The sequence below is a fragment of the Erigeron canadensis genome, chromosome 2 (genome assembly GCF_010389155.1).
Source record: "Erigeron canadensis isolate Cc75 chromosome 2, C_canadensis_v1, whole genome shotgun sequence".
NCBI lineage: Eukaryota > Viridiplantae > Streptophyta > Magnoliopsida > Asterales > Asteraceae > Erigeron > Erigeron canadensis.
This window is the reverse complement of record NC_057762.1, coordinates 42,941,767-42,996,916: the sequence shown is the minus strand read 5'-3', so window position 1 is coordinate 42,996,916 and position 55,150 is coordinate 42,941,767. Positions and strand designations below refer to the sequence as shown.

Genomic DNA, 55,150 nt, shown 5'->3' with positions numbered 1-55,150 from the left:
GTAAATTATTATAAAGATAATAGGTGGAAATATTTAAATTAATTAATAGAGAGATAGATGGTTTGGATAAATATTGTGTAAAATATTTTAGGGATATATTGGGTAGATTGAGTGTGTGCGTTAGGAATGTGTTGAAAATTAAGGGTATTTTAAGTATTTTAAAGGTAGAGAGTTGAAAAAGGGTAAGGTAGTTTATTTATTAATATAATATAATATAATATAGATGGATGAAATGATAAAAAGAGAATAAATGCATTATTAAGATATAGGAAAATTGGACAAATTTCTGAAAGAATTATTAAACTAAAGTTTAAGAGGATTTTACCACTTCTTCCCTAAAAATATATTGACTTTGTTGAAAGAAGATAAATTCATAACTTCATCAAGACAGGAAAATTGGACAAATTCAGTTACCGACAATTTCCTATTCTGGGATTAATAATGGCCCATTTAAATGAAAAAGGCCTAACCCTACATGGGCCACAAGTGCACCTTGTAGGCTTGTAATCCCAAATTCCCAACTCACAGCATTCAGTCATTCACAGTTTCAAAATTGTATTGTATGGCAATGGCAATAGTGCAATACAATGCGAAAAATAACATACTCACTCACATGACAATCACTGTCTATATCATCTCATTTTCCAAATCACAGCATTCACACACTCAAGAGAGAGAGAGAGAGAGAGATGAAGGAAGCATTGGTGGCGTGTGGTGACAAGAATCTAACAGTGGGAGTAACGATATGGGATATCGAAACAGGAGATCGTCTACTTCACATACCAACCTGCGCGTCACCTTTTCATGGTATCACTTGCTTGAGAAATGAGTATTTAGTTGCTTCTCAAATCCACCGCCCTGGCTCTGTCGCCGGCGGTGTTCTCTTTACCTGGCCTTTCGCTAAGGTAAACAGATTACTTTTACCCGGCCCTGACCCATTTCGTTTTTTTCCTTGAAATGTAATTTGTTAACGTATATTATGATTAAATTCTGCAACATTTTCTGTCATGATTATTTGTTACTACTACTTTATGGGTTTCTCTTTTGTTTATTACAGTAAAATTTTTAGTAATTCAAGGTTTTCAACAAAGAATGTCACTTAGCTAGATTTATCGTCGTAATTCATGTATATCTAATTATATTAAAATGTTGATTTTTAAAATGGAGAAAAGGGGGAAAGTTAAATGGTAGTATCATAGAACAGCATATTTAAGGCATGTGACAATGAAAATGCTGCCCTCAACTCCTCATTGTTATTCCTGTCTTCTGATGTATATACAAAATATATATTCTTACTAAGAACCAAAACGACAATTTCAGCCTCGTGCATCACTACAGAGCTATACAGTTGAAGCCATTGGGCCGCTTGCCAGTACCAGAGATGGTATATATATAGCCGGGGGAGCGACTTCTGGAAACCTTTATATTTGGGAGGTAAATGGTCTACTAGAACAGCATACTATTTTTCCTTCAAGTTCTTTCATATTTTACAAGCTTATTAAACCATAACAAGATTAGAAGTAAAAGTTCAAAAATAATGTTGCTCTTATTACACCATTTATGGTTGTTGCTCAAAAAAATGTTGTAAAAGTTCAAAAAAATTTTACTCTTAATTATCTGATTATATTGGGGTCATATAACCAACTTTAGATTATTAGTTTCATATCAGCTGAAACGAAAGCTGATTATCTATGGATAGGAAGAACTACTTATTGATCCCATTTTCGTAACAATATATAAGAGGATCTTCGTACAGCTAGATATGGAAAATAACTTCAGGTTTTTATTGTGTTAATTAAATTTTCATCAGGTAATAAATGGGAAACTGCTCAAGACTTGGCATGCGCATAACTCGCCAATAACCTGCTTAGCGTTTTCTGATGATGCTTCTTTTCTAATATCTGGTTCCAAAGATGGAATGATAGTTGTCTGGCAAATGATAAGGTAACATAATGTTCATGGTTTCTTTCATTCATTATCAACCATTTGAAAACATATCCATAATCTTTCAAATATTTTCAATATCATGACAGTTTGCTAGATGAGACAGACTCAGGATCCTCGCCTACACCACTAAGTGTTTCAACCGAACATAAATCTTTCATAACTGGACTCTTACCATCATCAAACGTCTCTCACTCGGTTTTTGTGTCAAGCTGTCTAGATGGAACTTGCAAGGTTAGATAAACTTCATGGGTGAAATATCTAAGCCTATATTTAGTGGTGGCAAAACAGTAGGTCAGGCGGGTTGGGTAATGGCTCAAAACATTAAGTTCTTCTGTATGGGTTGGATAAGGGTTGGGTTGATCTGAAGCACTGTTTGCCAAAATCAGCTCATAGAAAGTAAACATATCGAAATGGCTACCTCTACCTATCATTGATTCTTAGAGAAAGTTATGTTTCTTTATTATAGGTATGGGATCAGGTAAAGGGAAACCTTTTAAAAACTTACTCATTTCCACAACCAGTTACTGCTACGGTCCTTGACCCTGTAGAGAGGTTTCTCTTCTCTGGAAGTGAAGATGGAAGGATATTCATAACACCATTTGATATAGGATTGAAGCACTCTACTGTTGATCAAATAAATCAAAAAGTGGAATTGAATGGACACAAGTAAGTTAATGCTTGCTAATGGTGTAAATGCATGCTAATTTGATGTTGGACAAGTGGCGATTTTGACCCATATACTAATGAATGGATATTTCACTGATTATATGCATAATATAATACTATGACTAATGAAGAAAATGTGTTGCATGCCTCTCAAGGTGTATCTGTAATGCATAAAACCTTATGAATCATTGCAATAATAACTTTGATTATTATTAACTTTTGTGTCACGTCTAGTTGGATCTGTTGTGATTAATAAGTTTTGAAGTTAATTGCTGAACTGAAAATTGTAGGGGACCCATTACCTCATTGGCCATGAGCAGACTTGGCCTTCTTTCCGCTTCAGAGGACTGTATTGCCTGCTTATGGGATGTTGTCGAGGGTGTTATCATCAAAAGATTTCACCATCAAAAAGGTACATACTGTAAAATTCTTTAGATAAGAAAGCTCTTATATAGAATGCTAATGGTTGTGTAGTGCATAGGAAATCTATATCTCAATGTAGTCAATGAAATTTACATTACTTTCTTCTTATGGATATCCGATGGAAATTGCATAGTGCAGTCTGATAATCATTACAAATGATAATTGATAAGTGATATTGTTCTAAAGAATCCTGTATTCCTCATTTAGAACTTTTTAATAATTGTACTTTAGTTGATGAATGATGATAGATATTATCTGTATGTAGGTTTTATTACTAATATGGTTGTGATCCCAAAATCCTCGCTGGTCCCCTCGAGTAATCATGGGCGCAGATCTACTAATTTACCTGTATCATTACTCCAGAAATATTCTCAACCAAATGATCCATTACAAGAAACCGTCACCCTTCTATCAACACCCGGAGAACAACAAATCACCCATCAATATCAAAGTGCTAACTTACTCAACCAGCAGATTCTTGAGCTGGAGGTCAACTCTCTACTATGTCTGATTTACATAAAGTCCACACATTGTCTTTTTAGAAATACTCAGTCAAAAATACCTTTTTTTGTCCTCGTGTAAAAGTATGACTGTCTACATCTCAACTTCCCATATCCCATGGTGGCATTGGGTAATGTTACTGAATCATGTTATTTGCGCTTTGAACAGATGGAAAGGACACCTGAAGCTTTGCAGTTGAAAGTAGAAACTAATATTGAGAATAGATTGTGGATCACTGGCATGACGAATCATGTGAATGAAATGAACAATCACTTAAGATCGCGTTTGCTTAATTTAAATAAGCATCGAGTTTCACTAGAGGAAGCTGAGGCAAAAAGAAACAAGTATCTTTGATGACAATTGATTCTGTTAGATATCTTTTACATGAATATAACTTTTATCACTCTTAATTTTAGATCTTTTTTATTTATTTTTGACCATGTAACCTAACTTTGTATACATTAGCGCTCACACCATTTAAGAAAAGTAGTCACCTCTGAAACAAGAAACTAACAAGGGTTGAGTTGCAATTTGATATTATTTCTAATAAAAGATTACTTGGATAATATATACAATTTTATTATATACTCTATAGATTCATATTGTACATTATTCAAATACAACATTAAAAGAAAGTTCTAATACTGAACTGGTCTTTAATCAGGCAAAGATCGGCCGAGCTGGTCTTCATAACTGTTGTGTGGGAATGGGGAATGACCATCCGTCCAGACTGAGCACGGGTGATCTTTGTTCAGTTGTTGACAAATGACTTATTATCTGCTTATTTCTTCATTGTGGCAACATTGAAGGAGATGATTATCTATACATTTACTGCAACATCAACACCCATTGAACAAAACAGCTTCAGAAGGCCGTTGTGCGTTAGCCTGAACTTGAGCAGCATACTGCAGGTGCCAAAGCACATCTTCAAAAGATGGTCGAGCCCATGAATCACCACAAAAACACTTTTTGGTTATTGATATTATAACCGAAAGCGATTCTTGTGAACAAGAAGCAAGTACAATGGGGTCCACTACTTTCTTACGTTCCTCTTCACTTCCAAACGAAGCCTGTAGTATCCAGATAAATGAGGTAAATTCTTTATCATTGCAAGAGGCTGAAAGAACTATTTTGATCATATTACTTGGGTAAATTTAAAGAATATACCATTTCATTCATCAGAAATTCATCTTTTCTAGATGCACCAGAAGGCCCAACAAGGGACTCGAGTAGAATGAACCCAAAGCTGTAGACATCGTCCTCTAAATTCTTCATTTGCCTGCAAAGGTAGGTACATTTTACTCTAAATATCCATGAAGAACTCATAAAATTGAGGTATCAATTCCGAACCATTTATAACATTTGGGTTGTCAATAGCCCAAAGGGTTCAGTCACAATATTTTAGCTAAAAGTGATTGGGTTGTCAGTGGAAAGTTGGAAACTGCTGAAAGTGCATATGTAATGTATATAACCTTGTTAATCACTTTATCCAAAAACTGAGCATTACTGTAATAATATAGTTTTAGCAACATATATAAAATATATTAATTACTGAATATATGGAAATGAAAGATAAGTGAACAACAAATAGTTAATTGAGGTCTAACAAACCCGTTACCACCGAAGCCTAGACCCATATGTGAAGTTTAAATACGCGGGTTCGATCGTTCGGGGTGTCCAGATCATGTGGGGATTAGGATGGAGGTATTTTACCGGCATCATATGGCTCATACGGGGGGTCGATGGGTATCCAATTGTGGTAACGGGGCTAGGGTTCCCTCCATTACCCTTTTGTTTAACAGATCACCCAGACTATTTTAGATCCATTACCCAGCAGTCTGACCCACCCAGTTTGCTACATCTGTCAAAAATTAAAGGAATTCACCAAAAGAAGACCTTACCATGATTCAACACCTTCTGCGTTTGCCTGCAAAAAGAAAAAGGTCACGAAACTTGTTATTGTATGAACCAGCAAAAGCTATAATAAACATTCTCTTATTCATATTATTGTACATACCTCTTCTTGTTTGATATCTTCTGCTATGATAGAAAGCCCGTAGTCACTCAGCTTTGCCATACCATTTTCATTCAGCAATATGTTATTTGCTTTCAATCGATTGTTTAAGAAACCAGGAATGAGTCCAGTGTGAAGAAAATGCACAGCCTTCGCTACACCAGTTAAAACTCTCAATCTATCTTCCCATTTAAGAACACTTTGGAGATCATTCCCTGGCATAAAACAATTAAACTTCAATTTCCTATCTTAAAGTTTAAATTCTAAAACTCCTCAAATTATGTACCAATATTTTACCAGCCAGAAGTAAACGATAATTCCCATTAGGCACGTATTCATATACAAGGTACACCATGTTTAAGTCACCATTATCTGACCCTTCACCACCAATGCAGTGCCCCAATAGGCAAACCAAGTGAGGATGCCGAAGCCGTGCAAGTAAATCCAGCCTTAATTTAAGGTTTCTGATTGTATACTTTTTGGACACCCTTAGATGCCTTATTGCAATGTCCGTTCCATTTTCTAGCTTCCCTTTGTAGATCTGGGACAATAAAGTTGCAAGGTATATAGTCATCGATCATACGTGTCAAAAATATGCACATTATGCTCAAAGGTGGCAGAGTTGACTCAGAGATAGACTATTATTTACCTTTATAAACATAAAACAATTGTTACTCGCATAGAACAAAATATAATGAAATGGACAAAAATAAGTGTGGGAAGGAAAGCCTAACTAGCCCAGCCTGTTACAAAATGTTCTATAAGTGACCCATTTCCGAACCCGTTAACCATGTCACCTCCAATTGTCATTTAATACTGTACCTTGCCAGCTGAACCTCCCCCTATTAAGGTAGATCTATGAAAGTTTTTAGTAGCTTCCTTCAGCTCTTCAAAAGAAAACACTTTGTGCACTGGTATACCTTCTGTACCCAACTTTGCAGCCTCTGAAACAAACCCTGGTTCAATAAATAATTCAATCAAGATTAGTCCATAGTTCTGTCATGGTTATAGCAAAAAAATAAAATAAAATATCAATCTTGACATGTTTATCCACCTATCTAGTAATCTTTTATAATGTGTGATCACTTGATGAACTGACTGCTAATGAAGTGAACTTTAAGCTCAAGTATAAAAATTAGTTCATTGATTAGTTCTACACTTTTTATTAATACTGTGAGTTCTGAAAGGACTTACTTGCACTTGTTAAAAGCTCGGATGGGTAGCCCGTAACAGAGTAATCCTGCACTGTTTTGGGCAGCAGTTTCGGGTCAGATACGCCTCGAACACAAACCTTTTTAAAAAGAACCACAAATCCGAATACCAAAAGCACCAGAACTAGAACACTCCCTGCAATCACCACCACAAGTATCACTGGACTTTTTCTTTTCCCTGAATCTTTGAAATTTATAGGATCAACTTCAACTCCTCTAGCTTCTTCTACACAGTAGCTGGATGGATGCTGATTCTTAGCATCAATCATCAAGCAATTCCCATCATACTTAACGGTTCTATTATTCATTGCATTGCTTAAACAAGAAGGTAAACCACCTGTAAACCGATTTAATGAAATATCGACAGCTGCTAGCTTGCTTCCACATTGTATTTGACTTGTGAGTTGACCAGTCAACTTATTTGATGTCAGATTCAAATAAGTGATATATGGCAGTGAGAACAGTGAAGATGGAATGACACCAGTTAAAAAGTTCATTGAAAGATCAAGCTCTTGAAGGTTATTCAGTTGACCATATTTTACTGGAATTTGACCAGTAAATGAATTTTTACTGAGATACAAAGTGATCAAACTTTTTGGCAAACTGGGTAAATCTGGCAATTGACCAAAGAAACCATTTTCATTGAGACTTAAACTGGTCAAACTTGACAATAATTCAACACCAGTAGGAAAACTACTATTCAAGAAATTCCCATCAAGATTTACACTTTTAAGACTAATTAACCTTGTAAAAGTTGGAGGAAATGAGCCATACAAATAGTTATAACTCAAATCAATATACTCAATTGTATATAATCTTTGAATCTTGTTAGGTAATGGACCCCATATTCCTAAGGAAACCAACTTAAGAACTTTCAAGCTTGTTAATCTTGATAAAGTGGCAATCAAAGAATCCATTGAGAAGTTTTGAGAAAGTGTGTGTGAAGGATTTGGAAGCCCATTAAAACTTGAAAGTACCTTTTTTGGTTGTTGATCAGCTGAAAAGCCCATGATTTTCAGCTCAGTAACAAAATTGTTTTCACAAGTGATGTTGACTTGTGGTGATGATAAGTAGCAAAAATCATCATTTGTGTTGACCCATAAGTCTAATTGCTTTGGATATTCCAACTGCTTTCTTAACTGAAGCAACACTTGTTTTTGTGAAGACTGAATTGCATTTGTGAAGAAGAAACTACAAGAAAATATCAAGAAAACCAGGAACAAAGTAGAAATTGCCATTAAAATGCTCTGCTTTTTTGTGTTTCTTGAAGAAGTAAAAGAGTGTGAAGCTCACATAAAGTAAGCAACTTGTTAACACAGAATTATAAACATATAAATTTACACAAAACAGAATCTTCTTTATAAGATATAAGTCAAGATTTAAGCTCTTAAAGATGGAAAAGAGACATATACTCTGTTTTGCTCTGTTTTGTTTGGTTTTGCTCAGTTTTATATGCAATCAAGATTTGATTTTTTTAAATAAAATTTGAGGAATCAAACAAAGATAGTAAACATACGATGAGGGTAGTTGAAAATTAATGACACAGTATGTGAGAAGATTTTAGAAATTTGAAGTTTGAATGCATTTATTCAGTGCTGTCCACATGGGGTTTTGCTGCCATTGAATAGGACAGAGATGAATGAAAGAAATAAAGAGGTGGGATTTTTAGGCTGAATTACTATCTTTCTTTTTGTTCCAAAGTCATAAAAACTTAAAAACTTAAATGAAGAACCCATAAATAAAGGATTTTGAAAGTAATTCCAAATTTAAGATGATTTGAAGTTGTATATCATGCACAACATGTAGTAAATAATCACACTTTAACATTGTCACATTCTCCTAGCAAATCATGTGTAGACAATTAGCTATACAAACCACGTGCCCCAACATGTAGTCGGTGCATAGTTTAGTCATGAGTTCGGAGAATTAATGTTTGAAAATGATTGTTATTTTATGCGAGTTAATTACTCGTATTAATTTTTTCAAATGTAACTTCTATTTACATTTGTGTCTAAAATTAGATTAGCACCAAAAAAAGTAAGTGCGATACTTACAACAATCAAAATTGTACCATTAGGTGGCCGATTAGTAAGGTTTTTGCCTTTGGAGAAAGGGAAGTGATAAAGGTATAACAAGTTTTAGTCATCTACAACAACGTCTACTTTATACAGTTGTACATTGTGCCATAAAACTTGTACATTTGTTGTAAATGACTAATAATTGTTGTAGAATTATCACTTCCCTTAGAAAAATCCATCTGAGTTCGAATCTCACTTCTATATTTGTAGGTACTAACTCGTTGTTTAAAAAAAAAAAAAATTGTACCATTCCTTCCCACAGATTGATTTATGTTTTGTTCTACTTTTATATCAAAGAACCTTAAAGTTTTTAAGGTTTTGCACAATTCCTTCGATCTTGACATTTATATTGACATTTATATAAGAGAATTTTCGTCGTTTCGGTTCTTCTAAATACACCAACAAACGAACATTATTACACCTTTTAGCGCCTTCTATTTCTTTCCGTCTAAACCAACATGCTCCTGAATAACCACCGGATCCTTAACATCAAACACAACACCTACCCTTACACCACTTGTTAATATAGTTTCATACAACCGTACGTCAACACCCCACAAGATCAAGCATGGTAGATGCTCTGGCATTTTCCTCCCCGGAATCATGAAGAATGCGCTTCTTCGTGTTCCCAAAGCAATGAGGGTTGGGAACTACTTGGGATTTGGTCCAAAACCGCATACCACATAAAAAATTTGATACCTTGGAATCTTGGATCAAAAAGCCAATCATCATCACCAGTGGAGCTCATGCAAGTACACCTTTTAAAATCATCTAGAAAGGTGGTTTTGTATGTACTATGAATATGCTAATATATGGCTTCATGCTTCCATGCCAATACGTCATGGCCTCATGGATGGGTACTTCACTATGGTAGATGATCAAGATTTTAAAAAGGGCAAAAATGGGTATTCATGTGTTCTCGGAGACTATATTCTATAGCAAAAAAAAACAGGCTGTCACACTCATTAACAATATGAAAATGGGCAAATTCCAAGTTGCCCCCATCCGACCATCCTTAATTTGGAAACATATATTTGTACCCAGGCAGCAGTCAAGATGCTAATTCAGTGCCCATTTTACATTCTACAAAGTATTTTGCCAACTATAAATTGTCATGCATAAATTTCTAACGTTTATCAAACATCACAACATAGAAAGTGATGATAATAGAAAAAATTTTAAGTGTTTAATTAATGTTTATTTTTCATTAAAAAAGTTAACCATAACCGAGTTTTGTCTACTGTCTAGTAACAAAAATCATATCTATGTCAATATCTATAGATAAGATATATATGCATTATTGGATTTGATCCTTCGACTTTATGACTTCAAATAGTTGATTGATAAATATATCTTTTAGTTGCAAGTTGCAACCCACGTCTGTAAACCATCAAAATGTCTAAATCATTAGCGCTTATATATTAACAAGGGACACAATGTTTTTTTTTTTTTTTTAACAGAAGGAGTATAGTATTAAACAAGAAAAAAAAAAAGATAGACCAGTTGAAAAAAGCAAAGGACTGGGGTCTAGGGACACAGATTTTTTGTTGAAGTGGGCATATTTTGTACTCATTCTGTCAAACAAGTTTTTAGGAAAAAAAATTTATAAAACAAGTAAATCCGGCATTAAAATTGCCGGACTCATACACGTAAGCATAGTTGTTAAATCATGTATCGTGTGTCGACTCGTTTTGTGATTTTTTAAATCATGAATCGTATCGTGTTTCGTATCGTAAGAGACATAAAAATAAAAAATATATAATGTATGCATAAAAACATACATATATTGATGATATTATTATATTTATTAAATAAATCAATTTTTTAAATGATTTTATTATCATACGTATATTTTAAATACGGATTAAACATTTATTAGTAATAAATTTACTGTATTAAAGAGTATTTGTAGAAAAATTAATATTATTTTTATAACGAACTATATCGTATCGGACCGATACCTTGTCTGAAACACTAACCGAGACGTTACTTTTTCTTTGAGTTGTGTTACGACTCGTACGAGACGTATCGTGTATCGTACGATACTAACAACTATGCACATAAGCTCAACTCGGATATAGGAATGCCAGATTCAAAAACTTTTTTGTACGTGGCAGGAAAGAGATATCGTACAAAGGAATCCGGAAGTTGCAGTGCCAGATTCACATGGAAGTACAGATGTGGCTGACAACAACGAATCTAAAATCCTATTGCCGGATTGGAAAAGTGAATCCGGAAGTCCTATTGCCGGATTGAAGTCTTATTTCCGGATTGAAGTAAATGATTGAAAAAGTGATTCCGGAAGTCCTATTGCTGGATTGAAGTAAATACTACTTTTTATAAATACTATTGATAAACACTGAGTTTTATTTATAAAAATATGAACACTTTTTATAAATTTTAAGAAACATTATTATATTTTTCTTACGAGTATAATAGTTATACAATATACATCTTTTATTAAAATTTTATATAACGATAGCTTAATTAAATTTACCTCAATAGTTTAGTTAAATAATATTTGCGTTATTATTTGTAAGATTGTTTAATTAATTAAGTGTGTTTTATATTATTTTGAATAGTTTATAGTTTATCTATTTTACATATGTATGACTATTTATCGATTAATACAACCATGTTGTAATGCACTAAATCAAGAATTAGATAATTAAAGTTGTTGAAATACCTTTAAATATAAACAATTTGTTAATTTACATTTTTTTGTATACAACCAACTTCCGGATTCCTTTGTACGATATTCTCCTTCCTGCCACGCACGAAAAAGTTTTTGAATCCGGCATTCCTATCCGGGTTGAGCTTACGTGTACGAGTCCGGAAATTCTAATGCCGGATTTACTTGTTTTATAAATTTTTTTTCTCCAAAAACTTGTTTGGCAAAATGAGTAACAAATATGTCCACTCCAAAAAAAAAAATCCTAGGGACACGATGGTTTATATACTTTTTCAGAAGTATATTATGGTTTAGAATTTTACTATACATTCTTCTAAAAATGTTTACCAAGATACTACATTTTAATTTATTTGTACATTTTATAACAGTTGTATCCACGTTATAAGTAAAAACTATTCCCACAAGGTTGTTATACAGAAAGGTCAGGAAATTTTATTTTATCTTTACCATGGGGAATTATTTTGTTACAAAGGGTCCCATGACATGTCAATAAGTTGTTACTTATTTGAATTCTAGTGAAGAATTGATGATTGAGAGCATTTAAGTGGAAAATGAGAGAAAAAGGGATTCTGAATCTGATGCCCTATCTTTTCCAGTAATTTATTAGTAGTACGAAATATTAAAGTGGTAGAACCCACAATGATGCAAATGCCCAGAAATCCTTCTCAAATTATTTAGATACAAGTAAAATAATGTAATACAAACAAATGTATTGGACTAATGTGTGTAGCGGGCTTGTTCAATCATTAATAGTGAGACTGACTACGACTATTATAAAGTCGAGTTGCCATTTTGTGGAGCCTTGATGTGGAGTATAGTTAAAAAAAAAAAAAAAAAAAAAAAAAAATATTTTACATTATTAAATAAAAACATTAATTTATTTTTTTCTATCACATAAATATAAACATAATTATGTTAAATAATAATAATAATAATAATTAATATAAACATACTCTATCAGCATATCTATATTCATATTCAGCGTTGTTAAATGAACAAGTGTCGTCCGTGTGATACGTCCAATGAGACGGAAATGTTACATGGGGTTTCCTTAACTATTTGCTATAAAGTATCCTTTAGAAAAGGATCATATTATTACTTTCATGATTATGATGTATTATTAGCGAAATAAACGCACTTTCATGATTTTATGGAATTGTAAAAAAGGATGTACTTTTATATTAAAGTGATTTTTTTTTTCAAAAAAGAAGATTTGATCTTCCTACAAAGTATAAAAGGTATGAGGTATCCAATGCTCAACGGCTCAATGTAACGGCATCTGTAAAGTGTAAACAGGTTATATAAAGAAATAGTTGCTTAGTAAACAAAAAGCACCCGTGGCCTAATGGATAAGGCGTCTGACTTCTAATCAGGCGATTGTGGGTTCGAGTCCCACCGGGTGTGAACTTTTTTTGTTTGCATTATTCTGTATATTTTTTCCAAATAGATTGAATTTTGAGTCTTGACTTTTGTTTGACTGTTTCTTATGCTTATTTTATGTAATCATTTTCATTACCTGAATAACCAGTGTCGTCTCATGGATTTTAAAGGCCCTGTACTGCATTGTTTATAAAGACTTTTATCTATATCATTGACATATTCTCTCATTTTATAGAATAAAAAAAAATACCTTTTATAATTAGCAATTCCAAACAGAAACACATTATTACATTGTAATCGTTGGGTATTTTGATATGAATATTTAATACTAGCAAAAGAAAATTGAACTTTTGGACCCTTAAACAAAACTAGGCCCTGTTCGTTTGAACATGTTGAACACCCTCAAATCCTGCCCTGTGAATAACTTGTTATGCTTATTTTATGTAACCTATTTTTCAAAAACTATTCACTTGGTTTAACTTATCAGTTATGTCGAACAAGTCGCGAACAAGTTGTACCATGTAACAATACAATCACACCAGGATATAATGAAATGCATGATGAACATATGCTTGTTTAATGGATGAATGTTACGATATAGGGCCAGAACAGGAACAACTTTTCGTAAGCATGAGCTTCACTAGTTCACTCATTTGTCATGTATAAAAATGATTTTAATGAATTCTGTCTTCAATTTAAAGCATGAGTCCTTTCAATTTAAACATGTTTTGGCAGAGCATTTTGCATATTGAAAGAAGCAGCGGTTGTAGACAACTATAGATTGCTTGAAAAGTTTAAAATGACAGGGAATAGAATATGAAAACAGCTTTGAGACTAAAAGGATTGGTTGGAGTCCTTTTAAAGAAAAGGAACTCTCGGCGCATGCCACTTTATAAAAACAAACACACGGTATTCTTTAATAAAAGGTGATAGAATAGTTCATATATCATTGCATGGCTGCGTGCCATTTACCTCATTTCATTATATGAAGGCCATCATCACCTTACAACTTTACTAACCAACCGATGTGGGATGAACACAACATTCACCCTGCCAACCTTCCCTTTTTAATTTCTAATGTAGTATAGATAATCCTTACATCATTATATTAAGGTATAGACTCATGAAAGATATATTCATAAATCAAGTGTTTCTACTCTCATGATCTGATGAGCATACTAGTTGCACCAATTATTATTTTTTGTGCAATTTCAATCAAAATATATTGACATAAACAATGAACATCGCGCTATCAGTATGTTACTACCAAATTATGTGAGACTTGGAGCCATCCATGATCTAACCATTACATTTAATATTTTAATTTTAATTAGTAAAAATAGCATACTTGTATATTTCAACAAATTTGTACCCCGATACAGGCCCATACCCATCATCAGAGTAAGATTAGTTTATTAATGCTCGTGGACTTCATGGATCATAAAGGCTAACGGCCCAAAAGCAGGCCCTCCTTTCTCTAAAAACAAAAGAATGGAGTTAGAATCGGCCGTCCAAGCTGAGTTAACAGAAATGGTTCTTAACTCTTAAGTCTTAACAATAAAAATTAAAATATACACACATAAAGTTTTATAAACGAAGACTAACATTATAACAATCAATTATATATAAACATAACAAAAATACAAAATCATAGTATAAAAATCATACCATAATAAATTAACTAATGATTTGTATTATCGTTAATATTCAAAGATTATAAAGTTTTATGCCCCCTAAAAAATATGTTAAACGACCTACGCATCTTTGCATAGAAGGAAACTAAATTAAGGGTATGTTTGATAAAGAGTTTTTAGGGGTTTTAAGCTTTTATGAAAAAAAAATTTATACTATAAAAAGCTTTGTTTAGTTAGAAAAGCTTCGAACTTTTAAATTTAATGAAAAAGCTTTTTGTTCAAACGCTACTCACATTAGCCTGGAAGCTTTTTATACATCAAATTACTTACAGTACGACTGTACGAGGTCTACAATTCCTACTACTTACAAATATATTTTTTTTTCATGTCTATACGTGGCAAAAATGAAAGAGTGGGTTTTTTATTTGTCAAAAGTTGCCAAAGGAAACAAAGAATCTTTTTTTTTTCCTTCATATTTTACATCTATTAATAGCAAATAAACTATGCCATTTTGTTAATTATTTTGAAAATACAATAATACTCTTATACTTGACCTTTTTGTCAAATACGGAGGGTTCTATATATGCTCAAAAACCAAACGTTTTCTAATGGAATACAAGTAAATCGTTATATCCATTTTTGTCAAATTACACATTAGATTAAACACTACAGCCATTTTGTCAAACATTTAAATATATTTAAAAAACTTCAACTACTAGCTTCCAGCTACAGCTACCAGTTAGCAGCTTTCAACCACCAGCTTACAGCTATCAGCTACCAGCTAATTTTGTCAAATATACCCTAAGTTTCAGCATAAACCTTTGGTATTTTGATATCATTTTCAACCTCATTTTCCATAAAACTCCATAAATGGTTGAGAAAATGTTGCGTTATAAAAGGCCTAATAGCTTCATTAACTATTATAGAGTTAATAAAGTAGTAAAATAGTACGTATCTTTTGTCGCTAAAAGTGAAATGCAATTCCTAATTTGAGCCAAGTGTTTAACGAGTAACAACTCTACAAAATGTCGCAAACTAAATCATAAGTTAACCATGCTATTACACCAGCCCGCATGGTCAAACTTTGCGATTTGGCTACTTTTTAGTTTCAAAAAGTTTGGTCTAAAAAGTAATGTAATATGACTATGGTGTTTTATCTAGTTTGTACATAGATTTAGTAAATGGGTGTAGGTTTGATTGTAAATGATGAAATGTAACCTTCTAAATATCATCTATGTGAGTTTTATACTTTAATATCCTTATTTCAATTCTGATCCTACCAACCAAACACCTAATGGTGCGTTTGGTTCACAGATTATGATGGAATATGATGGAATTTCATTCCACTAGAATGTAAACATTTCATCATTTGATGGAATCTCCATTATTTGGGGTTATTAGATGAAATTTCATTCCTTCCTTCTCTTGAATTATAAGAAAACAAAAAACATTCCATCAGATTTATTTTTTAAGAATCTAATTTCTTTAACATATTTCATTCATTACAAAAATATTATGTGAACCAAACTCGCTATAAGTGTATTTCAATCTCCTATATTCATTTCAAAACTCATGAAACAAACGTACTCTACATGTTTAAGTAAACAACTCCATTAAACGGGCTACTAATCACACAAGATTCTTATGTATAAATGGGATTTGAACATAGATTTTTTAGAAGCAAATATCTTAATCACTTCCCAGAGTGAATATTTTGTTCATGTGTTGAGTCATACATAAGCATTGAAAACTATTTTTAAATAAAAACTATCTTTAAATATAAACGATCAGTAAAGTTGTATCATGATTGGTGAGAAACAAAAATCAATTCGTATGACTTTTACAAGTCGTAAGCGTAACCTTGCGACTTTATTAATTAACTTTCGAAAATATACAAGAAAATTTAACTTAAACATGATATCCAATATACATTATAGAGAAAATGTCACAAATGGTCCTTGTGGTTTGTCTTATTAGCATTTTGCCCCCTGTGCTTTTTTTTCATTGCAAATGGTCCTTGGCTTTTTCATTTTCATTACCAGCAATCCTTGACACTAACTTCTGTTAGTTTTGGCCGTTTAAACCCTTCATGTGCGAATCACGTGAGGATTTAATCGTCTTTTTAGTAACCACAGGGACTATATGTGATAAAAACCTTTTTTTTAATTATATATATGTATATATGTATTTACATATATGTATGGTAGAAAAGGCCCTCCAACCTTTGCATGGGATGAGGATCGAACCCAAAACAGAGGTCATGGGTTCGATCCTCATCCCATGCAAAGGTTAGAGGGTCTTTTCTACCATTTAGGTAGAAACTGAAAGCAGCCTCTCTACTTAGGTAGAGGTAAGGTCTGCCTACATCTTAACCTCCCCCATACACCGTTGAGGTATTGGGGCTCAAAACCCGCGGAAGTCGGCACTGAGCAGTTGCTTTACTTTACTTTACTTTATCTGTTATATCCCTTATTCTGCATACACACATTCTTCAACAACATTATTCACCACACACATTCCTCCATTCCTAAACATAATTTTTTAGATCGATTCTCATTTGATTTTTCACCAACTCTAATACGAGTATAAAATACTCTATGTCTATATATACATATCAGTATACATAAATGGGGAAAAAGATCCATCCATCTATCTATGCATAAATATCCATCCATCCGTTCCATACATATATATCTCATCGACGAGATGAGATCCAAAATTTTTCATCCTTTACTCCAATCTCTCATCCACTAAAGATCCGATTGGTGAAATATTTTTAGATGGGTTCGAGTTTGATACTCGGTGGTGGATTTGGGTTTTGGGTTCCTGTGTGCAGGCTCGACGGGTACTAGAGGTGGGATGGTGATCCCGCGGTGGTGGTGGGTTTGGGGAATTTGAGGTTTTGCCGTATGGAATTGGTTTGACCAAGAAAAAGCTTTTAATTGCATACAAATAAAGTGAGAATTTTTTAGTGCGATATCCATCTACATAAAAATAAATCTACTAATTGCAATTCAATTTGTTAGATTTGAATTTCAAGATAGCATTTTGTTCTTTAATCTTGATGGTTCTTGTTGGTCACAAGATAGAAAGGAAGATGAATATATATTGTGTTGGATGGATGGTGTATATATACAAATATGTTTGTTGGATCGGGGGTTCAATCACATCAGGTTTAGAGTACTGCTTTTGTTGCTTAAATAAATGGTCTTTTATTACAAGTAATCATGAAAACCATATAAATTATTGGTTTTGTGTTGAAGACATTTGACAGATTGATAAATGGATAATGGATCAATATCTATATTTATTTGTGTGTAAATCTATACCTAGGTGTATTTATATATACTTATTTTTTTTTTATTTGATTTATTTATATTTATGCACAAATATGGATACAAAAATAAAAGATTGATATAGTTGGTGGTAAGGTCACCGGAATCTGGGTTATGTTTTGTAGGAATATGACAAAGAATTAGTATAAAAGTTGGAGAAGATAGTAAATGAAAGGATTGAATTGAATGGATGATTGTACCCTTAATAACGGACTAAAACTAACAGAAGTTAGTGACAGGGACTGTTGGCAACGAAAATGAAAAATACAAGGATCGATTGCAACAAAAAAAAGCACATGGAGCAAAATGCGAATATGACAAACTATAGGGACTATTTATGACATTTTTTCTACATTATAACCTATTTAAAATCAATTCGTGTAAACAGTACTATTCTTATCTTTTACTGTCGTTTTAAGTTAAATATATATATAATTTTGACAAAAAAAAATATAAAAGGTCATACTTGGTAAGGTGGTTTGTGTCTAAGTTTATGGAATAGGAGGTCGTGGATTCAAAACCCTCTCTTTTTTTTTTTTTCATTTTTTCATTTTTTTTTCCTTTTGGATTCTGCACTTTGCTCCTTTTTTTTTTGTCCTCTCCTTTTTATACTTTTTCTTATATGCCCTTCTGTGTGTTTTTTTTCCTACCCCTAACCTTATATAAATTTATTTTTTTTTTTACATTTTTTCTATACTTATTTTCTACACTTTACATTTCGATCTTTTTATAACTTTTTAAAATGCTATATTTTTATTCAAATGTTATATATATATATATATATATTATCTTATTTCTTTCCTTTTTTTCTTTTGTTGCATTATATATTCGTTTTTATTTTTAAACATTTGGTTTTTATACCTTTTTCATATGTAATATTTTGTTTTTTTAAAAAGAATTCATTTACTATTTGTATTCTCTTTTGTTCTCTTTTTTATTTATATGGTTTTAGTATATATTCCTTTTGGGTTTTTTTTTCCCAAACATTTGATTATCCTCGTCCAACGGCCGGGTATAAGACTAATTTTTGTAATTTTTTTTTTAAAATAACCACTACCAAGAATCCAAGTTAACATAATGGTTAGAACTCAAAAGTCTTCGATTTGAATTATGTTACAGACAAACATCTTGAGAGACGATCATAAAAATGATTAAAATCATAGTTATCTCAAATGATAAGAACGTTGTCACATCATATCTTTATAATTTATTGAAATCTTTATATATTTTTAAAGGGTTTAGTATCCCAGGGTGCAAATAACCTTACAACTTTTTTTATTGTGTGTATGCATCAAAATTTTTGAACATTTTATGTAAGCATCTCGCTAAATTGAACACTTAATGTAAAAATTTTATGTTGACCAATCAAAAACTTTTACGTGGGCAACTCACATAGTTGTCACCTATACATTTTTACATTATGCGTTGAATTTAGCGGGATGCTTACATAAAATGTTCAAATTTTTTGATGTATACACACAATAGAAAAAGTTGCAAAGTTACTTACACTCCGATATACTTAACCCATTTTTAAAATCTTTTAATTTTACCCCTCAAACATACAAATATTTTTACATATTTTACATCTATATACGAAACAAAAGTATTCAAGATAGCTAAGAACATGTCTTTCTATATTTATACTCTCTTATAATACAAATTGGATATTATATTTTTGTAATCTCTTAAAACATTTATAGCAAACATCTTTACTAAATTACCTTCAATAATTCTTTAAATCACATGAATTATTTTATATTAGTTATCTATCTTACTCGTCGCCGTTACCACCATTACTACCGATACGCCACTGCATTACACGAATATTCGTATAGTATAGTAAAAAACATACTCGTATCATTGGAGATAATGTTAGGTTGGTACATAAATAACACATGACTCGTCATATCCAAACAGAAAGGTGTACTTTTAACAAATTTAATAACACAAGGGCAGAATTGCAAAACATAAAACCTTACAATTTTCTCTTTCTTGAACCTTTAAAATGGACTCTTAAACCCTAGAAAACCTAGCGGCCACTCTCCATAAAAAGAGAGCTACAAACTAAAGCCACGCCCAAAACCCTAAAAAGAAAGAGAAAAAATCCACATCCATTTTTCAGTTTTTAGCCATTAATAATCAATGGCTTTGTATCTTCTGTACGAATCTGCATCTGGGTATGCTTTGTTTTTGGCCCATGGAATCGATGAAATCGGTCAGAACACAGAGGCTGTTCGTAACTCAATCACTGACCTTAATCGCTTTGGAAAAGTTGTAAAGCTTGATGCTTTTACTCCTTTTGAATCTGCCCTTGATGCTCTTAATCAGTGCAATGCTGTCTCTGAAGGTATACACACACATATATGTTTTATACTTACAATTATATTAATCCATGTTTATACATATATATATGCATGTGTTTGCTATTCGAGTATTACTGTGGTGAGGCTCTAGGTCAAACTTGTGTAACGAAGTATTTTAGCTTTTTTTTTTTTCAATTGTAATTTATTTGTGAAAATGGTTTGGAAAAGGTCACGGGATACCCGGGTTAGGCCACGTACATCTGAGATAGATGGCTCTGAAATGTGAAAGTCTCGTCTTTTTACCTGTTTATTGTAATTTGTTTGTATGCTGTATAGTTTTAGTATATATGTTGTTTAGAGGTTTTGAAAACTCTTTAATGTTTTGTAGCTTCAAATAGCTTTTGGGCTTGATAATATACAAGCATTTTGTCAATGATGCTTTTATATTACAATTAAAAGGCTACATAAAACATATTTTTGTTTTGAAGTTTTAGTCTTTTTTGCTAACCTAGATTAAGTGATATATGATTGTACGTCCATGGTTCACTTTGATAACACTACTACAGAGAGAAAATGGACATTTATCTTTTGGTGTTTATATTGGTAAAAGGCATGTTTAGGAGTGTTTGTATTAGTTTGTTTTATGAGATATTTGTTAACTCCTTATGACTATGGCTTTTTGTGCTTAAGCTAAAAAAACTCGTAAGACGGGAAAACTGAGTATATTGTCGTTTTGAACTTTTGATAATATGTTGTATATTATGCATAAAAATTTGTTAATAAAGTTTTGTGAAATTTATTCAGGGCAAATGACTGATGAGTTGAGGAACTTTTTGGAGCTTAATCTTCCAAAGGTCAAGGAAGGTAAGAAGCCTAAGTTTAGCTTAGGGGTAGCTGAATCCAAAGTTGGGTCTCACATTTATGAAGAAACTAAGATCCCCTGCCAGTCCAATGAGTTTATTTCTGAGATCATTCGTGGTATTCGTTTCCATTTTGATAAGTTCATCGAGAATCTCAAGGTATTCTTCTTGTGTATTTTTTTCCCAATTAGTAGTTGTTATATTGTCAGTGTATTCACCTGCCTAATGCTTTTATTAGCTTTGACGTGTATATTTGTTTTTATTCTTATAGCCTGGTGACTTGGAGAAAGCTCAACTTGGTTTGGCCCACCACTATAGCAGGGCAAAAGTGAAGTTCAATGTTAACCGTGTTGACAATATGGTCATTCAAGCAATCTTCCTTCTTGATACTCTAGATAAGGATGTGAATTCTTTTTCCATGAGAGTTAGGTTTGTTTACTCTCTCGATGCTCTTGATAAGTTCAATGTGAACTGCGTTATTATCCCCAAAACGTGGAAAAACGTTATTTTATTTCTTGTGAAAGTGAATTAGAACTTTGTGTTTGATGCAGGGAGTGGTACTCATGGCATTTCCCAGAGCTAGTAAAGATTGTCAATGACAACTATCTTTATGCTAAACTTGCAAAGTTTATTGATGACAAGTCACAGCTGTCTGAAGATAAGTTAGAAGGCCTAATCGATATCCTTGGGGATGAAGATAAAGCAAAGGAAGTGATAGAAGCCGCCAAAGCATCTATGGGTATGGTTGTTGTTTATACTTGTCAAGTGATTTTTATGATAACATCTTATCTTTTAGTCATGATGTGGTTGTATCTATTTTGCAGGCCAGGACTTGTCACCAGTCGACTTGATTAATGTCAAGATGTTTGCACAACGTGTGATGGACCTTGCTGAATACAGGAAGAAGCTTTTTGATTATCTTGTTTCTAAAATGAGCGACATTGCACCAAATCTGGCTGCATTGATTGGCGAAGTTGTTGGTGCTCGTCTAATTTCTCATGCTGGTAGTCTCACAAATCTGGCCAAGTGCCCTTCGTCTACCCTTCAAATCCTTGGTGCTGAGAAAGCCCTGTTCAGGTCTTATATTTGTTTTATTAACACATATATTCTAAGTGTGAGTTAAAAGCAGTTGGATATTAATGTTAAATACACTGCTATGGTTTCAGGGCTTTGAAGACTAAAGGGAACACCCCAAAATATGGTCTCATCTTCCATTCTTCTTTCATTGGGCGTGCATCTGCAAAAAACAAAGGTCGAATGGCTCGTTACCTAGCTAACAAGTGCTCAATTGCTTCACGAATTGATTGCTTCTCAGGTAATTTACAGTTTTCTTTCAGAAGGATTTTTTGGTCTAACTACTCAGTCTAAGATTTCGATTTGATCACTCGCAGAGAGCAGCACTACTTCTTTTGGAGACAAGCTTCGTGAACAAGTGGAGGAGCGTCTTGACTTTTATGACAAGGGTGTTGCACCCCGTAAAAACATTGACGTTATGAAGTCTGCCATGGAGGAAGTTGCTAATAAAGGTTAGTGTAGGAAAAAAGGTTCTATATACGGTTTCTTTTAATCATTTCTCAGTTTTTCAAGATAGAGAGCGGGTATAACATTAATTTGAGGGTGAACTATGGAATTGATCTGTTTAATACCCCCTCTTGTTGTTGCAGAAATGGATGTGGATAAAACTTCTGAAAAGAAAAACAAGAAAAAGAAATCAAAAGATAATGATGAAAAGGCAGATGACAAAGAGAACGATGTTGCAAATGGAGATGCCGCAGAACCTAAATCTGGAAAGAAGAAAAAGAAGCGAGCTCTTGAAGAGGAGTCCGAGCCCACTACAAATGGCAAAGAAAATGGGACAACAAATGGTGTGAATGCTGAGAATGGAACAGAAAAGAAGAAGAAAAAGAAGAGCAAAGACGTTGAGATGGAAGATGTACCTGCTGCTAGCGAAGGTAAGAAGAAAAAGAAGAGCAAAGATGTTGAGATGGAGGATGTACCTGCTGCTAGTGAAGGCAAGAAGAAAAAGAAGAAAAAGTCAACCGAGTGAAGATGAAGAAGATAGTGTTAAAGGGTAAGTTATTAATAGTTGTATTTTGCCTTGCCAACCTATGTAACATGGCCTGCATTTTGATGTCATGCTTTCTTGTTAAACTTGAATTGTTTTTATAAACTTAATGGCGGAAGTTAGTTAGGTTAAATTCATGGTGAAGTTTTGTTGTAGATCTATCTCTCTTTAAGCATTTTCGCAGTAGAGATCATGCTCTTAACCAAGCCTTTCAGTATCTCATTGCTGAAATCTTTGGTTGTATGATATTCGTGTTTAATTTGGCTTTGCTAGATTCTTTTGTGCCTATAAGTTGGTTCTTTAACAGTTTGGGTGTCTCAAACTGTTTCAAGGCCAAATGAACAGGGAGGCTTGTTATATAGGCAAGCAGGAGTTATGGCTACCATTCAAGAATGAATGAGTGTATATGTGTTCGTTCGAGTACAATTGCTTGGGCCATCTAACCAATGACTATGCATTGGAATTGGATTGAATGGAGTCATGTTTTATACATTTATATTATGTGTATATCCGTGTAATTTTAATTTGTTATGACAACTAAATTTATATCTAACTTATTTTCATTTTGTGTGGCTCTACGTTTCACTTTCTGCTTCCACTATCTGGACTATGAGGGACAAATCCACCGCATCTACTCTCCATACTCATTTTCACTTGTATTCCGTTGTTTTTGCTCTAAAATTTTAGGTATTTAAAAACACCTGCGAATTGAACATTTTATATCAAAGTTTATGATTTTTTTAAACTCTAAACTCGAATGCTATAAATTTGGTTTTGATGATAAAGTTTCTGTATGTAAATACGAGTTCTTGCAAGATTAGAGAATGTGTATCAACTCATACTCATCATTTTCTTTCATGATGACTGATAATTTTGATGATTGTAATAATTCTTAACTTGTATTACTTTTCAACCTCAAGAAACTTGGATATCAATTCAGTTTTACCATCAAGTTATTTCTCAAAAACTGGTTAGAGATATTACTTTCCTATTGGAAATAAATACACTTGGTTAAACTTATCTGTTATGTTGAATTAAGTCATGAACATGTTGTACCATGCAAGTATGTATCGATACAATCACACCAGGATATTATGAAATGCACAATGAACATATTCTTATACAGAAACATAGGGCCCGGAACATGAACAAGCATGAGTATGAAGTTTAGAGATAATACATATTATAACATGTTTCGACAGAACTTTTTATTACATTACCTTATTTCATAGTAGTTTAGAATGAAATTCAATAAAATAAAGAAAGTTCGAAACTGATAGATTGGTTGGAGTCCTTTAAAGAAAGGAACTCTCCAAAAATAGGCGTATGCCACTTTATACAACGAGCACACGGTATTCTTTAGTAAAAGGCGAAAGAATAGTTCGCTTTGTGCTCATTGCATGGCTGCGTGCCTTTTCCTTTCAGCACCTCATTTCATTATAATGAGACCATCCCCACTTTGTAAATCAATAACCTACCGATGTGGGATAAAACACAACACTCACCCTGCCAACCTTCCCCTTTTTCATTTCTTTTTTTCAATTGCCTTTACACGATTTTAAATAGTATTTGCGGGTGCTTTTATTCTATCATTATACATACATAAGTTTAATTAAAATAAGATTTTAAAGTCTAATTCGTTTGTTTTATATATATTGGACTTGTTTTGGTTTTAGCATTGTCAGTCATAATAATGAGCTTTATCAGCTGATAATCTGATATTAATAGTTGGATGTTTTAGACTTAGATATCTGATTATTAGTAGTAATACACTAATACTGTAGTATACACTTGTTTGATCAAAACGTCAAGGCAAATGTTAACCATGAAACTTACCCATTTCCCCCTAGTGAATTTTATTGCCATCGATGTAACTTAAATTACAACTATTTAAGACGGTAAACATATTCTTCCACCAAACATACTGCTTACTTGCTTTTAAAGCCAATTTTTGGATAGAAGATTTAAGCAAACATGCGTTGTTTACACTGCAATATTAGCTAATATCCTTTGTCAAAGTTTTTATTTGTTTTTTAAAGATGGAAAACTTATTTCACTTTTTTAAAATTGTTAAATTAACTCAAAAAATATTTTTCATACATAAACGCCCCTAATATCCAAAAAGAAAGTCAAAATTTATACAACGAAGTCCGTCCGTTACTCAAATTCCCTCCAAAATTAACAAACTCTCAAATCAATTCGATCATTCTGTTGCACACACACACACTCAGCTCTCAATCAATCAATCTCACTCACAGTTAGTCATCTCTAATTAATCAATGGCAAAATCCAAACCCAAATCCACCAAGAAATCATTGTTAACCGTGACCCTAAATCCCCAACTTTACCCCCAATTTCTCCATCTACTTTCCCCCAAATCAAACCCGAATTCGTCACACACTCTCCTCTTCATCTTCACTTTCTTTCTCGCTTCGATTCTATGTTTCGTGTCCATCGAATCACTTCATTCCAGACCCTCACTCTCTGCAATCACACACGTGCCCACCTACTCGCCGTTAGTTCTTGCTTCTTTGTCGTCCGTATTTCAGGATCCAGGTGTCGAAAACGACGATACGGTGAGTCTTGACACGACGTCGATGGTGCCGTTGCCACCACGGACGGTGGTTGGGACGGAGTTTTGGAAGCAGCCGGATGGGGAGGGATACCGGCCGTGTTTGCATTTTAGTTTAAAGTATCGGAAAAGATCGGTTAAGATTGCAAATGAGGAGAAGAGGTTTTTGGTGGTTGTGGTTTCTGGTGGATTGGTTGAGCTAAGGAATCAGATTGTTGATGCTGTTGTTATTGCTAGGATTCTTGAAGCTGCGTTGGTTTTACCGATTTTACAGGGTGATGAAAGGTAATTTTTTCTTTTTTTTTTTACAGTCCCTAAATTTAATTTTTAGTGTTTGGAATTTAGTCCAGTTGATAGTTGTTGATGATCATGATCTTTAAGAAATGTATATTTATATCTGATTTAGAGTTAAGTTTTCAAGAATCAAGATCTTGTGGAAAATTAAATGTAGATGGTTAGCATACGATTTGTGTTCTAATCTATAGTTGGATTATGAATTGTATAATTGATTGGGGTTAAATCTGTGATTTTAGGTTGTAATTGATGATTAATGGTTCATAGTTAGGAGTACTTTATATGGGAATGTAGTAAAATCATTAGTACTGTTTAATCTGAATCTATGGGGTGTTTGAAGGACACAAAAACTTGATTTGTGATGATTTTGCAGTGAATTTTCAGAAATTTTTGATGTAGAACACTTTAGGAAGACTTTAAAAGCCGACATTCGAGTAGTATCATCTCTTCCCTCGACACATGTCGTGTCATGGCAATCATTAAAGAATCATATTCCACATAATGTTCCGCCGTTTTGGATTCGTGCAAGATTTTTCAAGAAAGTAAGGCACATTGCTGATATACATAACTGCTGAGTTTTACCTCTAGAAAGGATTACCACTAAGAATCTTCACAACTTTCACATTTTGCAGCTCAATGAAAAAGGATCTCTTGTATTGACAGGGTTAGATTCAAAACTTACAAAGAATCTGCCACCAGACCTTCAGAAACTTCGATGCAAGGTGTTAAATCTTATGAACGATTTCTACATTTTTGCAGTTTGAGATCTTTCAAATTTCATGAATCCATGATCACATTTGCTTGTTGCAGGTAGCATTTCATGCACTTAAATTTGCTAGACCAGTTACAGAACTTGGTAACCGTATTGCCAGGAGAATGTGGATTGAAGGGCCATACATCGCCCTTCATCTTAGTTTAGAAAAAGATTTGTGGATCAAAACAGGTTGCTCCACAGGCTTAGGCCCTGACTATGACATCCTTATAAGCAAAGAAAGGGAGTCTCATCCCGAGTTTCTTACCACATCATCAAATATAAGTTGCCCTCTACATGTGTTACAAGCAGCAAGGTACACTTTTAGACTCTTTTATGTTTTAAAACCAATATATATTCGAGATAATTTACTTGCATTTTGGATTAAAAATGCAGACTTCTAAAAGAATCAGGGGCTCCAGCGAATGCTCGAGTGTACATTACAGGTGGGGATCCATTTGGGGGTGATCGAGCCATTCTTCTGTTTAAGTCAGAGTTTGTTAATGTGGTGACAAAGGAGATGTTGGCTAGAGATGCTGAACTCAACCCATACAGAAACAGAAGTATTATTTTGACAGCAATAGACTATATTGTATCACTAAGTAGTGATGTTTTTCTGCCTTCTTATGACGGTCACATGGTTCAAGCCTTGCAGGTATGTATATATAGACGCTCTCTTGATCTTTGGAAGTTTATAACTCAGGTTGAACTTGATTGTATATGGATTGTTTGTGTTTTGTAAGGGTCATCGTGCATATGTTGGACATCGAAAACTGGTCACAATGTCTACGAATTACAATGGGCAACCGCAGCCTAGGGGTAAAAGGAGAGACAGAGATGTAACAGCATTTCCGCTGCCAGAATGTATGTGCAAACACTAGCCATGGGATAGTTTTGGTCAGAATCATGGCTGTTCTTGAACCCATTCAGGAGTTGCATCAGGATTTTGACCTTTGTATAGAATCTTGACTTGGGATATATAAATGGAAGTGAACATAGAATTGTGTTACTGTAAGAGTTTATAATCTGATGTATAGTTTCAAGTGTTTAATACCAATTGAATCATACTACACTGATTCTGTAGGATGTTAACGTTTGTATATGGTCAGACTCTACGGGTTACAAATAATGGCCGTGTCACTAAAAACAAACACCATCATTCTGAGCGTTTCTTTGAGATGATATTGAGTTATTGACTAAAACATCCATGTTTCTAAAGACACCTGCAACGGTGTTTTACTTCCAACGTATTACTAAATGAACATTTCCTGATACGAGTTGGATATGGACCATAAAGGTTCTAACAAAACTTGAATTGGTGTTCTTTTCTATTGACTTAGTCGTACCTATATCTATACTCAAACCTCCTCCTTAAATCTCAGATTATAACTCCAAACTACCAAAAATACTTTTTATTCATTAATTTAAACATTCACACCTAATATACCTATAAACCTTTAATAAAATAATTTACAACATAAACGCCTCAATCCTTTAAATAACTACACCATACCTTCTTTTAACATCAACTACTTTTACATTTACCACAATTGCCGCCCCCACCACCCGTCACCGCCGCCATCCGTCGCCACCACCACCACCTCGCGCCGCTACCACCATCGTGGCCGCATTGCACGAGCATATGACTCGTTTATCTTAAAATAACTACTACCCTTTATGTCAATTACTTTTATATTAATATCACACCGCTACCACCGCCACCGCCACCTATCGCAGCCACCACCTCTTGTGGCCGGCACCCCGTCTTATTGCGTGGGTACGACTCTAGTATGTAACAAATAAGAACTAGTCAAAACCTTGTGGTAGTGTATTTTTGTAAATTACATAGCAATTGTAAATGATAGAATGATTCAAACTTGATGAGCATATTCAGGGGATTAAAGATGGGAAATGATATGTTTATTAGCATTTATATATTAAATTATGAAGATACATAAATTTTGTAGTTGACTATACAATTTATTTAGTACAAGCCTATTTTAATTTAGTACTGTATATAATAAGATTAAGGAATAGTTGCAATTTAATGAGAGGATATGTCCGTGAGTAGGTGGACTTCTAGATGCATAAATACAAAATAATACACTATCATTCGTCCGTCTCAGACTTGTTCTTTCCAATTTCATCTCCTCCGGCCGACCACGGTTAGATTTTCTTATCCCTTCTTCAGTGTTCTTCTTCAATTCTTTTCTTCACCTATCTGATAGTTGTTACCATGTATGTGGAGTTGTGGAATTTACATAGGATTACTGATTTCAATTTTGTTGATAAGATAAAAAAAAGTTCATTTTGTAGAAGCAAGCACCCAATCCTGGCATAAGGGGGAGGTGTGATGTAGTTATATATCTTAATAAGTGATGCATGAACTTATCCGCAATCATTGGCTGCTGTAACTCGAAAGAAATTATAATATTACTTTTTCAAGAAAATACGAAGATATGGTGTTGATGGGTGCTAAACATATCTACTTAAAAGGGTTGATCTGATCTGCTCAGCATTTCGTATGCTAACTCTTACGATGTAGGGCGGTTTCTTTATTAGTGCCAACGGGTTTTCCCCTGTTGTAGTTATGTTTATGTGGTTGCCTTGATGATTTAACCAAAAACCTTTTTTTCTTTCTTTCTTTTTTTTTTTCTGTGTGCAATGGTCATTCTGGGAAGTGTTTCTTGCATAAATGCAGTTATCATATTTATCTTGTTCTATTATTACAATCTATAGTTGACCTGGATGGATTGCATGTAACCCATCAACCAAAAGGTTGTGAGTTCAAGTCTCTTTAAATGCATAAATGCAGTTATCATATTTTCCCTGTCCCGATAACCCAGGGACGACGAGCCATTTTTTAAATCAGATGTAGCGTTTAATTGGTTTTTTTCCGTGGCCGGTTTCAGCCATTTCTCTGGCTCCCCTCGGGGATATTTGACTAGTACATGTTTCATATCTGAAACCTCTTGTAAGGAAATAAGACTGCCTACCATTAGACCACTTGGTTGTCTGGTCAAGTGCTAGTATTTTGATGACAAAATGTGCTTAATTTAACTTAATGTAAATGCTGCCATTGCAGAGGTACTCTTAGCTGCAAGATCATATATATATATATGTCGTACTTCAGGACATTCCTTAATAGTCCTGTTGGACCCAAGACTACCCATTTCTGGGGCCCTGTAGCCAATTGGGGATTTGTTGCTGCGGTATGTTTTTCCACGGAGTAGTATTTTCTTTTCAACAACAACACACTTTAAGAAATTATGGTTGCTGAAATGTGACAGGCAATGGCTGACATTGAGAAACCTCCAGAAATGCTTTCTGGCAACATGACTGGAGGTCAGTAGTTGTGTATTTAGACACAAGTACTTTTAATGATTCGATGAGACGATATTTGTAACCCACTACTTTTGAATGCAGTGATGTGTGTATATTCAGCTTTATGCATGAGATTTGCATGGATGGTGCGGCCTCGCAACTATCTACTTCTTGTATGCCATGCCTCAAATGAAACGGTTCAACTTTATCAACTTTCACGTTGGGCTAGAGGTCAAGGGTAAGTTACGATCGATGTGATACTAACACGTTTTGTTCATGTCGTCTTCTTTTCACAGTTCTTTTGCATACCAACTCCATATACACATAATATCACTTACCCTGGTTTTATTTTGAAAGGTACTTACAGCTGAAGGAAGATACGACGCCTTCGACTTGACATCAGATTGTTTTTCTTCCCCCTTAATGGATTTCTATATAGGGGGTTATTGTAATTAAAAAAGTGTACACAAACAGTAAGGACTGTAGATGTAGTCTTTTCTGCGTTTCTGATCATATAGTTCGTTGAATTAGGAAATCAAAATGCTGTTTCCCTTCAATAGGGTAACGGATATAGCTGTGTCATGCGTACATGTATCCCTTATTTCATATGGCTCACTATACGAAAACACTAGAGTTATCACGAAAATTAAGTACTAAGAAATTTCAAAACAAAATAATGCATTAGACTTGTTCTTTAAGGTTACATTACTTTGATTTGATTTTTTTTTTTTCAACCCGCTGACCACCTTGATCACAGGACTGATTATCTGCAGCCCTTGTTGCTGTTCTTGTCAACAATTATTTGCAGACCTCCTATGAGCTGATGCTACATCTTGCAGTTTGTTAGGACACTGTTGATGCTATTAAAAAAGTGTCTTCGCACCATGACTTGTATATTTTGATGTTACATTTGACCTTCTAACTAAATTTGTTAAAGATGTTTAGTTCTCTGTCCTGATCGGGTTAATCTTGTCTTCGGCATAATTCCAATGTCCAGAGCCCTGCTAACACTCGTTAATAACTCTTTAAACATCTTTACAAGTAATTTGAGCAAGTATTTGATTGAAACTTGGCTGAGTCAGTGAATCAAAAACTATACTTTGTGACTCGAACATCTGTTAGCCCAGGTTACCCTTTGCTATAGGGTAGTGTACGCCCCAACAATAAGCTATCAGACTCTTAACGAAATACCCCTCAACTCTTTTTGTAAGTTTAAGTAATTTATGTATTTCGTAACAAAGACAGTGATAATTTTTCAAGATTTATATCGCAAATCACTTTATATCTGTTAGTAGTTGCCTAGTTGGTAACTTGGTATATTGAACAAGTCTTATCCAAAACCTTAATTAATGGATAACTTTCACACGACACATACAAAAGAAGTGATATATTGTCAAGCCATCTCCATTTAATAATTGTTATCTTTTAAGATTTGTCATCAAAAAAGGAATCTTATAGTCATCTAACGTTTATCTTCGTTCATTTTCTTAAAGATATTCTTTTTTTTTTTTTTTGTTATGGATGAAAATTCGACCAAAATTAGAAGGGCAAATGGCATAAAAAGATACTTAAGTTTTACTCATTTTTCAATCAAGGTACACTTCTTTTTATATTTCAATTTAAGGATTCTACTTGTTTTTTTAGACTAAAAAGTTATATTTACATGTAATAGACGGTTTCCTAATTCAATAGCCGGTCATTGTTTGTTTCTTCCTCTCTGCCTAACGACCAATACCACAAGATGGAGAACCCAACAATTTCATTATTTTTCCCCCTTTCTATCACCTACCATTAATTAGCAATTTTTTCTATTATACTTCCATCTGACAACCCATACAATCAAAAGCTTGTGTCTTCGATGAATTTTTTCAAACATTAATTTATTTTTCTAGAACCTCAAAATCATATATGGGGGGTTTTGTATTTTGACAAATAATTTAAGATCTACCCATCCATTACCATCATCTTCATCTCAATAAAGAAATAAAAAAAAATCACCTACGGTTACATAATTTTCAATTATTCATACTTTCATTCGAAGAAAAAAAAAAGAATAACTCGTGGATTCATGAGTGAGAGGGGATGAAGTGAGCAGAAGGATGGTCGTTGGCAGTTGCAGTTGCGGTCTTCGACGACTTCAAGCCTTTAACGGTCTTCTTCGACAGTTACGATGGCAGTGGCCTAAAGAATTTGATTTTTCTCAAGAATTTAGCTTTCGGTGATGGTAATGGCTAGCGATAGTCAATATAATGGTCAAAGATGATAAAAGGAGAAGTAATGAGATTGTGAGGATGAAAAAAGAATGAGATAGTGGGGGTGAATAAAGAATTTTTGGATTCAGTACGCTAATGGATATATAGGAATGATATGTAAGTAAAAATTATTATCCTTAAAACCGGTTACCTAGAATATGGGTTAAAAAGTCTCATTCTAGTTTAGAAAAATGAAGTTACATCCTTAAATTGAAAAATAGAAAGAAATGTACCTTGATTGAAAAATGAGTGAAACTTAAGTACCTTTTCATGTCATTTACCCAAATTAGAATAACAATATATAATGAACACTTGTCATATAAAAAGGAACAATAACAACATTATTTTTTCTTACAATGCCGGTTCAAATGAGGCGTGGAGAGTTGGTAAGCTCAAGTGTTTACTAGTAACATTTTAATTGAATGCATAGTTCTTTATTTGGAACTATATTTGCATTCACGTGAAACCGGTAGTTTATTTAGAATTTAAAAATCAAGTATTCGTTGAGTACACAACGTTGAAGCCTTGAAAAGCGGCGGTGGTGGCAATGACAGTAGTAACGCTAATGGTAACGGTGTCAATGTGGTTATTATTGTAAAAATATTTGATGTAAAAAAGGTTGGGTATATAGTCAGTTTAAAGGTTAAAAGATTATATGTTGTAAATAATATAATATTATACATGTATTAGATATAGATAGTTAAATTAATAGATATAAAAGAGAGATAATTTAAGTTTATCGAGTTGTTTTTAAAAAAAGTTTAAAGGGATTAAATGATTTATAAATAAAAAAGTTGTATGCGTAGTACTAGTATAGATAAGTTTGTCCAAAATGAAACCAAAAGTCTAAAACTTATACTCGTAACTTAGTGGTCGAGAACTTATATTCGTAACTTATTGGTCGATAGGTCATTAGGTCTAAGTATAAAGGTTAAAATATTAATCACATTACATTAGTAGTAGTTATTAAATGCATACAGTTGTCCAAATAAGTAGGAGAGTGTTTTTCTGCCAAACTAGTTGGGGTCAAATATACCACTTTAAATAGAATATCCTGCCAAAGTAGAAGTCTATTTCTGCCATTTGATCTCCGTCCGGCCACCGTTCCGATCTCTTCCATTAATACTGTAAGTGTATATAACTACATAACTCAAATTGTTTAATTCTGTTCATGAATTCCTTTATGCATTAAACGTTTACCTTAATTTAGCAGCTCACAAGTTGATCTTGTTACTTAAAGAAGTTAACTATTACTCAATGAAGTATTGGTTTTAACGTTCAATTCCGGATGCAATTACGAGTGGCATATATAGAAATATCCACCTAGCTAGCTGATTTTGCATATAAACTGGACTTATAGTAGAATACAGTTTGTAGAGATCAGAGTTATGAAAACATTCATATATATGGATGCTTAGATAAATTTTTTCCTCAAATTATTTTTTACAATTTGACGATATGTATGGTTACTTCTATATGGGACAGTATGTAATTGATGGTGATGTGAATGCAACAGGTTTTATGCATACATGACAGATTTATATATGTATCTATGACATTTTTATTAAATTAATATTGGTTCGATACTGACGTTGTGTTTAATTAGTATAACTTGTTGTAATTGGTACCTGTTCCAGATTTGGGGTTAACTGCAAAATCATATACATATATATGGCGTACTTCAGCGCATTTCTGAATAGTCCTGTTGGACCTAAGACGACTCATTTCTGGGGTCCTGTATCCAACTTGGGATTCTTCATTGCGGTGTGATTTTCCCCAAATTTATTCATTTAATAGTTTTATTTTATTACGAGTACTTCTGGCTGCGGTCCTAATATAGATCATATATTGATCAACCTTTATTTGTTTCTATAGTTTGCTCTATATACGCCATGAATACTGACCTTATAGAGTTACGAGTGCTAAAATGTTGCAGGGGGTGGCCGATATGCAAAAACCACCAGAGCTGTTATCTGGCAACATGACTGGAGGTTAGTATAGTCCGTTGGATCATGTTTACTTACAAATGGTACGTCATATATAGTGATGTTTATTTGAAGTGAGTGTGTGTGGTATTCAAGTCTGTTGATACTTGGAGCACCTACAATTTGTGATTCTGTAAATTTTTATCAGCGAGATTTTCTCATGTGGAATAGTTGAATAGGCTTCTTATCAGTTGAACCACACAATATCTGAAACTGTTTCTTATTTATTACTTTTGGATGCAGTATTGTGTGTGTATTCGGCCTTATTCATGAGGTTTGCTTGGATGGTGCGGCCTCGCAACCATATGCTTCTTGCAAGCCATTGCTTAAATGAATCAGTCCAACTGTATCAGCTTTCACGTTGGGCAAAAGGTCAAGGGTAAGCTACATGATGGAATGTGATTCTAATTGCATACTAATAATTTTACAAAACTGTCTTCCTTCACCAAATATTTGGCAAACAACCTCTATGTACACCAAATGCTTATCCTTTCTTCCCTTTTCTTTTAAAGGTATTTGCAGCAGAAGGAAAAAAAGGCACCATCAACATGACTATAGAGTACTAAAGATGGTTTCTAACCCTTCCTGTTATGTGCCTATGTTTGGGTGGTTCTTGTCTTCTTTACTGCTTTTCTTCTTTGTGGTAATGTTTTTGATTACTATGTTTTTTGTGAATTTTAAGAACTCAAACTCATCCTTTTGTTCCCTTCTTATAATTCATTCTAATCTTGCTTCCGTTCATGGATGTCAACGAGCCTAACCAAATTCAAGTTCGAAAGGGCTCGGGCTCGACTCGGAAACTTATGCTATCCACCAATTCCATGATGCAAACCCAAACTTGACTCAAACAAGATTCGTAAAGGATTTGAAAAGCTTGAAAAATCACTAATTTTAGATACATCAAAAAATGACTTCACTGTGGTATCTCAACAAGTCTTGAGTTTCATCCCAGATATTCATGATTCAAGTTTCATATACTGTCCAATTAAATGTCATAATGATATCTCGAATACTAACTATTAATTATAAACTCAAGAGAAAAAACAACCTTAACTTGGATTTACATCCAACAATGGAAACTGTTTTCAACCATACCATACTTACTTTAGGCCCAATAAGATTTTACTCTAATTCGCTTTCACAGTTTCACTCTAAACTATAATGGTAGGCTTGGAAATTGAGTTTTAACTTTAAACCCAACACTAACTAATTAGTCTAATAAAATTATGCCTTTTATTTCTTAAGTCACATGAATGTAAAAGATATTTACAAGCTCAAATTTTTCATATTCATAAAGGCCTATTTACTTGGAGGGCCGTAAGAGGCCCATACGAGATATAAATAACCAATGTCTTTGATTAAATACAACGGATATTTATCATTTATTTGAATATGTACTTTGAACTGGAAAAACAAAATTCTTATCTTTCTAAGATATTAGTATAAAATAAATCAATGTTGCCACCGATAAATTTGCAAAACTCTGCTAACTAAAATTAGATACGTAAACGACATATGAGATCTTCACGAGTTAATTGGGGATGATGCAATGAGTTTGTAATTAAGATGATAACCACTAATAACCAACCATGGTTGGACATTTTGGTTAGACATAATTAGGTATGTGAAAGATCCCTAATCTCTAGCTACAAAATAAACATTCAATTGGCCAAATTCCTTTCAAATATAGAGAATTCATCTTTGGACACTTTGGCTAGACATGATAAAAATAATAATATTAATAATAATAATAATAATAACAATAATAATAATAATAATAATAATAATATAATAATAATGGCATAAATAAAAAAGCAAATGAAATGATCCATTGCTTTTTCCAGTCATGTTTTATTGATATAAATGAATGACAAAATACTAAGTAACACGTATATTGCTTGATATGTGTTTTATTTTTCTTTTTTCTTTACTCAAATGCCTTTGATATGTGACTTGATTCGTGGCCGTTAATCTTGACGGAGATGTTTTAAGCTAGCATGTCCCCATGGGGAGTTTGACAAACATTAGAGAATCTTCGATGATAAACCTTTCTTTAGGTTTGATATCATGTCTTGTTACAACTTATTATAAGACTTTTCAATTTTCATTTTATTCATCTACATCCATTATTATCCATAGTTCTATAGAGTTATAAAACTTTTATAAATCGAACAGACAATCAGACATTTGTAATATATCAACTCATGGATCACTAAAAGACTGGAAGTTCATGATTTTCATTCTTGTCATTTTACTTAAGCAGCTAAATTTGCAATGTATCAACTCATTGATCACTAGAAGTTTTACAATCAAAATTTTCAAGTTTGAACTTTAGTATGTAAATATCTTAAGAGCGGTCAAGAAAAATGTTTGAAAACGATCAGGAAGATATTTCAAATTTTCGATTAAGTTGTATACATTAGAGATAAAGACTTGTAAATTTTGATTGGACCAAACATGAAAACACCTTGTTTAACGTTTTTCTTTGAACACATATTAGCTTTACTAGAGGATGTCAGCGCGATGCGTCGGTGATGGTGGTAGCAACGAAGGTGTGGCGATGGCGGCAGTGTGGCGGCGATGACGGCGGTGGTGGCGTGCTGGTCAATGTAAATTAATTGATGTAAGAGGGGTTAATATGGTTTATTAAGGGTTGGAGGATCTATATTGTAATTTATTTCATTAAGGGTATTATAGGTATATATGTGAAAATGTTTAAATTGGTGAACAAAGAAGAAGGGTAATATGATCATTTTAAAATCTTAATTACTTAAAAGGGCAATGACTAGTTTGGTTTATAGAGTAATGTAGATATTTTATGTTTTAAAAAACGGTTAGAATGGTCAAAAAGGTTCCAATATATTAGTTGAGCAAGCGAGTTTTATGGGTTATTTTATACGAAAGATAGTGTCTGCGGGTTGCGGCGGTGAGATGGTGGGGTGATAGGTCAAGTCATAGGGTATAATAGTCAAATGCCTTAACCGTACGGACTCTTCCCTTGGATTAAAAAATTCATCGAAAGTATATCGAATGACTTTTCTAATGAAAAAGTATAGAATTTTAGGAACACCCATACAATTTTTATAATTTATCGATATACGGTTTTTAAGATAAAAGATTTTGAATGAATTAGAAGAATAAAATGATTTATGGAGGAGAGGGAAAAAAAAATGAGTGGTTTAGATTTGAGGAGAGAGAAAAATAAATGATTTAGATTTAAGAGTACTATAGATATATTAGGTAGAGATGTATAAATTAGTAAATTAAGAATAAAGGTAATTTAGGTACTTAATTGAGATTTGAAAAAAAAAAAACAAAACATTTTATAAGATAGTATTAGATATTAGAAGTATTAGATAGTTATATATGTATGGTTATCATAATTTAGTTTGTATATAGATTGATAACAAATAAATTATGATCACAAATTTATTAAAACAAAATTATATCTTCGTTAGTAATGTATGTCATTTGTATCATGAATTAAATACTACTCATATTGTTCACACACACTGTAGTATTTCTATATATAAAGTTTATATAGTGAGAATCGCCATTATTAATAAGGACTTTTAAACTTATTGTACATAAATTTATATCAAAAGGACTTTCAAGTTTCAAACATCCAAATCAATATTAATAAACAAATTATAGCACACCGCAAGACAAAAGTTATATCCACATATATGTTGGACCAAACACATCACCATTCAAACATAAAATTAATCAGTTCAACTTGAAAACCACAAAATCAAATCTGTTTTTTCCAGCAGTTGTGTGTTCCCACACTTCCATTCATTCGTTTCCCTATGGCAGTAGTGAATCCCCAAAATGGATTCTGTCCCGAAACAAAAATCTTCCACAGCCTCCGGCCACCGTCCCCACTGCCACCACCGTCACAGCCACTCTCAGTCACCGAATACGCACTCTCACTCCTTCGATCCGACCCTACATTCTCACCGTCCACCACCGATTTCCTAATCGACTCCGCCACCGGTAACCGCCTCACCTATTCCCAGTTCATCACTCATTTCCAATCCCTCGCAAAATTTCTCATTTCCAAATTCCCTGATATTTCCACTTCTATAAACAATAACAACAACAAAGTAGCCTTAATCATTTCCCCTGCTTCTATTCACATTCCTGTTATATATTTCGCTCTTTTATCAATCGGTGTAACCGTTTCACCTGTTAACCCGGTTTCCACCAAATCCGAAATTTCCGACCTCGTCCACCTCAGCAACCCGGTCATCACTTTCGCTACAAACGACGTCGTTTCAAAACTACCTTCTTCATTATTACAGTCACGCGACGCAACCATAATTATAGATTCACCTCAATTCCTTTCCATGTTACAACTGCATCCTGTTTCTAATATTAATTCAATTTTTCGGAGAATTAATCAGTTTGACACGTCAGCCATCCTATATTCGTCTGGTACAACCGGACGAATTAAAGGAGTGGAGCTGACACATCGAAATTTAATCGCTATAACATCTTCGATATATCATAACAGGTTCAAAAAAGACGAAAATGCCCCTGCTGGGAATGAACCTCACCCCGTGTCACTGTTTCCGTTACCTCTGTTTCATGTTTTCGGATTTTTTATGCTGATTAGGGCTGTATCCGTAGGTGAGACGTTGGTTTTAATGGGGAGATTTGATTTCGAAAACATGTTGAAGGCGGTTGAGAGATATAAAGTTACCTACATGCCGGTTTCGCCGCCGCTTGTGGTGGCGATGGCGAAATCTGACCTTGTTTCGAAATATGATTTGAGTTCGCTTTTGTTGATCGGTTGTGGTGGCGCTCCGCTTGGAAAAGAAGTGGCCAAGAGCTTCGCGGCGAGGTTTCCTGACGTCGAAATCGTCCAGGTATTTGCTTCACACGCGCCTCTGTTAGCGCGTGTTTAATTACGGACTTACTGTATAACTTTTGTTTGGTTTACGTGGCGTGAGGTGTCATCGTCTGTCGTTTTTACTCAAAAGATATTTGGTAGTCTGGTTGATAGATATACTTTTTAACTGTGCTTTTTTATGTTAGATATTTGATACTTTTATTTGCCGTTCAAAAAGTTTTTTTTTTTTGATACTTTTATTTAATAATGATAAATAAATACTGTAATTGATACTCATAAACATAGTTCTTTAGGAATTTAGGCTACGAATAACTCGCACGAAAATGTTGTACCAGGCGGTATTCAGAGGAGACAAAATTAAAAATCCATTAAAAAATAAACATAAGAAAAGGTAAAATATTAAAAATCCATAAAAAGTAAAATTAAAAGTTAATGAAAAATTTTAAAATACATGATAAAATTTAAATTTCGAGGGGGCATTAGCTCCCTTTGGTAGCGCCCATGCTTCAGAGTTCATATGACATTATTTTTTATGGACGATCATTTTTATAAACGAGAGCGGTACCCGCACAATGCGGCGGCATTAACGGTGTGGTTACTAATGTAAATGTAGTTGACGTAAAAGAATAACCTAGCTAATGAAAAGAGACACTTGTGAAATATGAGATATGTGTGAAAATGTTTGGTCTTATGTAATGGTGTTTTAGGGTTTAAGATAAGGTTAGGTGTAAAAAAGGTAATTTAAAGGCTGAATTGTTTAAAGGGAAAAAATAAAGGTTTTTTCTCTATTAGATAGTATTTTTTCTTTATTAGATAGTATACAATTACATGTTATATAGGATTACTGATTATGATCTTTTAAAGTCAAATAATTTTATAATTGAAGGTGGAAGGACCTTTGAATTAAAATTAAAGGTCTTACCATTAATTTCAGTCAAAGACTAAGAATTATCCAACTTCACTTAAGGTTAATCTCAACTTTAGAAGATACCCTATCCTGTTATATATAACACCAAGAGTTACGGAGAACAAAATCCGTAAATATAATACTACATCTAGTGATCTAACTCCTTTACAAATTCATGTGGGCGCTTGAAGCTGAGTCGCTGAGAGGTAGATCCGTCGGTATTTAAATAACTTTTTTTTCTTTTAACTGCTGAGTAAGACAGATTTGGACCGTTTCAAAAAAATCGAACTTCTCTATTTTCATAATGATGTATACAAAACGAACCATCGCGTTGAATGTAATTAATCCTATCAGATACTCGATATAAAATTGGCAAATTTTAGTTCAAAATAGGTTGGCTACTTTTTTTTTTAAGAAAAATGAGATATCTTCCTAAACTTGTCCATAAATTTATATTTCTACAACAGGAAAAAAGTGAGGCATGAACATACTATACAACATTACAATGGTTGTATGGCACAGGTCAATGATTTACGTATATGCATCAATTTTCCGTGTACAAATCATTTCGTCTGAGTAAATTTAAGAAGAAAAGAAATAGCAAAAAGCATGCGAACATTATGTTTTTAGTTATAACTTATAAATGTTGAAATTGAAATTAATGTGTATAAATGACTACTAGAATTAGCACAAATACTTATAAGCTGAATAAATTCAAAAATAGTAGCTAGCTAGGGTATGTAGTCAATATAGACATGTAAACAATAATGATATGGACTGGATTTTCAAATAACACACACCTTAATAAAGTTAAGTATAAGTTTTAAATGTTGTTAGTTAGGAAAGCAACCTCTTATTTAATCATAGTGGTACGTTGTGATCCAACAATTAGAAATTCTTTTTGTGTTAACTACATGTGCCTAAAAAAACTACATGTGCATGGAACATACTAATGAAAATGATAAAGTAATGACCACGACGTGTTCTTTTAGGGGATCAGGACGCCACAAAAGTGTTGAATTCCTAATATCCATTGTTACAACCCCAAAAATTAACTAGGGAGTGTTTGTTAGTTAACTGTCTTATCTGTGTATTATTTTCTTCATGCGGATCAAATCAATAAGAGCATTTTCAATGGTAGCTTAGTAAAAAGCATTTTTTGTTAAGGAAATTTTTTTAAAAACTTTTTATCATTAGAGAAGATTTTTTTTTATTGAATATAGGTTGAAGTTCTTCAATCTATTGATGAATATAAACACTATCTCTCATCTATATTTGATTGTAATATGATGGTTTTCTTTGTTTTTTTAACCTTTTGCCATTAGAGTAAAAACTTTTTCAATAGCTTTTTATAAGAAAGCTTTTATACAACAATTTAACCATTGGAGATTTGGAGATGTCCTAATTAACAAAGTAACAAACACACTATAAAAACAAACTTTAAACCCGTTGAATATCTATATAGGCAAGCACTTAAATTAAACAAATTGTAGGCAAGCACTTCAATTAACCAATTCCAAAGAAGCCATAAACACAAATGCAAATGTGTCAAACAAACTTTAAACCCATTGAATATCTATATAATTACTTCCTTAATTATTCTTAAAAATACTGTCTGACCTGTCTCCTAAATAATTACGATGATGCTAATTGGAGTATTCAGGATCATGTAGCCACCCAAAGATGTTACCATGCTTAATCATTCATTATAACTATTTTGTAGATAAAATTCTGATAATCTATAGCAAGATGGTAGATAATTAATCTTGAATTTCAAATTTTAGTTGTTAAAATTCTGGTGAGTGTTTATGAAGCTGAATTTGTTTTTGTGTATATTTTAAGGGATACGGTATGACGGAGACTGGAGGAGGGGTTACAGGAATGAATAAGCCAGAAGAGTGTGACCGTCATGGATCTGCAGGTCGTTTATCATCTAATGTAGAGGCCAAAATAGTTGACCCTGAAACCGGTAAATCTCTATCTCCCATGCAGCAAGGAGAACTGTGGCTAAGAGGCCCCATGATCATGAAAGGTGATGCATCTTAGCTCTTGGTTTATAAAAGTAATAACCTAGTGATCATTTTATCTCTGTGTTTTCAACTTTTTGTAGTTTTGTACTCCTCCTACATGGGGGACAAGGAATGTATATGCTCTCAATAAGTACCCCACCTACATGATGAAAATAAAAAGGAAGATGAGATAGATGGAAAAAGTAGAAAATTATGTAACTGAATGAACATACCCAATTGCATTCAACTTTATTTGAGATTTGTAGTCGTATTGACCTAATACAATTGCATTCTTCTAGTCTGATATTTTTATGTTTTTAGTAAAAATGTTCAAAAGTTAAAAACAAAACAGAGATGTTGTTAACGGATAGTCTTCATATGTGTGTTCTTGGTTGATGGTTTGAGAAAATGAAAAATATTTCTCAAGGATCTATAAGCTTGAATTGCATTTCGCCACACATGGTACAGGTTATGTTGGAAATAAGGAAGCAACTGTCGCAACATTGGACTCTGAGGGCTGGTTAAAGACTGGTGACCTCTGTTATTTTGATTCGGATGGGTTTCTTTACATTGTTGACCGATTAAAAGAATTAATCAAATATAAGGCTTATCAGGTATCGTCTATGCTTTGAACGCATACATACCTATTGATTTGTAAGCAGCTACGAGGTTAGCATCATCATTTCCTTCACAATTTGTTTTTGGCAGGTCCCACCAGCTGAATTGGAACGATACCTTCATTCAATTCCAGAAGTTGCAGATGCTGCTGTAATTCCGTAAGTTCTAAATATGTAGTATCAACTACAATTTGTGAAATGGTTGGTAGGCTTGGGAATGATGGCAACTGGTCAAGTTGGGTTGGCCTGATGATTTAGTTTGTTTACATTATAGCTACTACACTTAGGGCACTTTCTGACCAGTTTGATATTTTTCCTTTTTTAGCTTATTATTTTCAAGAAGTATTTTACAAATTTAATCCAACAGGGATAGCACATAATTTGAACCCATTCATAAGTAAGTGGGATAAAAGCCTGAAATCACCACCTATAGTCTGAGCCATCTTATTAGATGATTGAGCAGCTTCGATCTGTAGTTTTTTGGAACATGCTGATCTTTATTTGTCATTTGGCCGATGTGTAATTAATTGATTGCATATAACATTGTTTTGTCTCAATGACATCTAAACTCAGATATCCCGATGAAGAAGCTGGGGAGATTCCCATGGCTTATGTTGTGAGAAGACCCGGAAGCAAAATCAACGAGGCCCAAATCATCGAGATAATTGCAAAACAGGCATGTCTACTTCTTTAATTACTTGCTCAATATTAGTATTGCTATTTTTTAGAGAACTTGTGGTCATTCCCTCAATTAAAGGCATTTGTAACAAGTGAAAGTAAAAAGAAAGAATATTCTAAGGGTCCGTGACAATGATATCTGCAGGTATCACCGTACAAAAAGATTAGAAGAGTTGCATTCATAAGCTCAATTCCGAAAAACCCAGCTGGAAAGATATTGAGAAGGGAGCTGGTTAAGCATGCTTTATCTGGAGCTTCTAAATTGTGATTATGATACGGAAGTTCTTTATATTCTCACGGAAACACATATGGGGCAAGTTTGGTTATATAGTTCATCAAAGGTTTTAGATATGTAAGCCTAGGCTTTAAACTTTTCAGAACAATTTTTTTATTCTCCAATCATAATCATGTTGAAATTATGCTATTGAGTTGTTCTGTCAGACTACAATGGATGGGACCAATTATAACGATAACTAAAGTTCAAATATTTCCAGTACTTTAAAATGTTATCTCCTAGATATCAAGTTGACCTTGAAAAACTCAGCAATCACTCATGTCAAGCTATTAGAAGCTCTAGCTTGACTCGATAAGCATTTCGAGCTTAAACTTGACAAATGCTCGACTATAGAAGTCTATAATTTAGTTCAAGTTACTCGATAAAATTCTACTCAGTTGCAGCATCATTGTTATATGGCCCGAAAAGAAAACATAATTCATACAGCTTGCCTTAGAAATTGTATACAACTTGTTAATTAAAAATGCCATTATTTAATTCAATCGTCCTAAAACATTACTATCTCAATTTTAAATGTAAGAACATCAATCCTATTGTGTGTAGTCACAGTTATTTTTTTAATACCATCTCAATCAAGTTTAACTGTGATTAACACTTCAATTTTGTTACATCATCTGTGCCGTCGGCACGTTTAGCATATTATTAGAAATTAAAATCATAGTATATCTAAACAAGAGATTAATATCATACATTTTCTTAATCAATGATTCGTTGCCGCCTAATGACATTCGTTTAATTAATAATTACATCTAATCATCCCACTAGCCGCTTCCATCCCTGGAATATTAGTAAAGTAATATCGTCTCCATGGCGGATTATCCAATCCCCCAAAATGGATTTTGTCCAGAAACAAAAATCTTCCACAGCCTCCAGCCACCATCCCAACTGCCACCAGCAATCCAGCATCACAGCCACTCTCAATCACTGAATACACACTCTCACTCCTTCAATACAACCCAGCATTTTCACCGTCCACCACCGATTTCCTAATTGACTCCGCCACCGGAGACCAATTCACCTATTCCCAATTCATCACTCACTTCCAATCCTCGCAACATTGTGTTGCAATGTAAACCCGTTTTCATAACATATGATTCAAAACCGTAGGTATGAAAAACAACAATGTTTTTGTTTATGTCGCTAGATTAAATGATCTGCAACAAATACACAACTAAAGAAAATTCAATAGCTTTTAAGAGCAAAATGCAGAATAATGGCATAAATTGAGTTGTACTGTAATTTACACTTGTGTTAGTCAAAAGTTTATTCAGCAACCCTCCCCCAGTGCAATTGACCATAAATCCAGAAACGATTGTATCTGTTCCAACAAATCAGAGGACAAAAACAGAGAAATTATCAAGTGCATTAATGATAATATATTGAAATTCATCAAATATATGTTATGTTACAAAGATCATGAATGTAATTTTCAGTTCAGATCGAACGGGTAAAAATCATCTACAAATCCTAACATGTTCTGCAGGGAGAGGAGCCTCACGAAACCATCCATGATTTAGAGCGTCTTCTGCCGTTATCCTCTTCTTCGGGTCATATGTCAAAAGCCTGCTTAACAAATCAAATCCCAGCTCCGTAAGTGTAGGAGCTCCAGTAAAACTTGCTACCGGGAACTTCTTCTTCAAAGTACTATACGGTTGTTTCACGAAATTAGCCTTGACTCCGGGCAGTTTTGAATAGCCAGGCCATATCGAGTCATTTGGCGTGCCAAGGGTGCTGAAAATCTTGCTAACCTGTTCAAGTTCCTGTTTACCGTCAAAAAGTGGTTTCTTGGTCAACAGCTCTGCCATAATACAACCCACCGACCACATATCAATAGCAGTTGTATACTGCTTCATTCCAAGAAGAACTTCAGGTGCCCGGTACCAAAGAGTAACAACTAAGGAAGTGTAAGGCTTTTCAACACCAGAGTATCTTCGCGCCATCCCGAAGTCACAAATCTTCATCTCGCCTTTGTTATTCAATAACAAATTTGATGTCTTCAAATCTCTATGCATCACATAATTATCATGAAGATAAGACAGCCCTTCTAAGAGTTGCAACATAAGGCTTTTGACTTCACTCTGGCTGAACGGATGCTTCATTCGCTCCATGTATCCTTTGAGCTCATTATCGACGTACTCCATGACCATGTAAACACCATTGAAGTCATCCATAACCACCTCTTTAACATCTACAACAGACGGGTGTTGCAATAAGCTAAGAACACTGATCTCCCGCAATGCAGTTATAGGAAAACCCTCACTCTCCTTTCCACTCTTGACCTTCTTCAAAGCCACAATTTCGCCGGTTTTCTTATCCCTGGCTTTGTATACAACACCATAGGTCCCTTCACTAATCTTACCTAGCCTTTCATACTCAAACACGTTCCTGCACGCTCCAGGCATGCCAAGCCCTTTACGTAAAGAAATTTCAAGTTCATCTTCACTTTCAGAGCTATAGTAATCCATGTCATCACTGGAAACCTTATCACCAACATACTCTGGCTGCCCATGCTCCGAAGAAAGAGAAGACATGACACCGTTCCCTTCAGAGCCTTCTCTCTTGAACTCTCCACTTTCAGGGCTTGAACAGTTGACATCCGTCGCCAAGTCTTCCAAAGCCCACTTTGACTTGGACAATTTTGGTTCATCCACATACTCCCCATCTTCAATCTCGACCTGTTGATCAGGTGTTGTTGAAGCAAATGAGTTTGGTACCTCAACTCCATCTGAAACATTAGATACAAGAGAATCGACAGAACATCTTTCAATACTCGCATCTCTACTATTAGGTGGGGACAATCCAGAAAAAATAGAGTTGGTAGACGAAACGACAACCTTCTTCTCGACTCTCTCCTCCCACACAATAGGTGAGAACTTTCTTTTCTTCGTAATACCTGAGTTTAAACAATCATTACCTTCCCTGTTTCTATACTGCAGCCCGTGATCAAGTCGGTGCACAGACCGGCCACGATCACTGCTCCTTCCACCTGAACTTTGAGCAAAAACGGTGCTCGAAACTCGTTGATCATATCGTTTTTTATAAGAGTAAGTTTCCTCTTCAAAACGGTTAGAGTATCTTTTTCTGGAAACATTCTGTCGTCCTGCCGCCATAATTAGTAAACACAAACACCAACAACCGATTTTAAACACCCAACAATCCAAATAACAAAACAAATACAAAAAAGAAAAATAAAAACCCTAATTCAGATCTAGAGAGCCACTAATTTTGACCGAAAGATTTTTTTTTTTTTTTGACTGAAACCCTAAATCAAAAGCCCTATCAATATCCCTAAATTAAAAACAGAAACAGCAATATAGATTTATTATTTATATTTTTTTTCAATTGAATACAGAAAACACAAGCAACAAGAACCAATAAGACGATCTTTTTCCTTACTTTTGAGCCCCAAATTAAAGAATATTTAGGGCCTATAATCAATATGATGATAAGCCTTACCGGAAAACGAAATCGCCGGTGGAAATCGAGATTGAGAATTTTCAACAAGCCCTTATCCTGCCGCCCTCAATCAATCAATCGATATATCTTTTTAATTTGTAAAATAAAATATGATAAAAGACAGCCGCGTTACAATTTATATGTCTACATATATAAGCAAAGAAGATAACGCGTTGGGCGTAAGCGGTGAGTCGGTGACTTTGCAACCAAGTTTCCCTAATGGGCTTCTGGGTTGGGCCTTCCACTTAGCCCTATTTTTAAGTTTTATGCTTAAAAAGTGTGAGAACGTAGAGATGCAAATACCAGTTAACCGGTTTCGGTTATTTTTTTCACTAACCGAAACCGGTTATATTTTTTAAAAAAATAACCAGTTACGGCTAATCTATACCTATCAATAACCGGTTTCTATACAAAAAAAAACTCCAACCAATAGAACCGATTAAAGTTAATAAAAAACGGTTAACCGAAAGTGGTTAACTGGTACCAATTTTTAATAACGGAAGCTCAAGACAGGTAGAAATATTGACAAGCCACATGGACATATTACAATATTATACAGAGACAAGACAGAAACATTGAAGACCAGAATCATTAACTGAAACATGAATTTCCTTTATTCTTTTCTATTTTCTTCCCCATTCAATCGATCGACGCAAAAAAAAACCCACAAAAACCTCTGTTTCATTAAAAAAAACACTCTGTCTCTCTCCGTTGTTTCAATCGAAATAAACCCTACAAAAATATAAGTAAGACTTCTTTACCTTGCGATATAATCTCCGACGTTGTCTGACAGCAAGTATTGATGACGACGGTAAGTATAGATGTAAATCTGCATAAATTGATTGAATTATAAGACTAATTGAATGTTTCTGTCGAGGTCTTGTTTCACAGTACAGCGACGGGTGTGGTAGACTGTGTGAGGGTTATGTTCAATAAATAAAATAATAATAATAAATATAGGTTAACCGGTTATAAGTTATTATCTTTGGAAAAAAACCAATTATAGGTTAACCGGTTAAAAATCGATTTTTGTTTTGAAAGTAAGGAACGGTTAGGAACCGACGGTTTATAATAACCTATAATCGGTTTGTACAGAATCGGTTCATAACCGGTTAAGATAACCAGTTATGTATCGGGTTGTTTAGGTTAACCGGTCTTTTTGTGCACCTCTATCAGAGAACGTATACTTTGCAACCTAAGGAATACTTTTTAATGTTTAAGACTTTTATATATAAAAAAAATCTTTAATAATAACTTATGTTCTACAATTATTATTTTATTTTTCTTACTTTTGCAAATCGTATTTCATTTTAAACATTTACACGAGCAAGTATCCGTGCGTTGCAGCGGTGAGAATGTGAGATGGTGGGTTGATAAATCATAAAGTGTGTTAGGTCATAGAGTGTGATAGCCAAATGCCTAACCGTACGGGCTTCGCCCCCGGATTTAAAAATTCGTCGAAAATATATCGAATGACATCTCCAATGAAAGATCATGAAATTGTAAGAACACTCATATAATTTTTATAATTTATCGATGTACGGTTTTTGAGATTAAAGATTTTGAATGAATTGGATGTGAAAGTCCCTATGCCACCGGATCAAACGAGATTAAGTAACTAATGTATAAGTGCGAAAATTCTTATACAAAAGTAATCAAAAACACGAATATGAATTAGAACCGTATATTACTTCAGTAAATGTAATTACAAGTAAGATATCAAGTTCGTAAACAGAAAATATGAAAATGAAACATCTGAGAGATTTACAAGTTGCAACTAAAACTCTCTTTTGAAACCTAAACCTGACATCTGTATATATATATATATATATATATATATAGGCTTAAATATGGACCGGATCGGGCCAACTCGTTTGATCAGTCGACCTCGAGTCACACGAGCTCGGCCAGGTCAACACGAGTTTGACTCATTCGAGCTCAACCAGGTCAACACGAGTTTGACTCACTCGAGCTCGACCAGGTCAACACGAGTTTGACTCATTCGAGCTCGACCAGGTCAACACGAGTTTGACTCATTCGAGTTCGACCAAGTCAACACAAGTTTGATCAATCCGGGGTTGACTTTATCACATGCGGAAACTTAACGTTTATTAAAAGTACATATTTAATAGACTCAAGACAAACTTATATAATGTTGTTGTAACCCGAAAATGCACCAACAGGATGAATAAATGATTTATAGAGGAGAGAGAAAAAAAAATGATTGGTTGAGATTTGAAGAGAGAGAGAAATGGTATTATAGTTATTTTAAATAAATATTGAATAGATATGGGGTATTTTGAAAAAGTAAATGTTAGAAATATAAAATTTAGACATATAAAATTTAGACATAGGGAATTTGTTTTATAATATAGTATAGATATAGATTATGTAAATGAATATCGTAGGTATGGAACTTGGTATCAACCAAAAAAGGTTTCAAAAATAGTTTTACAAATATTTACTTATGTAACTTGAAAAAAAATAAAATTATAGCTTGCTGCTTAGACATGAATGTTCACATGACATCGCCACAATTTTGCAAGAGTGTGTAAAATAATAAGAATCTGATCCTTCCTCTTGGGCTAAGTCCCAACTTTGTAAGGTATGATAGATAATGGTTCTCTTAACTTTTGTGTGTTTTCTTGTGATCAACCTATCAATTTAATGGACTAGACCCCCCTTCCTACACATATGCGAAGTCACAGAAAAATGATTTTTTATTTTATTTTTTTTGAAAGGTTGATTTCGTTAAAAATTTTAGTCACGATTCGACAACGGGAGGTCTAGCATACGTAGGTCCGCGATAGAGAATTCCCTCGAAATAAAAATGTCTATTTCAAATACCCGATGGGGGAAAACCCCTACTAAATCCACTCGAAAGCACGACGATTAATATTTTAATAGGGGTAAACCCGCCCGGAGAAGTAGTTAACTAGATTTATGATTATCTAACCGCCTTGCACATTATCACAGCAAACTCCATGACACATTATCTTTACATTTAGTCATTATGGATCTACGAAAATGGGATGCATGAGAAATCTAAAAGCTACATGGCTTCACCACCATTTTAACCGACAGGCGACAGTTAAGGAGCGTGAAAAAGAAAGGAAAATGCATTTTAGGGCAACTATCCTCCATTTCATCTACAGATTAGTTTGGAGCCAGAAAGCCAGATCTCTGAAATGTAAATACACCGTAAAAATAATAAATTAAAATAAAATAAAAAAAGCTAGGGATTGTCAGGTTAGAGTGTTTACTAAGCAGAGAACCAGCAAAATATGGTCGATGGTGTGTATAACCAAAGCTTAACTACTCCTGATGAGAATGTTATCTCATTGTGAACCTCACTCATATTAAATATATCTATTATACATGTGTGAATTGATCGGCAATTTAGGAAGATCCAAGGGGTTTCCGGAAAGAAAGAGAAAGCATAAACACACAAAGACGGCGACAGCAATTTTCTAGTTTGCTCAAGAGAATAAATCATAAATCTAGTTAACTACTTCTTGCTTGTGATAGTGTAGATATTTGAACATTTTTTACAACTACCAAAATCCATGCAGCCATGCAGGGCCTCTCAAATCTTCAATTGTATGAATTTAGTCTTGACTACAGCTCCTTCAAAAACATATCATAGAACTCAAGGACTTGGCTCAGTTGCCCATAGCTTTTCTTGGCCAATATCTGAGCATATTTTTCAGTCAAACTTTACTTCTATAGTTCTATTAGTAGTTTTGTGGAAGAAAAAAAAAAAGTTAGTAGGTTTCTGTTCAACATTTGATGTAAAAACTAACATTATTGTCAATACAAAGATACCCGATAACGTAAAAACAATAGCTTCACATGACAGCCCTCTACATCCGCAGTATGGGCGCAGCAATGTTTCTGTTGGTATGTGTGTGTATATATATATATAACTATAAAAACTGATTTTCAGTATCTTTTAAAAGCAAGATCTATAGTATAGGCATAATTTGTCTTCTGTAATGTGATGCAACGATTTTCTGTTCTATTAAAATTTTGCTATTTTATCAAAATTTTGCTAAGCAATTTACTTACTAGGCATGATCTTTTGCCCATCGCATAAGCACATATTGAAATACATAATGCATCAGTTCCGACAAGACCTAAAAGATGGCAACAGAGTAAAATCATCAGGTACATTAATAACAACTGAATAAGATGATAGTTTGATGCATGTTACAAAGATCATGAAATGTAATGTGGTTAGAAAGATCAAACAAGCAAACATTATTTACAAATCCTGACATGTTTGGCAGGAAGGGGAGCCTCATGAAACCATCCATGATTCAGAGCCTCTGCTGCAGTTATCCTCTTTGTCAGATCATATGTCAGAAGCTTGCTCAGCAAATCAAATCCCATCTCAGTTAGTGCAGGTGCGCCAGTAAAACTAGCTACAGGGAACTTCTTCCTCAAAGTATTAAACGGTTGTTTAACTAAGTTGGACTTCACTCCAGGAAGCTTCGAATAGCCAGGCCAGATGGAGTCATTTGGGGTGCCAAGAATGCTGAAAATCTTGCCAATCTGTTCAAGTTCCTTGGTGCCATCGAAAAGTGGCTTCTTAGATAACAGCTCTGCCATTATACAACCTGCCGACCACATATCAATGGCAGTTGTATACTGCTTCATCCCGAGAAGAACTTCAGGTGCCCGGTACCAAAGAGTAACCACTAAAGAGGTGTACGGCTTTTCAGGACTAGAGTATCGCCTTGCCATTCCAAAGTCACAAATCTTCAACTCCCCGTTATTATTCAACAGCAAGTTTGATGTCTTCAAATCCCTATGCATCACATAGTTATCATGAAGATACGACAGCCCCTCCAAGAGTTGCAACATAAGGCTTTTAACTTCACTCTGGCTGAATGGATGCTTCATTCGCTCCATGTATCCTTTGAGCTCATTATCAATGTACTCCATGACCATGTAAACACCATTGAAGTCATCGACAACCACTTCTTTAACTTCCACAACAGACGGGTGTTGCAATAAGCCAAGAACACTGATCTCCCGCAATGCAGTTATGGGGAAACCTTCACTCTCCTTTCCACTCTTGACCTTCTTCAAAGCCACAATTTCCCCGGTTTTCTTATTCCTGGCTTTGTGAACAACACCATAGGTTCCTTCACTAATCTTCCCAAGCCTCTCATACTCGTATACGTTTCTGCATGATGCCGGCATGCCAGACCCTGTATGTCAAGGAGTTTCAAGATCATCTTCACTGTCCGAACTACAGTAATCCATGTGATCATTGACAGCATTATCCTCAACAATCACTGGCTTCCCATCCTCGGTAGAAAGTGAAGACATTTCATCACTCCCATCAGAGCCTGCGCGCTTAAACTCACCACTTTCAGGACTTGAATTATCGGCACATGTTGCCATTATTGGAGAATCTTCAAAGGCCGACTTTGATTTGGACAAGTTCGGTTCATCAACATACTCTCCATCTTCAATCTCGAGCTGTTGCTTACACCCTTCAGGAGTACTTGAAGCAAATGAATTTGGTACCTCCATGCCATCTGAAACATTAGACACAAGAGACTCGACAGAAGACATTCGAAAATCACTGTCAGTGGTAACTGAACATCTTTCTTTATTAACATCTTCAACAACCACCTGAAACTTACCCAAATCATCTTTAAACGATTCGGGTATAGTTGAACGAGCATGAGCACAGCCTGTAGGGTGAATTCTGGTATTACAAGTCATCCTCGTCTGCTTCTCCGCCCGATCCTCCCACACAATAGGCGAATACTTCCTTTTCTTGCTCAACCCATTTTCAAAGACATCATCTTTCCTACTTTTGTCCTGCACCTCGTGATCAAGTCGGTGCCCAGACCAGCCACGGCCACTGGTTCTGCCACCTGAACTTCTACTTTGATCATATTGTTTTGTATAAAATAAGTTTCGTCATCTTAACGGTTCGAGTATCTTTTCCTCGAAACATTCTTTCGTCCTGCCGCCATAATTAGTAAACACAAACACCAACAACCGATTTTAAACAACCAACAATCCAATTAACAAAACAAATACACAATTTCTTTATAACAGAAAACCTAATTCAAATCTAGATATCCCTAAAAAAACGAAACTTGGCAACAAAAATCACTAAAAAGTTAACAGAGATTTTGAAACAAGAAACCCTAATTTCAAAACCCTAACAATACCCCCAGATTAAAGCAAACACGATATAATTTTTTCAATTCAATACAAATAAAGACGATACGAAATCCCTAATTATACGAATATAACAGAGATCTGGTGAAATATTCTTCGTTGTTTCGAGCGCAAAATTAGTAATTTTGAGGCCGATAATCAATCAAAGGTGATGATGTGTCTTACCGGAAAACGCCGGTGGATATCGATAGAGCTTCGCAACGTTAAGTCTCGATCACAGCCGAATTTTGCTTGACGATTTGATAAAGATTAAGATGTAAAATATATGGAATATAGTAATAATAATAATAGAGATAGAGATAGATCACATATATGTTGTGTTGTATTGTATGAGATGAGAGGCAGTTCCTGCTTCCTACAAGTTTCCTTATTGGGCTTTTGGGTTAGATCTTTTGCTTAAAATTTTATTAGCTTTTGATCCATGAATTTATTAGCTTTTCCATTCAAATAAAACTAGATTATTACCCACTTAATACGCGAGAAACATATATAATTAACGACATATTAGTATTTTATAATATCATAAATTGACAAATATCTAACCAGGTAAGAATTAAACCACTAAAAAACATGAAGTTACATTAGTGGTCGTTTAGATTACGGTTAACAATAACCAGACAGTTGAAAAATTGATACATCATCTAAATCTATATATCACATGTTGTGTTAATCTAATTTAAAATTATGTATAATATCATTGCAATTTTCATACAAATATTTTTATGATGTATAATTGTGATAGCTTATTATAGACTTCATATTTGTTTTTTAGTTTTTATTAAGAAGAGGGGTTTGACATCCGGTCCAGTTTTCAAAATATTGATTTAATAAAAACTCTATATGATAAAAATCTTATGCAAAAATCCTTATAATCAAATTTTATTCGCTATATGATAAAAATCCTATACAAATATATAATTTAAAAAAAACACATTACATTAAAATATAAAGTTTTATTGTAAAAACATTAAAAATTAATTTTAAAAATAAAAAAGTGTTGTAGAATTTAAAAAAATATTAGTTTTCATAATTTTATCATTAAAAACATTAATTATTAATGTTTACAAACTTAAATAAGGAAATAATAATAATAGTATAAATTTATTAAAATAAAATTAAATCTAAAAAAGTTAAGTAAGATATATGACATAATTATTTGATCTAATGACTTTAAATAAAAGTTGAACTTTATCCAAGGATTCATATTTCTTCAATTATGATTTAAGGTTTATATTTTATATATATTTAGAGATAAAATAACAAGTAAGTTACGCAAATTTACGGCTTTCTTTTCTTTTAAAAAGTTAAAACAATGTACGTATGGTATGCAGTTGTTTTTATAACCTTCTTTACATTCATCAGAGACTATGTACTAATTTTGCTAATTAGTTAATTAATCCGGGTTCAACCTGGACATATTAATTAAAATTTTAAAATTATAAAATATATTAAATAATATATATAATTAAAAAGGCTTTTTTTATTTTATTTATATATAACATCATAATTAAATAAAATAATTTTTAAGGTGAAATATGATTTTGCCACATCAAATTTTTTAAAAATATTTATAGAAAACAATCTTGATTTATTATATATAGAGATAGCGATAGTATCTCTTTGGTCTATATTTTTAACACATATAAAACTATTGAATGAACATAACAATAATTGATCTGAAAATAATGGGAAACACACCGGAAAAAAAAACAATATTTTCACAGGTTACAAAAAATACGACAATTTACAACCATCATTGTTCGACTCAATTCAACAGAAAGATTTATCGATTTACAACCGAAACTATGTGAATACAAAGACAACTTATATTGGTTGATT

At 33.7% G+C, this 55,150-nt stretch overlaps 7 protein-coding genes, 2 non-coding genes and 1 pseudogene across 9 annotated transcripts; 6 read left to right on the top strand and 4 right to left on the bottom strand.

The window, feature by feature from the left end:
• Positions 1-4,056: 4,056 nt before the first annotated feature.
• Positions 4,057-8,425, bottom strand: LOC122589259 (probable inactive leucine-rich repeat receptor-like protein kinase At3g03770). Its single transcript, XM_043761526.1, has 7 exons — positions 6,746-8,425; positions 6,374-6,507; positions 5,849-6,092; positions 5,555-5,766; positions 5,439-5,464; positions 4,705-4,816; positions 4,057-4,607 (listed from the first exon to the last, which is right to left on the bottom strand). The coding sequence occupies exons 1-7, from the start codon at positions 7,998-8,000 to the stop codon at positions 4,377-4,379; spliced, it is 2,214 nt and encodes a 737-aa protein (XP_043617461.1). The 5' UTR covers positions 8,001-8,425; the 3' UTR covers positions 4,057-4,376.
• A 4,438-nt stretch (positions 8,426-12,863) lies between these two features.
• On the top strand, positions 12,864-12,936 carry TRNAR-UCU. Its single transcript has one exon. It is a non-coding gene; the product is annotated as a tRNA-Arg (tRNA).
• Positions 12,937-19,921: 6,985 nt separating this feature from the next.
• Positions 19,922-23,264, top strand: LOC122588691 (nucleolar protein 56-like). Its single transcript, XM_043760861.1, has 8 exons — positions 19,922-20,228; positions 20,989-21,203; positions 21,316-21,473; positions 21,596-21,783; positions 21,869-22,121; positions 22,211-22,359; positions 22,436-22,570; positions 22,709-23,264. Exons 1-8 carry the CDS (start codon positions 20,024-20,026, stop codon positions 23,089-23,091), a joined length of 1,686 nt encoding a protein of 561 aa, XP_043616796.1. The 5' UTR covers positions 19,922-20,023; the 3' UTR covers positions 23,092-23,264.
• Positions 23,265-24,398: 1,134 nt separating this feature from the next.
• On the bottom strand, positions 24,399-24,515 carry LOC122590333. The gene has a single exon (XR_006322473.1). It is a non-coding gene; the product is annotated as a U5 spliceosomal RNA (small nuclear RNA).
• Positions 24,516-25,311: 796 nt separating this feature from the next.
• LOC122590169 (O-fucosyltransferase 37) lies at positions 25,312-27,838 on the top strand. The gene is made up of 6 exons (XM_043762502.1): positions 25,312-25,966; positions 26,349-26,517; positions 26,608-26,697; positions 26,786-27,042; positions 27,123-27,381; positions 27,470-27,838. The coding sequence occupies exons 1-6, from the start codon at positions 25,389-25,391 to the stop codon at positions 27,605-27,607; spliced, it is 1,491 nt and encodes a 496-aa protein (XP_043618437.1). The 5' UTR covers positions 25,312-25,388; the 3' UTR covers positions 27,608-27,838.
• A 928-nt stretch (positions 27,839-28,766) lies between these two features.
• Positions 28,767-30,753, top strand: LOC122589123 (mitochondrial pyruvate carrier 1-like). Its single transcript, XM_043761368.1, has 5 exons — positions 28,767-28,891; positions 29,812-29,938; positions 30,017-30,071; positions 30,153-30,288; positions 30,408-30,753. The coding sequence occupies exons 2-5, from the start codon at positions 29,846-29,848 to the stop codon at positions 30,445-30,447; spliced, it is 324 nt and encodes a 107-aa protein (XP_043617303.1). The 5' UTR covers positions 28,767-28,891; positions 29,812-29,845; the 3' UTR covers positions 30,448-30,753.
• Positions 30,754-33,303: 2,550 nt separating this feature from the next.
• Positions 33,304-35,026, top strand: LOC122589550 (mitochondrial pyruvate carrier 1-like). Its single transcript, XM_043761844.1, has 5 exons — positions 33,304-33,429; positions 33,940-34,066; positions 34,239-34,293; positions 34,531-34,666; positions 34,800-35,026. The coding sequence occupies exons 2-5, from the start codon at positions 33,974-33,976 to the stop codon at positions 34,837-34,839; spliced, it is 324 nt and encodes a 107-aa protein (XP_043617779.1). The 5' UTR covers positions 33,304-33,429; positions 33,940-33,973; the 3' UTR covers positions 34,840-35,026.
• Positions 35,027-37,946: 2,920 nt separating this feature from the next.
• On the top strand, positions 37,947-43,849 carry LOC122589218 (4-coumarate--CoA ligase-like 9). The gene is made up of 6 exons (XM_043761469.1): positions 37,947-39,158; positions 41,892-42,081; positions 42,527-42,672; positions 42,767-42,834; positions 43,249-43,351; positions 43,499-43,849. The coding sequence occupies exons 1-6, from the start codon at positions 38,097-38,099 to the stop codon at positions 43,619-43,621; spliced, it is 1,692 nt and encodes a 563-aa protein (XP_043617404.1). The 5' UTR covers positions 37,947-38,096; the 3' UTR covers positions 43,622-43,849.
• Positions 43,850-45,009: 1,160 nt separating this feature from the next.
• LOC122589219 (cyclin-dependent kinase G-2-like) lies at positions 45,010-47,215 on the bottom strand. Its single transcript, XM_043761471.1, has one exon. It carries the CDS (start codon positions 46,756-46,758, stop codon positions 45,103-45,105), a length of 1,656 nt encoding a protein of 551 aa, XP_043617406.1. The 5' UTR covers positions 46,759-47,215; the 3' UTR covers positions 45,010-45,102.
• Positions 47,216-51,256: 4,041 nt separating this feature from the next.
• Positions 51,257-53,626, bottom strand: LOC122587276 (annotated as a pseudogene).
• Positions 53,627-55,150: the final 1,524 nt, after the last annotated feature.

Excerpts from the sequence above, each read along its gene's own strand:
- LOC122589259 (XM_043761526.1), bottom strand. The coding sequence starts at position 8,000 with ATGGCAATTTCTACTTTGTTCCTGGTTTTCTTGATATTTTCTTGTAGT. Across the intron at positions 5,767-5,848 it reads TTATCGTTTACTTCTGGCTG|GGAATGATCTCCAAAGTGTT; the intron begins GTAAAATATTGG and ends GTTTTATGCCAG. Across the intron at positions 4,608-4,704 it reads AATTTCTGATGAATGAAATG|GCTTCGTTTGGAAGTGAAGA; the intron begins GTATATTCTTTA and ends TGGATACTACAG.
- LOC122588691 (XM_043760861.1), top strand. The coding sequence starts at position 20,024 with ATGGCTTTGTATCTTCTGTACGAATCTGCATCTGGGTATGCTTTGTTT. Across the intron at positions 21,204-21,315 it reads AGTTCATCGAGAATCTCAAG|CCTGGTGACTTGGAGAAAGC; the intron begins GTATTCTTCTTG and ends TTATTCTTATAG. Across the intron at positions 22,360-22,435 it reads ACGAATTGATTGCTTCTCAG|AGAGCAGCACTACTTCTTTT; the intron begins GTAATTTACAGT and ends GATCACTCGCAG.
- LOC122590169 (XM_043762502.1), top strand. The coding sequence starts at position 25,389 with ATGGCAAAATCCAAACCCAAATCCACCAAGAAATCATTGTTAACCGTG. Across the intron at positions 26,698-26,785 it reads TTCAGAAACTTCGATGCAAG|GTAGCATTTCATGCACTTAA; the intron begins GTGTTAAATCTT and ends TGCTTGTTGCAG. Across the intron at positions 27,043-27,122 it reads CATGTGTTACAAGCAGCAAG|ACTTCTAAAAGAATCAGGGG; the intron begins GTACACTTTTAG and ends TTAAAAATGCAG.
- LOC122589123 (XM_043761368.1), top strand. The coding sequence starts at position 29,846 with ATGTCGTACTTCAGGACATTCCTTAATAGTCCTGTTGGACCCAAGACT. Across the intron at positions 30,072-30,152 it reads TTCTGGCAACATGACTGGAG|TGATGTGTGTATATTCAGCT; the intron begins GTCAGTAGTTGT and ends TTTTGAATGCAG. Across the intron at positions 30,289-30,407 it reads CGTTGGGCTAGAGGTCAAGG|GTACTTACAGCTGAAGGAAG; the intron begins GTAAGTTACGAT and ends TTATTTTGAAAG.
- LOC122589550 (XM_043761844.1), top strand. The coding sequence starts at position 33,974 with ATGGCGTACTTCAGCGCATTTCTGAATAGTCCTGTTGGACCTAAGACG. Across the intron at positions 34,067-34,238 it reads ACTTGGGATTCTTCATTGCG|GGGGTGGCCGATATGCAAAA; the intron begins GTGTGATTTTCC and ends AAAATGTTGCAG. Across the intron at positions 34,294-34,530 it reads ATCTGGCAACATGACTGGAG|TATTGTGTGTGTATTCGGCC; the intron begins GTTAGTATAGTC and ends TTTTGGATGCAG.
- LOC122589218 (XM_043761469.1), top strand. The coding sequence starts at position 38,097 with ATGGCAGTAGTGAATCCCCAAAATGGATTCTGTCCCGAAACAAAAATC. Across the intron at positions 42,082-42,526 it reads AGGCCCCATGATCATGAAAG|GTTATGTTGGAAATAAGGAA; the intron begins GTGATGCATCTT and ends CACATGGTACAG. Across the intron at positions 42,673-42,766 it reads TCAAATATAAGGCTTATCAG|GTCCCACCAGCTGAATTGGA; the intron begins GTATCGTCTATG and ends TGTTTTTGGCAG.
- LOC122589219 (XM_043761471.1), bottom strand. The coding sequence starts at position 46,758 with ATGGCGGCAGGACGACAGAATGTTTCCAGAAAAAGATACTCTAACCGT.